Here is a 72089-nt window from a genome sequence, read left to right as displayed (position 1 = left end):
TCCATGAACATAAAACACTTAACAAAAACAATCAATAAATAACACACCTTACTAGGATGATAACATGATTTCACTGGAACTATGGAATAGGTAATGTACATGTGATAGTTAGGAATTACATATTGACCTCGTTAAGAGTGTTGGAGGTATTGAGCGTATAGCTTCTTTCAGAAAAGCAATCATGGTCAACACTAGATCCAACCGAGGTGGTCGTAGAGGAAGACGCCCTTGATTTGTCCCAGAAGTTGAGCTACCGGACAGAGCCGAAGCTCAAAATTTTAAAGTGACGGTTACTTCATCGAGGGTACCAATGGCTGCCCAAGCTATTGCCGCTACACCTCAGCCAGGTATAGCAGGTGGAGAAGTGAACACCTTCATGACCACCATAATGCGGACCATGCAGCAAACATAGGAGCTATTGGGCCAAATGTCTACACAATTTGCGGCCATGATGCTAGAGCGAGCAGTATTACCACCACCACCCAACCGGCCAATACTTTTTCCACCACCCGTGCCTCAATACTTAGTGGAAAACTCTATAACTAAGGTGATGGAGAGATTCAAGAAACTCCAGCCGCCCACGTTTTCCAAGATAAATTCTGAGGCAATGCAGCCGGAACAGTGGATTAGTGCCTTGGAAAAGGCATTTGACGTACTTGAGTGTACAGATGCGTAAAAGTTGATATGCGCTGGATATCAGCTACAGAACAAGGCAAAAGCATGGTGGAAGGTAACCAAGCCTAACCTTGAAGCAGCCCATCCAAATCCTACTTGGGAGCAATTTAAATAAGTCTTCTTCAAGAACTACTTCCCTGAGAGCTTTAGGGACAAAAAGGAAGCTGAGTTCTCTGCACTCGTGCAAGAAACCAAGTCTGTGCTAGACTACCAACAGCAGTTTGAAGATTTGTTCCATTTTGCTCCGGAACACCTGAAAGGTGAAGTTAGTAAGACGAAGAAATTTGAGAAGGGACTCAAACCAGAGATCGGGTCCATCTTGTCAATTATGGATATTCGGGATTACGCACAAATGGTTGACAAGGCGAAGACCATGGAAGACAGATTGAAAGAGAAAGCTACAATGTCGCCCAACTTGGGTAAGAGGCCAAGCAACTATCAGAATTTTGGTTGGCCGAACAAGGTTTTTTGAGGAACTAGTTTGAGACCCAATCCGACCCCGTATTGTAGGCCAGATGTGGGCCAGACCTCTTTCTGCCCCACTTATAATTGGCCTGCCCAACCAACTGCAAGTCAAGCAACAACAGTAGCTTCGCCAGCCCGACCTGCAATGATCCAAGTGAGTCAAGCCAACATCGGCCATGTTGCCCAATAGATGCTATGTGTGCCATAAAGCAGGACATATGGCCAGGTAATGCATGCACCGCAGATACAACACTTACGCGCCAAACCAGTCCTATGCTAGACCTTTCCAGCCACGGGACAATTGGACTCAAGGAAAAATGTTCACGCTGACTAATGAAGAAGCAGAGGCGAATCCTGAAGTAATGACAGGTAAGTCCACTGAACACTACTAAATTATAGGGAATAACCTGTGGATGCAAGAAACCTAAAACCCTAGGTACCCTGATTGTCTCAACCATTCCTGCACGAGTACTATTCGACTCGGGCGCATCCCACTCTTTTGTTTCCACCACCTTTGCAAGTAGGATGACTGTTCAACCAAGGGACATCGGGCACTATTTAGTAGTCAGTACACCAACTGGTAGTGTCGTGATCCTGACGGAAGTCTACGACCCCTGTCTGGTAGAAATTTGTGGGAAGAACTTGACTGCATGTCTGAGTAAGTTCGATATGAAGGACTTTGACGTAATACTAGGCATGGATTGGCTATCCGCCTATGGACCAAACGTCATGTGTGCGGAGAAGAAGATTATATTCAAGTTAGATGATGGATCGATTTTCACCTACAAAAGTGAACCGATGAGGAAGCCCAAAAAAATAACCTTATCCGCCCTCTAGGCACGGATGTTGCTAGATGATGGATGTCAGGGCTATTTGGCCATAGTAATGGATACCGAGGCAAAGATAAAGCCCTTGGAGGAGCTTGACGTCATTGGAGAATTTCCTGGCATTTTTTCAGAAGACTTGACCTAGCTACCACCTGATTGAGAGATAGAGTTCGCAATCGATCTGACTCCTGGTGCGGCACCGGTATCCAAGGCACCATACCAAATGGTACCTATTGAGTTGAAAGAGCTATAGGTCCAACTACAAAACTTGCTGAAGAAGGGTTTCATACGACCTAGCATGTCTCCCTGGGGAGCAACCGTATTATTCGTGAAGAAGAAGGATGGAGTATGCGTCTGTGCATTGATTATCGAGAACTAAATAAACTAACAATCAATAATCGATACCCGTTGCCATGCATCGATGACTTATTTGATCAACTGCAGAGAGCAAGAGTTTTCTCCAAGATTGATCTTAGGTCCGGATACCACCAACTGAAGATCAAGAGTGGTGATATTCATAAGACGGTGTTTAGAACTCGATATGGACATGATGAATTCTTAGTACTGTCGTTCGAGTTAACCAACGCCCCAACAGCATTCATGGACATGATGAATATAGTGTTCCACGATGTGTTGGACAAGTTCATCATCATATTCATCGACGACATTCTGGTGTACTCTAAGAATGAAGAGGAGCATGCTCAACACCTTACTTTCGTGTTACAGCGATTACGGGAGCACCAGCTGTTCGCAAAGTTCAGCAAGTGCTAATTTTGGCTCCACCAAATTAGATTTTGGGGGCACATCGTCACCAAGGATGGCATCAAAGTAGACCCAGACAAGGTGAAGGCAGTTCTCAAGTGGGAGACTCCAAAGAATGACACTGAGATTCGAACCTTCTTGGGTTTAGCTGGGTTTAGCTAGGTACTACCGCCGGTTTATTGAGAATTTCTGGCGCATCTCGGCGTCCATGACAAAGCTGACAAAGAAAGGTACAAAGTTTGAGTGGAACGATGCTTGTGAGAAAAGCTTCCAAGAGTTAACAAATCGATTGGTGATGGTGCCAGTCTTGACTATTCCAGATGGCACCGGAGGAATGGTGGTATACACCGACGCATCCTGAACAGGATTGGGCGGCGTGTTAATGCAAAGAGGTAAAGTCATTGCCTATGCCTCAAGACAGCAGAAGGATCACAAAAAGAACTACCCCACTCATGACCTAGAGTTGGCCGCGGTAGTCTTCGTGTTGAAGATATGGTGACATTATCTCTATGGTGAAAAGAGTGAGATCTTCAGTGATCATAAAAGTCTGAAGTATTTCTTCACCCAGAAGGAACTGAATATGAGACAGAGATGGTGGTTAGAATTGGTGAAGGACTACGACTGTGAGATCCAGTACCACCCTGGCAAGGCCAACGTCGTAGCGGATGCGTTAAGCAGAAAATCTCAAACCGCATCTCTCGCTTCCTTGGTTGTAAGCGAACAACTGATAGAAGAAGCCCGTAAATTTGATCTGGAGCTTATGATTGAAGGAACAGCTATGCAGCTAGCAGCTATGGATATACAACCATCAATTTGGGAAGAGATAATTGAAAAGCAGCCCTATGACCCCGATCTAGCCAAGATAATCTAGAAAGTGCAGCATGGAGTCCACAAGGACCCAGACTTCTCACTGGCCCATGACGGGGCATTAAAGTTCAGAGACAGATTGTGCATGCCTAACGACTATGAGGTGCAGGACCGAATTCTTAAGGAGGCACATATTTCACCCTATTCAATCCACCCCGGAAGAACAAAGATGTACAAGGACCTGAAGAAGTACTATTGGTGGATTGGAATGAAGCAAACCATAGCTATATACGAGTTTGAATGCCTCACCTACCAGCAAATGAAGTCAGAGAAACACCAACCGTATGGATTGTTGCAGCCACCTCCTATTCCCGAGTGGAAATGGGAAAGAATTACCATGGATTTTGTAACCAATCTACCCAACACCAGGAAAGGGACGAATGCAATCTGGCTGATTGTGGACGGACTAACAAAAGTGGCTCACTTCATTCCCATCAGGATAAATTATTCAATGGAAAAGCTCGCCCAACTATACATCGAGAATATAGTCCGCTTACAAGGCAAAATTGTCAGCATTGTATCTGATAGGGATCCCCGATTTACCTCAAGATTTTGGAAAATTCTGCAGAAGGCACTAGGATCTCAACTAAATCTTAGCACGGCTTTCCATCCTCAGACAGATGGACAGTCCGAAAGAACAATCCAAACTCTAGAGGATATGCTCAGAGCCTGTACCCTTGGTGGGATTTGTATACAATAATAGCTACCACTCCACCATTGGCATGGCACCATATGAAGCTCTTTATGGTCGGCAATCCCGGACCCCATTGTATTGGGACGAAGTCGGAGAACGGAAGTATTTTGGGCCCGAAATGATACAAGCAACCTATAAGAAGGTGAATATCATCAGAGAAAAGATTAAAGTGGCCCAATCAGGACAGAAGAGTTATGCCGATAGTCGAAGCAAGAACATAGATTTTGGGGTCAGAGAGAAAGTATTCCTCTGAGTATCTCCAACAAAGGGATTGCTATGCTTCAACAAGAAGGGCAAGCTGAGCCCAAGATTTATTGGTCCTTACGAAGTCCTCAACAGAGTGGGACCTGTAGCATATCGACTGGCATTACCGCCATCCTTGCAAGGCGTCCATGATTTTTTCCATGTGTCAATGCTAAGGAAGTACATCAACAACCCGACACATGTACTCTCAGCTGAACCTGAACAATTGGATGCAGATATGACCTATGAAGAGTAGCCAACGGAGATATTAGATAGAAAGGAACATAACCTCCGTAACCGCACGATCGCATTCGTCAAGGTTCGGTGGGGAAATTGTTCCAAAGAAGAAGCATCGTGGGAACGTGAAGAGGAAATGCTGGAAAAGTATCCCCAACTTTTTGAGCTATAAGGAAAGCCAATTTCGAGGATGAAATTTTTGTAGGGTGGGGAGAAATGTCAAGCCTGCCCCTAACTGGCTGGAAATTTTGAATGAAGGACAGGGACCTCTGACCAGTCACCCAAACACACTGTGGAGCATCACTCCAGTTGTTGAACCTCCGAGGATGTCTTCCTACATACCTGGCAGAAGATGGATTGCAGCCCCATGCAGTTGCAGTGCCCACAGCATAATGTATTGTATAAACCCCACGTATTCTCTCTTCTACCAATGAATGTGGGACCCACACCTGTAAAGATGTGTATTAAACCTTGGGTGAGGTGTTGGTGCAAAGACCAAGCCCTGGGCCAAGCACCTGTGCAAGTACAGAGCTTATGCAACTTTGTTGTATTCTTTGGGTGATGCACTGGGCGATTGGCCCAACACCCAGTGAATCGCCCTCAGTGGCTGAATGGTGTATTTTCAACTCCAGACATGTGGGGACCACCCACACAGACCATGGACACCCTCTAGGGGTATATGGGAATTTTAGGAACCATTACCTACCCTTGGACCCATGTGGACCCCACCTGAGTTGCCAGCATGGCTCAGAATCAGGTTAAAAATGCATTCTAGAAGTGGGGGGCTGGCAGCCAAATAGGCCTTAGTTATGGCTGGCCTATAAATAGGCAGGCCCCAGCCCAAAATAGAACTTCTTACACTGTTCAAATCATGGAGGGAGAGAATGGAGAGAAAGAGAGAAAGAAGAAGAGAAAGGAAGAGAGAAGCATGAGAAGAAGAGGAATGGAAGGAGGGGATCACTGCATCGTTGCATCCAGCCCCCATCCTTGCAGCAAATCCATCTCAGGTAATGAGTTTTACCTCCTTATGCTGCTGTTCTCTGTATTCTCTTATGGATCCTAGCTATGAGAAGGTGAATCTGGCTAAGGAAAGCCCAGGACACCTTGGAACTGCCTTGGGATGCCTCAGATCTAACATGCAAACCTGTTGCATGTAAGATCTGAGCATGATAAGCATAATTCATTATTGTTTTATTACTTGAGACTGAAACCATTCTCTGTGCCAGACTGCACTGCCCAGTTGCACCCAAAACAGGCAGTCTGGGCATGGATCCTTGCATGCAAGTTGATCCTTGCTTGGATCTATGTTGGAACAGATCCCTACCATGGATTTATACATAAATCTTCCCTTGCATGCAGCCCAAATCATGGCTTTGAGCTGGAACACAGCCTGGGCTGCTGTTCTCTAAGCTGTCTGGACAGCTCCTGGCTTCCAAATGGAGGAACCAAGCCAAGAACCATGAGAACCATTGGATTCCACTCCACATGAGGTCCATAACCATCCTACATGCATTCCAGATCAACCTCATGGCTGCCCATGCAGCAAAATCCAAGAAACCAGGCCTGTTCATGCCTTAAACAGGCTCTGGGCGATGCACTGGGCGATTGCCCAATCACCCAGTGAATCGCCCAGAGAATTATTCTGAGCTGTAATGTTGTCCTGTCTCTGTGGGCCTTCACCAATGGGCTGTACACAGTGTTTGGAGGTGGTAAATGACCAAAATACCCCCCCTTCACACTTGTTCAATGTTATCCATACCTTGGGTACCCAAGTGGGCCCCACAGGGCCTGGTAACCATGCCAAGGTTGATCCAGCTGAACTGCTGACCTGGGAACTGTTTTGTATGACTATCAGAACCATGTACAACTAATTATACTGCCACTACCAAATCTGATCCTATTTCACATCTCTGGATGATGCACCGGGCTTTGGTGCAAGACCTGGAGAATTCTAAGTGACACCAAACTGAACACCGAGTCAGACCACTGAGTCTAGACCAACACTAGGTTATCCAAAACAGCTTTGAATATTAATTAACACATTTTTTATTTAATAAATTAAGATTTGATCCCGTGCTCGAGGTGCACAGCCAGACACCGGCCGGAACTGAACCAACAGTTGAACTAGTAGGATCAGACCAAGGTGAGTGAAATGTCATCGTGCATGTAAATGTAACATAACTAATATGCTGAAATGAATTATAACATAATGATATTGTGTTGTACACTTAATTCATAAATCTTGAAATCTAAAACTAACAATGTATTGACTGCTGGAATCTATGGATGAACAATGTATGCTGTATGTGATTTGTTAGACTAGATGCCGTAGTCGGCTTGGAAATGGGGCCTGTGGTAGCCTGTAGAATGGGATATGGTTGACACCGCCCGACTCATACGATGCCATATAGACATATTGGGCTAGAGTTTCATCACCCGTGCTACGCACGCGTGCCAACAGGGGTTAAGGTGTTGGATGCTTGTGGGAGTGACCATATGAATGAGAAAAGAAAAGAAAAGAAAAGAAAAGAAAAGGAAAGAAAGAAATGTTATTGCACCGAAAAAGTGATTATGGGCTATAAGCCAGAGAAAAGAAAAGTGATAAAAAGGATGGATGTCTCACAGGTTACTCCCAGAGGGCTGGTCAGGCTGACCTTGGTGACAACTGCGGGAGCTGACTGGTCCTCTCCGACAACTCAATAGGTGTATCGCGGGAAGGGGTTAAAAGCCTGCACTAGGGATACATGTATTGGGGATTGTAGTTGCACTAACCTGCCTTAGTTGTGATGTTAGGTGGCTAATTAAATAAACTAAACTACACCTCATGTAGGACTCATATGGTTGTGATTGCATGTGCATGCATGGTGATGTATTTCATTCACAGGCTCGGTGGAGCTCACACTCTACTATATATGTTTTTCTGTTAGATGATCCTATAGGTGTATGTCATTGTGGTGGGGAGACTTATTACCCAGAGGAGAGCCATGGTGGTTATGACTATATTGGTGTGGACCCGGACGGAGGTCATACCGTTGGTGCGTGTGTTCTCGGTGATAGCTGAGGATGACCCCATGAAGGGTGTTGCTGCTGACTTTTTTTATCTTAGGGACTCCTTTTTGTTTTTGACGGAGTTTTTCCCAGTTTTTACTTTTTAGCTTTCTTCTTTTTAGGGCTCGGGTTACCTTGCCCTATATATATTTTCTTTTGTTTAAAAGTTGTATACGGTAGAGATAGGTACTACTGTTTTCTTTATGGGTGTGAGAGAGGGAATGAACAAACATAGTATTGTATATATTTTCATTTCCTGTACTGCTACTCTTTTTAAATGTCTTAATGTAATTATAGCTTTCCGCAACACTCTGAGTTTTACATGATGTATTATGGTGGATGGGTGTCTATGAATGGATTAACTACTTCTAGATCCGTGGGATTTGGTGGATTGTTGACATACAATTCGGGTCACCTACCTAATCCTCCCAGGGGGTGGTTTGGGGTGTGACAATTTACCACCCCAACACATAGTTTATAGCCCAGTGGTGAAAACCCAAAAAGACTGGACACAGTTTCAGACCAAAATACATCTCTGGATGTTTCACTGGGTGATTGGGCCAATCACCCACTGCATCACCCAGAGCCTGTTTGAGACGAGTTCTGGGCTGATTTCTTGGATTCTATAGCATGGGCTGCCATGGCATCGATCATGGATGCATGTGGGATGGTTATGGACCATATTTGGAGTATAATCCAATGGTTGCAATGGTTGTGGGTTCAGTTTACCCATTTGGAAACCAGGAGCTATTCTGACAGCATAGGGAATAGCTGTCTAGGCTGTGCTCAAGCTTAGGGCTTCGATTTGGGCTGCATGTACGGCTTATTCCATGTATACTTTCATGGTAGCATGTTGTCTCTACACTAAACTAAGCAAGGATCAGCTTACATGCACAGATCCATGCCCAGATTGCCCATTATGGGTGCAACTGGGCTGTGCAGTCTAGCACAGAGACTGGTTTCAGTCTCAGCTGTAAAATAGCAGCAAGATCATGTATAAAATGCTCAGATCTTACATGCAACAACTTTGGATGTTAGATCAGATGCATCCCAAGGTAACTCCAAGGTGTTCTGGGCTTTACTAGCCAGATTCACCACCAATAGAGCAGGGATCAATATGTAAATACTGAGGACAGTAGCATATGGTGGTAAGATTGATTACCTGTAATGGTATGCTGCAGAGACAGGGTGCAGGATGCAGCTCAGGTAGCCTTCTTCTCCTTCTCCCTTCCTTTCCTTCTCTTCCTCTTCCTCTTCCTTCTCTTTCTCTCTTTCTCTCTTTCAGCTGGGGTAGTAAAACGAAATGAATACTGCCCCCTATTTATAGAGTTGGCCCCACTGGGGTCTGTTTGGCTTTGGGCCCCGTTCTTCCAGAATACATTTTTAACTGAATTCTAGGCCATTCTAGCTGCACAGGTGGGGTCCACAAGGTTCCAGGGATGGGTAATGGTTCCTAAAATTCCCATCTACCCCTAGAGGGTGTTCATGGTCTGTATGGGTGGTCCCCACATGTCTGGAGTCCAAAATACTGATTTCAGCCACTCTGGGCGATTCTCTGGGCCTTTGGGCCAATCACCCAGTGCATCGCCCAGAGAATACAACATTGCCGTATAGGCCCTATGCTTGGGCCAAGGCTTGGGCTTTGTACCAACACCTCATCCAGGGTCTGATATACATCTGAACAAGTGTGGACCCCACATTTATGGATAGGAGAGAGTGTACTTGGGGTTGATGCAGTACATCATATTGTGGGTAGTACAATTGCATGGGTCTGCAATCCATCTTTTGACAGGTATATAGGAGGACATCCTCGGGGGTTCCCCATTAAATTCAACCATGGGAGTGATGCTCCATAGTGTGTTTGGGTGACTAGCCAGTGGTCCCTGCCCTTCATCCAAAATTCCAGTCAGTTAGGGGCAGGCTTGACAATAATCTTATGGGTTACCCTTTAGGATCACACCACTTGGTTAGATCTGGACCGTAGGCTTCCCACCTCCTCAATTAGGTCTCTATATATATACAGAGACCTAAGGCCAAGGATGATTGATAATGATAGAGAAAAAATCATTAGAACAATTTGCACAAAATTTTGAGAGAGCTTAGAGAGAGAAAAAGAGAGTCTTCTTCTTCCTCAAACACTATTGGCCATTGGAGGTGAAGCAAGCTTAGGAGATCTTCTTCAAGTGTTGCATTCCTTTGGAGGAACACACCATTTGAGTGTTCTAGGCGACCTTGCTCTCCCCTTGAGGTTAGTACATTAATGTGTTTATTGAGATCCTTGCATGCTCATAAAATTTTGTGATTACATGAGAATCCCATCGCTTCCACCACCACTAAGACCATGGTTCAATTTGTAATTAAATAGAATCCTATTTTAATTTGGACTTTCCTAATCAAGTTATGATTCCTATTTAAAATCAATTTCCATTCATGAGAGAAAATAGTTAGAGTTTGATTCCAAATAGGAAATCAGAATCCCACTCCTTTTAAATTCTCATTATATTGTGAGCAACTTAATTAAATTTAGATTCCTATCCAAAATAGAAAATTAATTCAAATACAAGTTTTCTAATCTAATTAGGCAATCTTGCTCACAAATCCAACTTTTCTAATCTAATTAGAAAACTTTGCTAAAAGTCCTATTATGGTCAAAACACAATTAGAGCATCTTTAAGCAATCTCCATTAAAATAGCTTCAACTAGAACTCCATTAATGGAGCTTACAAGATGGAATTTGACATGAAAAAGATGAACTTTTTAAATCTACATCACATGCACACAAAAAAATTTTCAAAAATCATCGTCTTCCCCAAACCCCATGGACCCCTTTTTTTTTTTTTTTTTTTTTTGAGATGCAAGGGCCCCTGCCCACGCGGCAGCAGGCCACTGCCTGCACGCAAGCTGGACATGACCTGCAACCGCACGGCATGCAGGGCTGCATCTGTGCATGACCGCCCACCCCACACCTGCTGACAAGCTGGCCAGCAGGCGCGGTTGGCAGGCTATGCCTACTTGCCACGACTGTTAATGGCAGTAGAAGCGATGAGATTCTCATGTAATCACAAAATTTTATGAGCATGCAAGGATCTCAATAAACACATTAATGTACTAACCTCAAGGGGAGAGCAAGATCACCTAGAACACTCAAATGGTGTGTTCCTCCAAAGGAATGCAACACTCGAATAAGATCTCCCAAGCTTACTTCACCTCCAATGGCCAATAGTGCTTGAGGAAGAAGAAGACTCTTTTTCTCTCTCTAAGCACTCTCACAATTTTGTGCAAATTGTTCTAATGATTTTTTCTCTATCATCATCAATCATCTTTGGCCTTAGGTCTCTTTATATATAGAGAGACCTAATTGAGGAGGTGGCAAACCTACGGTCCAGATCTAACCAAGTGGTGTGATCCTAAAGGGTAACCTATAAGATTATCTTAAATTACACATAAGGACAATACTTATCCAAAATCATAGTAAAGGACGATCCTACCAGGGCATAACCTAAAAAACCCCTTGCAGTAGGTAATTTTATTACATTTTCTCCCCACACTACTAATACCTATAATGGGCCATTGCAACCATGGAATAAGTGTCACCGCCATAATTCCGGTCCATTATAATTTATCACGAGAGTATGGAGGACTTTGATTGGCCATAAAACTCTTTGAAAACTCTTTTCCAAAATATAGTTAATTTAATATTAATAAAATAAAATACTCTTTGTAAACACTTTACAAAATACCAAGGCCTTGGATTTGACACAATCAAATCCGTTCACTCTCTTTTTGGTGTTCTCCCTTTACGAGCAGTGGAAACTTTACATCCATAATTATTTACATTGTGCACACCGAGCGGCTGAATATAGTCAGTCCTTTCGGTATACATCAATCATTGACACACCACAAATGTACAGAACATAAATAAAATGACAAGTGTCTCTCAAGTACAGAGAAAATAACTACCGGAGATTCCCGTTGCAACTACAACTTGATGGTGAATAATTCGAGAATCCCCATGGATCATGTTCAACACGAAATGTGCCTATATTTATATTTTGGTCCAATCACCATTGTACGAATGTAAAATATAGCAACCATAGAACAGATTACCCAAATCTATCCGTAGTTGTGAACAAAACGGTTTGAATTGGGCAAATGCAATATACAATTGTGACAAACACATAATTAAATAAAACTAAATTAATTAATTTAATCAAATTAAATTGGGTTTGATGGACACATAAATGTTACATCCAACACTAACTGCAAGTAATTTTTGTAGAAGTCACTTTTGATTATGATAAAACACGTCGAATTTTAATGTCACTGCCTATTGGTTCCTCCATCTTCACTCCATTTAGAAATTTCTTGCACCATTTTGTAGATTATTTTGGTACTCTCTCCAATGTATTGTAGTTCACATAATGAATCCCAAATCGTAAAGAATATCCATTTGACCATTCAAAATTGTCGAGTAGAGACCATATGAAGTACCCCTTCACATTAGCTCCATTGCTGCAAATATGATCAGCAAGAGTTGGCGAGGATTAATAAGGGGAAAAACATCCATGCAATAAACAATAAATATGGGGAAGCGGCTCTTGGCATGGTGGTGGCTGCCAGTGCAATAGGACACATCTTTATTCCACCTCCCATCCCCCATTGGCCGCCCTCTCCTCTCGGAGTTGGGATGCCACCATAGTTTCCCTCTTGGGCTGTCACCTCTAGTGGCTTCTGAGCCTTCAGCACGATCTGACCAAAAAAATAAAAATAAATGATAAATATAAAATAAAATAAAAAGGTGGCATTTAGTTGGATTCAAGTTGTGTAGGAAAACATTGCTATTGGTGCTTATTAATCTTAGTCCCTAAATGATTGTACACATAATTGCCATCTCCTAAAGAATTAAAAGATATGTTCTTGTTAAATACTGATAACGTACCTCATTCCTTAGTTAGCAAAGTTAAATAGCTACTTAAAAAGTCTTCTCTCTTTGTATCGTTGAGAAAGTCCTCGACAGAAGAATCGGGAGAGCTTGCATTAGCATACCCTACAAACAAGGTATTGTATTATTATTATTAAGTTACAAGTGTATGTATGTGCACAAATGCATACCATTTGAATTATGACTTTGTGCATAAAAATGAAAGATATCCAAGGGTTTTTACTCTATTTATATCGACTAGAAACCCTTATTTGGTCTAATTCCTATTTGTGACATGTGAAAGGGTCATGAGGAATATATATGGAGCATTGGATATGCAAATCACATGTCAAATTTTAAATTTAAATTCAATAATATAACAACCCATGTATGTCAATGAACCCTTGTACTTTTCAGTTGTTTATATTTTGACATGCAACATAGTCTTGGATTTTTAGAGTATTGATATTTCTCTTCATAGAGGAAAGTAGAAAAAGGTGTCAATTCAGGGTGTCAAATTTTAATTAAATCGGTCAAACCTATCCAAGCTGATCGATTTAGCCTGGACCAACCGAGTCCTTATTGGTTTGGTTTTGAGTTGATTTTATGAAACCAATAGAAACCGAAATAAAAAAGAGGACTGAACCTGATAAGAAATTGAAACCATACCGTTATTAATCCGATAAGAAATTGAAAACACAAAAAAAAAAAAAAATTCCCCATTGATTTCCTTATGTATACTTGTAAAATCGAAATTAGGTCTTACCGAATCCATTACTAGCCCGATTACAAATCGATAACCAAAAATATCAATAAGAAGCCAGACTAAAATCGATCAAAGTCAAAATTTATTTAACGGTTTAATCTTTGGTTGACCTAGTAACAGACCCAAACTGATTTAACACAACAGAAATCGGACCAAATTGTAGGATTGACACCCTTATTAGCAATCCCCCACCCAATATATAGGGTTTTTCGCATATATAAATGATGAAATACAATTTTAGAAACTGAAACATGAAAGAAAAGGGGCAAAAAAACAATAAGCAATATAAGTAAAGCATAAGTTTTATTCAATTGTGATGATTAGATCTTACAGTTGCAGTTTAATGAAGAGCCAAGGTTCTAAGATGCTCATTTCATAGCTCCTTTAGTTTGCTTATAGAGGTGGAATGCTAATGCAATGGTCCAATTAAACAAATCATTTATAAAGATGATCTATATGAAAAAGATAAACATAGGCTAACTATTTTAGCATATCATACCATTTTCAGTAATCATCATTGGAGTGTTGTTATATCTTTCTTTGAAGTACATGACCACCTTCTCCATGCTAGAAGGAACCATATAAAAGTCTGGCATCCCTGTCTAAAAAGGGGAAAACACATCATTAAAGATACATAATAAATTTATCAAAATGATAAATAAAGAATTATAATCAATTTTTTACGGCATTGACAATGGTAGAAAAGGTGCTTCATTTTGCTTTTTCTTTTTCTTTTTCTTCAAGGGATACACTATGATTAGTCAAATAATGAACCTAATAATGAAAAGATTCATCTCCAAAACCTAGAATGTTGGAACCCACCCCCACCCCCCAAAAAAAAGCGGCAAGTTATACCCATTCAATTGAAGTAGCGGTCGATAAAGTCAAGAACGAACCAACTCATTTGGGACACAATAGGTTTTGAAATCAAAAGTATCCTTGATCCTAAAATCCCTAGTGTCCCAGATTCTACCAGGAACTTTCATTTAGTTACATGTTAGGGAATCTCGGTTTCCTTCTTGTAATTCCCATCTAATATTTTTGTTGTGGTGGCCTCTCTTCTTTGGGGCCAGGCTGGACTCCCCCTCGCCCTCTCCCTCTTTTTCTCCTTCATTCTCTTCCTCTTGGGTGTTCTAATTTTTGGACTTCGTTAAATAATTTTTTTTATATAAAAAAGTCTAAGTGGTTGAGCCTTGTAGGTTAACTATTGAATTTTCTTCTTCTTTTTTCAAAATAAGCTTACCCATTTTACAACTTAATTTGTTTAAAATAAATATATTCACAACTTAACTTTTTTTTTCACTTACAGGCTCTCCAATAGGACGACCATTTCTTTCTGCTGTGGGGTTCACAAATGCATCAATTTGTGAAGCCACAAAGTTGCATCGAGAGAACAGGTAATCTTGTGCATAGAAGGTTATATAATGATTCAAGCCAATGAAGTCTAATTTATTTTTCAAATTTTCGTTTTCTTCAAGTGAGAATATTGGTAGTAGTGGACCCAATATTTCACGCATTTTAGAATGATAATCACCATACATTATGGGGTCCACTATCCTGCAAACATAAAATATATAAATATTTCAAAAGAAAATAATTGAAGAAAACATAAATAACTTTAAGAAGATGTTTACTAATTTTTATTTTTTATTTCTTTCTTTATTTTGGTGTGGTCATAGTTGTGTTTTGATTCTCCATTGTTTGGCTAACTTGGCTTTCTGCCTAGTGGAATCAAATTCTTAGTCTAATTGTTTTTGTGAATTCACCTAGAGGGGGGGGGTGAATAGGTGTCGGTTCAAAAATTAAAATAACTATGCGGAAATAAAAACAAACAATAAAGATAGAGAAGAGTAAAGACAAGCAATGTAAAAAGACACAAACAATTTATAGTGGTTCGACCAAAATGTGCCTACGTCCACTCCTCTCACCTTAGAGAGAGTTCACTATAACGAATCTTGAGTGAGCAAAAGAACTCGTACAACTACTCTTGAGAAATGAGCAAGATGACTCATTCTCTTGATTTGGAGCAAGAGGACTTAACAACAATTTTAAGTAAAGTACTAAGCAGTTTAGGATTACCTTAAAACTTAGTAGAAGGAGTGCTACCTCTTAGTCAATGTAGCTTGGATGCAAGTATGCCATGAGGGAGCAAGAATGAGATTGAATTTTCTTCGATCTTCTTCGAATAATCTCACAAGGGAGTGCTTGATTGCTTAGAGCTCTTGATTGATGATTGTTGTAGTGTTTAGAACACTAATCAAGAGGGTATTTATAGGCTAGAGACTTAGAACCAATTAGGAATCCAATTAAGAAGAGAATCCCACATACTATAAGTGATCTGGTATGCTGGATGGGAATCCGGTATGCCGGATTACCTACTTTTCTTAAGAGATAGGAGAATAACGGTCATAATTAATTAGTCAAGCACTGATCCGGCATGCTGGATTGGGATCCGGTATGCCGAATTAGGGAAAAATACACCCAAGAGAGGATCCGGTATGTTGGATCCTTATCCAGCATGGGTAAAGGGGTTACTGGAGGTGTTTCTCTGAGACACCCATTAATCCGGTATGCCGGATTGGGATCCGATATGCCGGATTGGGCAATTGCTGTATAATTTAGTCTAATTTCCTCAGGAGTTGTTTTGGGTATTTCAAACCCAATTGGTCACATGATCAGGAGTTCGAATATTCTCCTAAGGTCATTCTAGATGGATGCATGCGTGTGTGTGTGCATTACATCGAATGTGACTCAAGAAACAATAGGAGTTATATATTTGTAAATAGACAAAGTCTTCAATCAAAAGTCTTCAATGTTTTAAGCTTCTAAACATATGTCTTTAACTTCCAAGCTTTAATCTTCTTTGAAAGTGGTCTTTGAACACTTGTATATGCTCCCCCTCACTTGATGCTATGCTTTGACTCTAAAACACTTAGAACACAAGCATTAGTCCAAGTCTTATTTGTTATCATCAAAACATCATTATAGGGATGACTTGGAAGAAGTAGAGTGTAGGACCATTTTCCTAACAATCTCCCCCTTTTTGATGATGACAAATAATCCACAAAAGATATAAATAATGGAGAGCAATAATATATGCAAGGAATAAGAGACAAGAATAATAATAATTCTTTAAACCAAGCAAATTTTTTTATAAGACCATAGTCATTATCCATTATAGCTTTCAAACACAATATACTTCTCCCCCTTTGGCAGTATCAAAAAGAAAGTCAAAACATATCAAACAGGAGGATCAAAGGGTGAAAGAGGTGAAATAGAACTGGATGCACCGGCAAACGGCGGTGGAACTCCGTGTGGAGTGGCTCCTGGTGTATCAAGAGAAAGATGTCCAAGATTGAGAGCAAGAGTTTGAATAGAGTTAAGAATCTTGTCTTGGGGCAGATACATGTTGTTAAAGCCAGTCTTCACATCATCGCGGAGAGATGCAACATCATCTTGAATCCGTTGTTGTCCAAGTTTAAGTTCCATGATACAAGTGTTGGCTTCATCCATGTATTCATCAATGCTTGACACCCAATTGTGTAGAGATGCCGGTATCCCTTCTCGAGCAAAAGAAGGAGGAGGCACTTGGTCTCCCAATTCTTCTTCGACGAACACATCGGAAGGAGGAGGAATAGCTATTGTATGAAAACTATTCCGAGTGATGTATTGGGAAACAAGGGCCACTTCCTCACGATCAAGATCTAAGTTATACTCCCAAAAAACACAAGTGAGGAGCCTACCATAGGGAAGGTTAGTGCTCCTATGAGGATGAGTACAAGATTCCATGTATCGCATGATGAAGTAAGGAAGATTGGTAGGGTTATTGGTGTAGATGCAATAAGTGATATAAGCTTGTGGCGTAAGACACTTGTTTCTATCACCACCCCTAGGAATAATGTTGTGTTGGACTATGTAAGAGATGACATGAGGTATAAGACGAAGGCGATCAACAACAACAGTTCTGGCATTTGGATCAAACTATTTTAGGATGGATGAGTATATCTCTTCATGGTTGATCAAATCACCAAAATTGGTATTCTTTGGAGTCTAGAAGATGCAGGGGCCATCATTTGGAATGTGAAGAATGCTAGCAAGATCATCAAGAGAAAGGTCTATGTGAGTTCCCTTCACATAAGAATGAAGTTTCAAGTCTTGTTCCACTCCACTGAAGTAGAGGTTGGTGTAGAAATACTTGACAAGGTTTGGATAGCAAGGGTCATCCATATTGAGAATGGGTTCCCAATCGATGTCCTTAACGCGGTCTTCGAGACGAATGCTATTGAAAGAAAACACATCCACTTCACGTCCTTCTTCAATCTTTCTTGCTTGGTAGAGATGCCAATTTGCTCGGCATTCCCTAGCCCGAAATAAACGATCTTCTCCTTCAGCATATGCTTGTCTTGCTCTGATACCAATTGTGAATTCACCTAGAGCGAGGGTGAATAGGTGTAGGTTTGAAAATTAAAATAACTATGCGAAAATAAAAACAAACAATAAAGATAGAGAAGAGTAAAGAAAAGCAATGTAAAAAGACACAAATAATTTATAGTGGTTTGGCCAAAATGTGCCTACGTCCACTCCTCTCACCTTAGAGAGAATTCACTATAACGAATCTTGAGTGAGCAAGAGAACTCGTACAACTACTCTTGAAAATCTGAGCAAGAGGACTCAAATGACTATTCTTGAGAAATGAGCAAGAGGACTTCTTCTCTTGATTTGGAGCAAGAGGGCTCAACAATAATTTTAAGTAAAGTACTAAGTAGTTTAGGATTACCTTAAAACTTAGTAGAATGAGTGCTACCTCTTAGTCAATGTAGCTTGGATGCAAGTATGCCATGAGGGAGCAAGAATGAGATTGAATTTTCTTCGATCTTTGATCTTGAAAGAATAATCTCACAAGGGAGTGGTTGATTGCTTAGAGCTCTTGATTGATGATTGTTGTAGTGTTTAGAACACTAATCAAGAGGGTATTTATAGGCTAGAGGCTTAGAACCAATTAGAAATCCAATTAAGAAGAGAATCCCACATACTATAAGTGATCCAGTATGCTGGATGGGAATCCGGTATGTCGGATTACCTACTTTCCTTAAGAGATAGGAGAATAACGGTCATAATTAATTAGTCAAGCACTGATCCGGTATGCTGGATTGGGATCCGATATGCCGGATCAGGGCAAAATACACCCAAGAGAGGATCCAAAGAGAGGATCCAGTATGCTGGATCCTTATCCAGCATGGGTAAAGGGGTTACTGGAGGTGTTTCTCTGAGACACCCATTAATCCGGTACGCCGGATTAGGATCCAATATGCCAGATTGGGCAATTACAGTATAATTTAGTCTAATTTCCTCAGGGGTTGTCTTGGGTATTTCAAACCCAATTGGTCACATGATCAGGAGTTTGAATATTCTCCTAAGGTCATTCTAGATGGATACATGCGTGTGTGTGTGCATTACATCGAATGTGACTCAAGAAGCAATAGGAATTACATATTTGTAAATAGACAAAGTCTTCAATCAAAAGTCTTCAATTCTTCAATGCTTTAAGCTTCTAAACATATGTCTTTGACTTTCAAGCTTTAATCTTCTTTGAAAGTGGTCTTTGAACACTTGTATATGCTCCCCATCACTTGATGCTATGCTTTGACTCTAAAACACTTAGAACACAAGCATTAGTCCAAGTCTTATTTGTTATCATCAAAACATCATCATAGGGATGACTTGGAAGAAGTAGAGTGGAGGACCATTTTCCTAATAGTTTTTCCCTTGTTGAAAGACTTATTCAACAACAAAAAAAAAACCTGGGCTCAGAGTTAGCTATATATTCTCAATGTAATTACATCTAAGGCGTGATGATTATGTTGGTTATTAAGGTGTTAAATTAAAAATTTTAATCCATATGAGTCATACCTTATGCAACATTAGGGGATTCTAACTAGAACAAGAGGGACCTACATTACCTAACAGTCCACCATCATAAACTCTCCAAAGAAATATATTACTAGTGAATATATTTTTTGTTGATACGGAACAACAGTTGCACGAGATATGGAACAAAAAACATCTTACGGAATCCCTCGAACAACAATTGCACAAGATACAGAACAAAAAACTCCTTACACTCACAAGGGGTCAAAACCCTAACTCACAAATAGAGGGAGGAGAGGGAGAGCAAGTTTGTTTCTTGTGCATCAGAGGTATCTCTCTCCCCTCCCTACTACTTTAATTAGAGATTTTGAGATGCTAAAATCCTATACCACACAACTTGCCAAGTGGTGAGATCTTATTTAATGATCCTACTCATCTATCCCTATCTTTATTTCTTAAATAAAGATAATTATGCATTAGGATGGTATTAAGTAGAAATAGTAATGAAGTTCCCAAAGAAATATTTTCATTATGGTTTAGTCCCTCCATTTAAGAATATCGCATAATAGCAAACCTACGAGCAAGAAAATAATTACTACCACCATTCTAGTCCATCAAAATATCTTATATAGAGAATCTCGATTATAGATTAAACACAAAATTATTTTGAAAAATCTTCAAGATATAATAATTAATAAATAATAATATTTACTCATAAGTGTTCTTGTTCAATATACACAATTATGAACACTCACATTTGTGTTTAGAATCACAATTCCCATCAATGTGACAACCACATGAAAAAAATACCGAGTTTTCTCCCTAGTTGGGAACAATTTATGGCATAAGCATAGGACAATCAAACGGCCAAATTTATTAAGAAGAATTTTATATACTATTAAATTTTTTAAATTGGGTTTGATGGGTACATAAATCCAACAAAGTAGAATACAAATTCTAACTCACTAAACAATCTATTATAACAAAGAGAAAGTGTTATAATTAACAAGATACACAAGAAGAGTGATTTTGGAGAGATCAAAAACAACAAGCCATTATTAGTAGTAATAGCACTTATTTAAAATCACCATCTTATTACAACCACACATAGGTGAGGAATGTAGAATAATGGATTTTGATTACCATGCATGGAAGAAATCAACAGCCCGTCCAGCTGCTACGTGATCTGTTGGGGTATCTCTAAGTGGTTCATACCACATTGCATGTATAACGATCCCAATCATACCTCCTTGCTTAACCTTTGTTTAAGGCAAAAAAAAAAAAAAATTAAAAATACAAAAAATAAAAATCCTTGCATGAGGTTCCAATTGTAAACCATATACATGCAGAGAACACATAGAAGAAGAGTTTATATATTACCTGATATTTTCTCCTGTTGTGCGAAGAAATCTGCTAGAGAGATATTCTCCAAGAACACAACTGTCCAATTAATTCAGAGCTTAGAAGAAATTGGGAAAAACACAGTTGGCACTGCGAAGTAACTGAATATCTTTATTGAGTATTGAACTCTCCTTATTTATAATGGTTAGGGAGGATCTGAGGCAATCCTTCCTTTTTTGTCTTTCCTTTTTTGGGAGCATGGATTTAGGAAAATCCTACTCTAACTGCCATCCTCCTCAGTTCTCGGGATCTGGTGAATCTTGGGATACTTGGAAGTGCACGTGGGACCTCTACTTGGTTATACGACTACCTTAGTGGGCCTGCCCCCATAACCATCGTGAGCGTGATTCTTCTTTGGCATACTTCTGATTCGATCTTACTTGCGGTTCAAGATTGGCCACGTGTAGGGTTAAGATTAGGGCACAGAATGTGGTGTATCATTTTCCCCCTACTCCCTTTATCCTTGGTAAGATACAGGGAGTATATATTTATCCTCGGTATCCCGTGCAGGATTGTGTGTTAAACCCGTGCCCAAAAATGCGGGCTAATTTGAAATTTTGTTGAAAGTCCGGAACCCGAGGTCAAAGCTACCAGTACACTGTGGTTCATTGAACCCGTGGTTGAACATAATGAGGTAGCCCCGTTGGTGAGGATCTACATACCATTAAGAAGGCAAGCACCAACTCCTTGTGACTGTACAGCTCACTACCAAATGTACAGCCTAAGGAAGGTACCATCCCTTGATTCTAGGGCCCTTGGACTTAATCCTAGTTCTAGGATAAACTAATGATGACCCCCATCACCTTAAATATTCTAATAAAGCATTTTTAGACCCAAACATCAATTTGCATGATTGATTTGATGATGAGAACCCAATTCCATACATACATCTTAAATCCCATCATAAATGAAATTCTACCAATTTACAGATTGACCTTCTCTTAGTTAAAATGATATAACTCCACCCCCCAAACTCCATTTGTGTTGGTTTTAATTTTTTTGAAAACTAGACTCATAGGGATGAATTTTGTTAGAAGACACCATTGCCTAGTTATGTCTCTAAGTTAGCTAAAACTTCATTTCAAGTTGCTGTCAAAATCAGATCCTGGTGTCTTGACAGATTGACCTTTGTATAATAAAAATAATATAACTTCATAATCCAGTCTTCATTTCCTTTGATTCCCATTTTTCTAGAAACTAGATTCATAGAGCTTCATTTTCTTAGAAGGAACCATGATCCAATTATGTCTCTAAATGAACTGAAATTTCATTTCAATCCAAACAAATTCTGCAAATGAATTCTCTGGGCGATAGCACTGGGCGATGCACACATCACCCAGAGACATCGCCCAGAGTGGAAAAATGCAGTATTTTAATCTGCAGATGTGTGGGGACCACCCATATTGGCCATGAACACCCTCTATAGGCTGAAGGGAGTCTTGGGAGCCACCACATACCCCTGGACCCCTGTGGACCCCACCAGAGTGCCCAGAATGATCGAAAATCAGTCTAAAAATACATTCTTGAAATGGGTCTAAGCAGCCAAACAGGCCTTAGTAGAGGGATGGCCTATAAATAGAGGACCCTAGCTCTGTTTTAGAACCTATTTCACTGCTGAAATCGTAGGAGAGAAGAGAAGAGAGAAAAGAGAGGAAAGAGAGAGAAGAAGGAGAAGAAGAAGGAAAGAGAAGGAGAAGAAGGTGAGGAGCTCACCCTTGCATCTAATCTGTCCCAGAAGCCATCTTACATCATTTCAGGTATCAAACTATACCTCCATGTGCTGCTATGCTGTTCTCTGTTCATCTGCTTAGATCTCTGCTGTTTGGATGAGTTTCTGGCCATTGGCAGCCCAGAACAGCTGGGGGCTGCCATGAGCTGCCTCAGATCCAACATGCAAACATGTTGCATGGAAGATTTGAGGTATATTCATGTGTTTTTAGTGTTGTTGTTCACTTGAGAGTGAGATCAGTCTCTGTGCCTGGCTGCACTGCCTTATTGCACCCATATCTGGCTGTTTGGGCTTGGATCTGTGCATACAGGCTAGCCCTTGCCTGGATCTTGGTAGGGACAGAATACTACAAAGATTATACATGTGAATTTGCCCTTGCATGCAGCCTAATCCATGCCCATATGCTAAAACACAGCTGGGTTACTATTCACTAGACTGTTTGGGCAGCTCCTGGCAGCCAGGTGGTGGGTCTAGGTCAAGATCCGAGTGGGCCAGTGCAAACCACTCCCCATGAGGTCCACAATGACCTAACATGCATGTAGGGTCGATCAAGGCACTGCCTATGGTGCAAAACCCAAGAAAATGAGCCTGTTCACATTCTAAGCATTCTCTGGGTGATAGCACTGGGCGATGCACACATCACCCAGAGAATTAAAATGGACTGTTTTGCAGATCAGACCAAGGGGCTTCCACATATGGACTATAAACAGTGTAAGGGGGTGGAAAATGACCAAAATACCCCTCCTCACATCTGTCCACAATTATGTATACCTTGGGTAACCAAGTGGGCCCCGCAGGGCTTGGAAACCCTGTCTATGTTGGTCCTGCAGCACTATTGACCTTGGGACTGTATTATAAGACTGTTGGGACCTTGAACCATGTACTACAGTGGTAAAACACCCTACTGACCCTTAGCCACATTCTCCGGATGATGCACCGGGACATAGGCCTAAAGCCCAGTGCAAGGCCCAGAGAATTCCAATTGATCTCGGACTGAGCACCGAGTCAGACCAGTGAGTCTAGATCAACACTAGGACATCCAAGAGAAATTTTAAATGTTAATAACACATGTCTGATCTAAAACTTTAGGATTTGATTCTGTACTCGAGGTGCACAGCTAGATACCAGCCAAAACTGAACAAACAACTGAACCAGTAGGATCAAACCAAGGTGAGTGGAATTACACCATAAGTGTAGGTGTAACATGACTGATGGGTCATGACAACAACAATAACAATATTTACTATCTTTAATTACTTTAAATTGTTTTATATTCTTATTTAAGTTCTGAATCTTATCTGATGAACATTGGAAATGGATGATAATGCTTATATGTGGAATTGTTAGATTAGATGCCGTAGCCGGCTTGGAAATGAGGCTTGTGGTAGCCTGTAGAATGGGATGCGGTTGACACCACCCGACTCATACGATGCCATATAGACATGGGGCTAGAGTTTCATCACCCATGCTATGCACCCTTGCCAACAGGGGTTAAGGTGTTGGATGCCTGTGGGGGCGACCGTACAATCCTTGAGCTATATGCCGGGTTTTAAGCCACAATTCAATTATGAGCTATATGCCGGGTTTAAAACCGTAATAAGGAAAAGAAATGTGATTATGAGCTATATGCTGGGCTTTAAGCCACAATTCAATTATGAGCTATATGCTGGGCTTTAAGCCACAATTCAATTATGAGCTATATGCTGGGCTTTAAGCCATAATTCAATTATGAGTTATATGACGGGCTTTATGCCACAGTATAATTAAAAAAAAAGGGAAAAGAATTGAGCTAAATGCTGACGGTTACCTTATAGGTTAATCATAGAGGGCTGGTCGGGTTGACCTAGGAATGAATGCAGGAGCCGACTAGTCTTCTTCGACAACTCAACGGGTGTATCGCGGGAAGGGGCTAGAGGCCTGCACTAGGGATACATGTATTCGGGATTGTAGTAGCACTAACCCGCCTTAGTTGTGATGTTAGGTGGCTAATAAATAAAATGAATTGCACCTCATGTAGGACTCATTTGGTTGTGCTTGCATGCGCATGCATGGTTTATATTTCATTCACGGGCTCGGTGGAGCTCACACTCTTGTATATTCTCTTTTAGTTGATTTTGCAGGTACTGGTTTGCCAATGGGCGAGGAAGCTGTCGATGGAATTGTAAATCTTCCTCATCTCGTTGCTTAGCGACGATTTTGTTATGATTTAAGTTTCTTTCTTTTAAGAAGTGTAATTACCAAGATGATGTACTTATTGAACATAAATGGATATGTATATGGTATAACATAGGTATTTGGGATTTTATTTTAAGTGATATAGATCATCTATGGGTAGTTCGATCTTCCATTGCACTCTGATATCTTTTTATTATCTTCTCCCTCATTGTGTGGTTTGTGACATATAAGTACTGCTTCTTGATCCTTAGGGTTTGGCGGATGGCGTAGGATGTCTGGGTCACTTGCCTAAATCCTCCCAGGGGGTGGTTTGGGGTGTGACAGAGTGGTATCAAAGCAAGAAGCTCTATTTACGTTCACAAACAATAAAAGTAGGATGGTAGGTGGTCTAGAGATAAAGAAATAAAAGTTTTAAGAAAACACCAAAATAAAGAAGTAGAAGAACACTATAGGAGACTAGCTAGGTACAAAAACTGATAACTTTATAATTGAAGAGGTATAAACTTTTACATCCGGAAAGGAAACTAGAAGTACTGTTTCCAATCTTATTATAAATGAAAGTGCAACCAATAAAGTAGAAACAAACACCAACACAATTTGGAAGACTCTAAATTCTAGCAATTCTAAAACTAGATCTACTCTTGAGCTGAACTTTAAGCTCGAGATGATAACCAACAAATCATAGATACCTATAGACCCAGTTGTATTATAGTTGAACCTTGATAGCCAGGGACTTCTGTGTAATTAAGAGGGGAAACAAAATAGATTTAGACTCATACCACCTGTATCAAAATCTTACCCCATCGATGGTCAGGCCGAAGCTAGTGCCTGATTCGGGGTATGTTGGTGCATATCTTACTTAACACTGCCTTAGGATCATCGCACCATGTATTTCAAATTTCTTTCTCCAAATCGTTCTATTCAAATATTTCAAGTACATAAATGTCACCTCAATATATGAAATATATTGAATTTTCCTGTTGCATCCAAGTAATCATAAATCCTAAATTCCTTTCAGAGAGCAAGCATGGTGCAAACTCGATCCAATAGAAATATTCCTTATGAAGCATGTCCTCCTGTTAACCTTCCAGTCAATCCTCCCAATGAACTTGTTGCTCAGAACATAGAAGTTCCACTTGCATCTATATCTGAGGCCCCTCCAGCTCATGCACCTGCACCTTCCCCTAGTATGACTGCTAATGAGGTGGCTACCATCATGACCAATATGATGCAGGTCATGCAACAATTGCAACAAATCTTATTGCAAAACCGGCAACAACAGCAGGAGTTGCTAGCCCATATGACCACTCAAATTTTGTCTGCAATGCAACAGCAGCAGGAAAAGTTCATGACTTGTATGAACGCACACTTTCAAGCTGCAAAGCAGGCACATGCCGCACTAGGGACTTTTCCTGTATCTGACTCACCACCTGTACCTGATAAGTCTATGGAAGACGGACAAGCAGTTGAGGGCATAAAACAACATGGGTCCGGGAAGAGACCTATGAACTCACAAGAGCCTGGAGAACCAAATAAGGCTCCTAGAGGACCCTATCCTGATTCGACTCCAGCATGCTCTGACGGGGGGGATGCAAATCGACCTAACCAATCGGCATAATTCACCGCTGTGGCCCGGCCATCTAAGTCAAACAACCGACGCTATGTCTGCAATCGATCGGGGCATAGGTCCAGGGATTGTAGGTATTGGGGAGCCAAATTCGTGCCGTATTTGAATGTCATCTACCCGGAGCAGCCATAACAGGACAGTAGGCCAGAAATGGAGCAAAAATTTCAACCTCCTCGGCCGACTCAAGTGAGTCAGGCCTCTCACCAAACCACTATGCAACAAATTCGGACACATAACGAGAGAGTGTGCCAGCCGGGGATACAATCCATATCCACCATTCCAATTTGCTGCTCGGCCTTCCAGCTCCACAAAGACAGAGTTCGAGGGCAAGTAAATGCCTTGACCATAGGGGAAGTTGAGGCAAATTCGGAATAATAATAGGTACTCTATCCGTATCGTCCTCACTTGTTGAGTATTATTTAATTGCAGCACATCACACTCTTTCGTTCTACTGAGGTTGCTATTGCAAGGAAGGTGCCCTCGAAGAACTTATAACACAAATGGGTGGTTAGCATTGTTATTTGAAACGTTGGAAAATTAAATGAAGATTATAGACCCTGTCCATTTGGAAATTCTATATTCATATGTAGATTATGGTAGGACGATAAAAGACTGTAGGTGTGTAGTTAGGTCTTGGTAAAGCGTTATACCATAAACCAAACGAATAGAACATTCTAGGAAGGATTCAGGAAAGTGTGAAGTATACTAGGTGGTTGGAAGTGAATAACAGAGGTGAAGAATTTAAATTGGTGACAAGGACGGAAATGGGTATTAGTATAACCAAGAACAGGAAGAAACTGGAACTAAAGGATCCGACAAAACCTTGCTTAACAATAGGTATGAAGGAGGTAATGGGGTTCTCGAATGTCCCCTCCGTTATTGGGAGCGAATAATAGGGATTTCATCAATATCCCGATTCATCCTAAAGTTGAGATTAGATATTGGGAAACCAGAAGTTAAAGTATTCATAGGAAGAGCCGTGTAGGAAAGACGGTGTAGACTTATGCCACGCAACCCAAAGCCATAGAAGTATAGATTATTAGGCAAAATACATGGAGGTAGTTGAAGAAGTACCTCCCGGACTCGACTCATGTCTTGACTTAGGAACCACTTAGGCTCACTACTGCCATAACCCGTTAAGAGAAACCCGAAGAGAATGTGGGATGGGAGAAGCACAATCTCCACAACTGGAGTATCTTGTTGTAAAGGTACTGTGGGATGGTCGGCTCAATCAAGGAGTGTCCAATTGACGAGAAAATGAAAGGCGGTCAGAGTATCCTCATCTACTTGAACCCCCAGACACGTCCAATTTTGAGGACGGAGTTTTTATAAGGTTGGGGGAATGTTAAACCCGTGCCCAAAAATGCGGGCTAATTTGAAATTTTGTTGGAAGTTCCGAACCCGAGGTTAAAGCTACCAGTACACTATGGTGCATTGAACCCTGGTTGAACATAATGAGGTAGCCTCATTGGTGAGGATCTACATACCATTAAGAAGGCAAGCACCAACTCCTTGTGATTGTACAACTCACTACCAAATGTACAACCTAAGGAAGGTACCATCCCTTGATTCTAGGGCCCTTGGACTTAATCCTAGTTCTAGTGTCAAACCCTGCTCCTGATTGGCTGGAATTTTGATTGAAGGACAGGAACCCCTAACCAGGCAACCAAGAACACTATGGAGTATCACTCCAGTGATTTGGATTGATAAAGAAACCCTGTGTGGATCATCCTACATGCCTGTCAGTAGATGGATAGCTGATCCCTACTGCTATACAGCTCACAGCATTATGTATGGCCTGGACTCCAGGTAATCTCTCTCCTCCCCATAACTATGGGACCCACCTCTGGAAAAGTATGTAAAATCCTCTAAATGTTATGTGGGGACAATGCCCTGACCAAGGGTCAAACCCCTACGCGGGCCCCATTGAGATTCAGCCTTGCTGGAATCTTTGGGCGATAGCATTGGGCGATGCAGACAAGGCCCAGAGACATCGTCCAGTGTGCAAAACAGCTGAATAAATTAATTTTAAATTATGGGGACCACCCATAATGGACATGGGCACCCTCCATAGATAGAGGGGAGTCTGAGGGACCACCTTATACCCTTAGTTCACTGTGGACCCCACCAGAGAGCCCAGAGTGGCTGTAAATGCAGTTAAAAATGCATTTTGAGAAGAGGCCTTAGCAGCCAAATAGACCCTAATGGGGGTTGGGCCTATAAATAGATGAACCTTAGGCTCATTTTGAGCTTGCGGCACTGCTCATTTCGTGGGAGAGAAAAGAAGAGAAAGAAGAGAGAAAGAAGAGAGAAAGAAGAGAGGAAGAAGAAGGAAGGGGGAGAGCTACTCTCACACCTGGGCCCTGATTTTCATGGCACCCAAGCTCTGCTCAGGTATACATCTCCATGCCTATACCTGCTGCCTCCTTTTATTCCTGCATTTTGTATGGATTTCTGATCTTTGGTAGGCTAGAATAGATGAGAAATGCTATGGATGGATCGAGATCTACCATGCAAGCATAGAGCATGGGAGATCTGAGATTTTTAGTTAATTTTATAAGTCTGATATGTTGTTCTTGAAGCCGAAATCTGGTTGTGCACAGCTGCACTGCCAGATGCTCAGTTGCTTGGCTGTCTGGAACCCTGGATGCAAGCCCTGGCTATATGGGACCAAGCCCTAGGTGGAAGCAGCCCTAGAACACCATTTTACATCTGTTTACAGCCTTGCATGTGACCAAAATCCAGATCTGCAACTGGAGAAAACCCTGTGATACTATTCATTGGGCTGTCTGGGCAGCCTCTGGCAGCCAAGTGGTGGACCCAGTGGAAAATCCAAATGGACCATAATGAAGATTGCCCCAGGGGCCACCTTATTCCCTAACATGCATTGGGTGATGATTTGATCACTGGCCATGAGCCGCAACCTTGGGATCTCAGTCCATTGTCGATTTGAAGACTCTGAGCGATGCACTGGGCGATGCACCCAATGCCCAGAGACATCGCCCAGTGAATGGAAGTTGGCAGAATTGTTGATCTGGCTTAGGGAACCTCATCCATTGGCCATGGTGCTGTGTGGGAAGGTGGGAAATTACCTAAATGTCCCTCCCCACATCAGTCCTTATGAAGGTATAGCTTGGGAACCCAAGTGGGCCCTGCAGTTGATGGAAACCCTGCCTATGCTTGGTCCTGCAGCACTGTCAAGCTGAGGGCAGCATAGTAAGCCTATTATATCCTAGGGTCAGGTACAATTACTAAGAATGACCATTTTACCCCTAGGCCACCATCTCTGGATGATGCACCAGGACATAGGCCTAAGGCCCAGTGTAAGGCACTGAGAGTTCTAAGTGAAGACCAACTGAACACCGAGTCAACCCAGTGAGCTTAGGTTAACCCTAGGACTACCAGAGACAGATTGGAAACTTAATATGACAATTTCTGATTTACATCCAGGATTTGATCCCGCGTTCGAGGTCTACAATCAAACTGTTGTTGGAACTGAATTTGCAACCGAGTTCCTAGAACCAGACCCAGGTGAGTGAAGTATTATCATATATGCAGGTGTAACTGTATACCAGCAAATAATTGTTAAATCCTAAATGTTGTGTTATTTAATTATGTTCAATTACTCAAATTACTGAACAAGGATTGTCTGTTGATCAACACTGTGAATATTATCTGATGATTGTGAATGTTAGACTAGATGCCGTAGTCTGCTTGGAAATGAGGCTTGTGGTAGCCCGTAGAATGGGATGCGGTTGACACCACCCGACTCATACGATGCCATATAGACATGGGGTTAGAGTTTCATCACCCGTGCTACGCACCCTTGCCAACAGGGGTTAAGGTGTTGGATGCCTGTGAGGGTGACCATATGTGTATATGAGAAAAGAAAAGAAATGAAAAGAAAGAAATGTGTTTGCACCGGAATGGTGATTATGGGCTATATGCCAGAAATGAAAAGGAAAGAGAAAAGGAATGGATTGCCCTACAGATTAATCATAGAGGGCTGGTCGGGCTGACCTTGGTAAACGAATGCTAGAGTTGACTGGTCCTCTCCGACAACTCAATGGGTGTATCACGGGAAGGGGTAACAAAGTCCGCACCAGGGATACATGTATTGGGGATTGTAGTAGCACTGACTTAACTTAGTTGTATTGCTAGGTGGCTAATAATAATCTGGACTTGCATATCATGTAGGATCATGTGGAATGTGGTTGCATGTGCATGCATGATGATATGTTTTTCTCACGAGCTCAGTGGGGCTCACCATCTGCTATGCATTATTTTCTTTAGATGATTTTGCAGATCGATGCCGCTGTGGCATGGAAGCTCATTACAAGGAGGAGAGCCCTGGTTGTTATGATGATATTGGTGTGGACCCCGACGGAGGTCATGCCGATGATGCGTGCATTCTCGGTGGTCATTGATGAAGACCATTGAAGAGTGCACCTGATGCATTTTGTCTTAGGGACTCCTTTTTGCTTTTGTTAGGAGTTTATACCTGTTTTGTTTGTGGTTCTGCTGTAGTCTACTTACTTTGTTTTTGGGGGATGAGTTATCTCACCCTGTACATATAGGTATGTATATCTTTCTTTCTTTTAGCTTTTGTCAGCTTAGTTTCTCGTTGTGGGTTGTATCTGGGTGGGAATGCTTCAGAACACTTTATATATGTATATAACACTATCATTCCTGTATTGCTACACTTTCTTTTTTATTACAATTATTGTTTATCTGCAGCACTCTGATCTTACCTGAAGTAATGTGATGAATGTGGAACCGTGAATGTAATAACTGCTTCTAGATCCGTGGGATTTGGTGGATTGCCATTATATAATTCGGGTCACCTACCTAATCCTCCCAGGGGGTGGTTTGGGGTGTGACAGAGCTTGGTATCAAAGCGTGAGGCTCTTCTTACATTCATAGGGTGCAAATTAAGGTTAATAAGCTACCAACACAAAAATAAGTAATAACTAAAAGCTACAAGGGAGGTAGATGCAATTAAATAAAAAGATGCATAAATTACCATTAAATTTAAAGATAACTGTGGCTGAGCCACTACATAAGTTTGATTGGAAGTATTACTTCAATAGTTACATAAGCTGACAAAAAAAAAAACTAACTAAAATTGGATACATCTCGAACAAAGAAAAATACATAAGCTAAAAAAAAAAAAGATAAGTCAGAACCACGTAGCATAGACACCAGAGCTGGTCAGAAGAACTACTCCGATGGAGGTAAGTCGCTCGAAGGAGGCTGTAAATGGTGCAAGTCAACACGGTAGAATTTATCCCAAAAGTCCAAGCGCTGCTCAACAGACCCTACCCTGCTCTCCAATAAAGTGAAGCCGCGATCCATCCTAGTCGCCATGTCAGAAAGCTGGGTACTGAGGCCCTGGAAATGTAACATCATCTGCGCCCACTCGGAAGGCCCTGGAACCTGAGAACTAGTAGCACCCGTCGCTTCATAGGCAGGTAAGTCTGTGAACTGTGTGCCAACACCCTCAAAGTTGCCCTAACCCACATCCTGCTCATCAACACCCTGCCTCTCTCCAAGCTCGCCTTAGATGTCTCCCTCAATATCTCTCAGCTCCTCATCATGGTCATCGCCACCCTACACCTCTAGCTCCTCATCCTTCTGCTGCATCTCTATCTGCTCCTCATCCTCTGGTGGATCCTCCCCTAGCACTTTCATCTTCAGTATCAAGGTCTTATCAATAGGCCTGGATCTGTCCCTCTCCACATACTTGCCCTTCAAAGGAACCTCAAAGTCCCGGAAGACTGAAGTAAGGAACTTCCCATATGGAAGGTTCCCATCAGATGGGTTCTGTGCATGATATAACATAACCTGGAGTAATAGGTACGGGAGGTTTATGATCGGACCCCCTCTGCCAGCTCCCAGTAGATAGTATGTAATATATGCCCTCATCATAGAGATGCTACCCCTATTGCCGCCCTTGGGGTAGATGTTGTAGGTTACACACCTACTAATCACTCGAGCACTAGGCTTATAGGAAGCCTCAGACTTGGGTGTGCTCTCAGACCCTGTCAGTGCTTTGAAGACCATCCTCCTAGTCTCCAAAGAAAACATCTCAGAAATATCAACTCGAGGCTTGTAGTAACACCTCTCTCCAGTATCAGGCAGCCCCAATATCCTTGCTAGTGAGGTAGTGGTCAACCTAATATCCACTCCGTTCACTCTACTCAATAGTCCAAACTCTTATGCCCCAGATGGCACCAAGTTGCAGTAAAAGTACCGAACCAAGTTAGGATAACAAGGCTCGGTAGGTGTCAACATAGAGGCCCAACCTAGGGCATTGAACCTAGCAAAAAGACTATATTGGTGAAAGTCATCTACCCGAACAACCCAGCCATTTACAATTTTTAGGGATTTAAAGTTGTCCCACTCCTTAAAATGCTCATACCTAGAGAAGAGGAACCGGTCAAACTCGGGCTCCTCCGACGATGAATTGTCCCTAGGTGAAGATGGTGGTACTGTGGATGATGATGATGAAGAATGATCACTCTCCACTCGTAGCCTCTTCTGTGCCACGGACTTCCTAGCCGTGCGGTGACTTGTAGACATTTTGCTACAAGAGAGAAGGAAAAAAAATTAGTTAGGGTAAGGAAATCTAACAAAAAACCCTAGCTAAAACAAGATGGAATAAAAGAAAGAGCAAAATAGTGAAAGCAATCAAGAATCCTTACCTAGGCACGCGTGGATTCGCAAAGAACTCGAAGAAATGTGAGGAATTGGTGTGGGAATAGTCACACTACCCTCCAAGGACTCTCTCTAAGTGTTTAGAGGAGTTTAGAAGAAGTTAGGACTGATATGGGCCCCTCTCAGACTCATATACCTGCACCCCAATTCTCTGGGCGATGGCACTAGGCGATGCATCCAACGCCCAGAGACATCGCCCAGTGAATGCATTTTTGCTGATTTTGATCTTTTGACACATGGGAACTTGGACTTCACCTATAATAGCTTTGTTGAAGATAAAAATAAAGATTTTTACTAATGCTTTATAAAAAAAAATATATAAATAAATAATTAACTAAACAAACACAATTTTCATGAAATCAAGGGAATACAACTTCTACTTGGGGATTTTAGTAAAACACGTAGGGAATTGAAAATCCTTGTTTATATGTTTAATATAAGTACCTAAAATATATAAACATATATGCATACTTATGAGAATTGGTGTGTGTAATATTTAATTATTATGTGCTTGATATTGTGATGTATGAACTGAGTGGAGTGTTGCTATGCAAAACCGGCCATAGATATGTAGGTTTGTTGTAATACGTATTTAAGATGTGTAGGGAGCGTAGATATTACCCCATCCAAAGTCTAAGTCAGCCAAGAATAGGATCTAATAGGTTGTCTAGCCAATCAAAACACTTTAGACGCTAAGGTACCTCGAGCCAACCCAAGTATATTTTTACTGATTCTTAGTCATTTAAATTCTAGTAGACATGTACTTAATTCTTCTAATTAAGTATAACCTGATGCTTAGAACCATTTTCTATGACAGGACATATTACCTCAGCCAGGGCTGGAGACCCCAGCATCATGATCTATATTAGACAGCTACGAGAAAGACTGAGATGGATACGACTAGTGCTACCTCGAGCCGAGAACCGGTTGGACTTTTATTTAGCCCTTGCTGCCATTAGTGGACCGGGAGAGCGAGACTATTTTATGTCCTTAGCTGAAGAAGTAAGAGCCAACATAGAGTACCTACTTGCGATGGAGTTTGTAACCGGGAAGAAGCTGGAATTGCTTGCCTGTTAGACCAGGTAAATAATTAAAAGCCTTCTATCTAAAAATTTGAAATCTCTCATATAGTGTCATGCATAGCCTACCATTACATAAAATATTTAAGAAGAGAAACAAAATACAAAATGAAAGAAAATACCTCATAATGAATAAAGATAACATATTTAACAATCCACCTTACTGGTGCGGGTCATGAAGTTCACTAGAACTATGGACTAGGTTTGTACTTGTAATACCTAGGAAATAATTGTTGACCTCGATGAGCGATATTGGAATATTGAACCTGCTCCCCTTTTAAGAGAAGCCACAATGGTCAACACTAGAAGTTCTCGTGGTGGTTGCAAAGGGAAACAACCTCGTGTTATACCGGAGGTTGAGCTACCTAATGGGACTGAGGCTCAAAATTCTGAGGCATCGGCTGCTTCATCAGAGGCACCAGCTGCTGCACAAGCCACTACTGTAGCACCTCAGCCAAATGTGGCAGCCGACGATGTGACTGCATTCATGACCATTATGATGCGGACCATGCAACAACAATAAGAATTGCTTGGTCAGATGTCTACACAATTTGCAACTATGATGCATGAATGCGCAGCACCACCACCACCACCCAACCGGCCTGTACTATTTCCACCACCTGTGCCTCAACACCTAGCGGAGAACTCTACCACCAAGGTTATGGAGAGATTCAAGAAACTCCAACCACCTGTATTTTCCAAAATAACTTCTGAGACAATGCAGCCGGAACGGTGGATCAGTGCCCTAGAGAAGGCATTTGAAGTACTTGAGTGCACGGACGCACAGAAGCTGATATGTGCGGGTTATCAGTTGCAGAATGAAGCCGAAGTTTGGTGGAAAGCTACTAAACCTAACTTGGAAGCTACTCACCCGAACCCCACGTGGGAGCAATTTAAAGAAGTTTTCTTCAAGAACTACTTCCCAGAGAGTTTCAGGGACAGAAAAGAAGCTGAATTCATCGCACTGGTGCAAGGAACCATGTCGCTATTGGATTACCAACAATGATTTGAAGACTTGTTTCATTTTGCCCGAGAGCATCTGAAAGGGGAAGTTAGTAAGGCAAAGAAATTTGAGAAAGGACTCAAGACTGAGATCGGATCAGTATTGTCAATCATGGACATCTGGGATTATGCTCAGATGGTTGACAAAGCGAAGAAAATGGAAGATAGATTTAAAGAAAAGGAGAAAGAAAGAAGGCTGTGACGTCGCCTGGGGTGAACAAAAGGCCAAATAATTTTTAAATTTTTGGGTGGCCAAATAAAACTTATTGAGGAACAAGTTCAAGCCCTAGTCCGACTCCGTATTGTAGGCCGAACGTGGGTCAGAATCCTTTCCGCCCCACATGCAATCGACCTAGTCAATCGACTATGAGTCAAGCGACAACAGCAGCTTCGCCGGCCCGACCAGAAACAAGTCAAGTGAGCTAAGCCTCAACACCTGCTATTCCACCCTATAAGTGTTATGTGTGTAATAAGGAAGGGCACATGGCTAGAGATTGCAGATCGCGTGGGTATGGCAACAACTCGCCGAATCAGCCCTATGCTAGACCTTTTCAGCCACAGGACAATCGAACGCGAGGAAAGGTGTTTGCAATGACGAATGAAGAAGCAGAGGCGAACCCCGATGTATTGACCGGTAAGTTTGCTGAACACTACTAAATTATAGGGAATAACTGGCTTACTTCATCTAAACTAAATTACCTACAAACCCTAGGTACCCTGAATGTCTCGACCATACCTGCACGAGTATTATTCGACTCGGGTGCAACCCACTCTTTAGTTTCTACCACTTTTATGAGTGGATGAAAGATCAACCGAGAGACATCGGGCACGAGTTAGTAGTTATCACACCGACGGGTAGTGTCGTGAGTTTGAAGGAGGTTTACGACCCTGGTCAGGTTGAGATTGTGGGAGGAATCTAATCGCATGGTTGATAAAGATGGATATAAAGGATTTTGACGTGATACTAGGCATGGATTGGTTGTCCACCTATGGTGCAAACGTCATGTGTGCAGAGAAGAAAATAGTGTTCAAAATGGTTGATGGATCAATCCTCACCTATCAAAGTGAACCAAGAAGGAAACCCAGGAGGATAACCCTATCAGTTCTCCAGGCACGAAAGTTGCTGGATGATGGATGCCAAGGCTTTTTGGCCACTATGATAGACACGGAGGCAAAGATAAAACCCTTGGAAGAACTTGAACTCGTCAGAGAATTTCCTGATGTTTTTCCAGAAGATCTGATGTAGCTATCGCCTGACAGCGACATAGAGTTCACGATTGATCTAATTCCTGGTGCAGCACCGGTATCCAAGGCACCATATCGAATGGCGCCAATCGAATTGAAGGAGTTGCCAGTTCAACTTCAAGACCTGCTGAAGAAGGGATTCATATGACCCAACATATCATCCTGGGGAGCACCTGTGCTGTTTGTTAAGAAGAAGGATGGTAGTATGCGGCTGTGCATCAACTACCGCGTGTTGAATAAGCTAACTATCAAGAATCGATATCTGTTGCCGCTCATCGATGACCTATTTGATCAGTTACAAGGAGCAAGAGTTTTCTCCAAAATTGATCTTAGGTCGGGATACCATCAATTAAAGATCAAGAGCGGTGATGTTCACAAAACGACGTTTTGAACCCGATACGAACATTACGAGTTCCTGGTTTTGTCATTCGGACTAACCAACGCCCTGACAGCATTCATGGACATGATGAACAGAGTATTCCATGATGTGTTGGATAAGTTCGTCATTGTATTTATTGACGACATCCTGGTGTACTCCAAGAATGAGGAAGAACACGTTCGATACCTTACTTTCATGTTGCAGCAGTTGTGAGAACACCGACTTTATGCCAAGTTCAGTAAATATGAATTCTGGCTTCACCAGATTGGATTCTTGGGACACATCGTTATTGAAAATGGCATCAAAGTGGATCTAGGAAAGGTAAAAGCGGTTCTCGAGTGGGAGACTCCGAAGAGTGCCACTGAGATTTGAAGTTTCTTAGGTTTGGCCGATTATTACCGATGGTTCATTGAAAATTTCTCATGGATTTCGGCACCCATGACAAAACTTACAAAGAAGGGAGCCAAATTTAAATGGAATGAAGCATGCGAGAAAAGTTTTCAGGAATTGAGAAACCGATTGGTGATAGCTCCAGTCCTGACCATTCCGGACTGTACCGGAGGAATGGTGGTATACACTGACGCATCTAGGATAGGACTAGGTGGTGTCCTGATGCAGAAAGGTAAAGTAGTCGCCTACGCCTCCAGACAATTAAAGGAACACGAGAAGAACTACCCCACTCATAACTTAGAGTTGGCAGCGGTAGTCTTCGCGTTAAAGATATGGCGGCATTACCTATATGGTGAAAAGAGTGAAATTTTCAGCGATCATAAAAGTTTGAAGTATTTCTTCACCCAGAAGGAGCTGAACATGAGACAGAGGCGGTGGTTAGAATTGGTGAAAGATTATAACTGTGAAATCCAAGTACCACCCTGATAAGGCCAACGTTGTAGCTGATGCATTAAGCAAAAAATCTCAGATGCATCTCTCGCTTCCTTAGTTGTGGGGGGGGGGGGGGGGGGGGTGGGGGGGGGGGGGGGGGGGGGGGGGGGGGGGGGGGGGGGGGGGGGGGGGGGGGGGGGGGGGGGGGGGGGGGGGGGGGGGGGGGGGGGGGGGGGGGGGGGGGGGGGGGGGGGGGGGGGTTGTTGGCGAGTGGTTGATAGAAGAAGCTCGAAAGTTTGATTTGGAACTCGTGATCGAAGGAACGGCTATGCAATTAGCAACCATGGTCCTACAGCCATCGATACGAAAAGAGGTAATTGTGAAGCAACCATTGGACCCTGAGCTGGCCAAGATCATTTGGGAAGTACAACAAGGTGTCCATAAGGACCCAGACTTTTCTTTGGCTCATGATGGCGCACTGAAGTTTTGAGATAGATTGTGCGTGCCTGATGATTTTGATGTCAAAGAACGAATTCTTAAAGAGGCGCACAACTCACCCTATACAATCCACCCCAGAAGTACGAAGATGTACAAGGATTTGAAGAAGAATTACTGGTGGATGGGAATGAAGGAGACCATAGCAATATACGTGTCCAAGTGCCTCACCTGTCAATAGATAAAAGCAGAGAGACACCGACCGTATGGTTTATTGCAGCCACTTCCTTTACCTGAATGGAAGTGGGAAAGGATCACTATAGATTTCGTGACAAATCTGCCCAACACCAGGAAGGGCATGAACGCGATTTGGGTGATCATAGAAGTACTGACAAAGGTAGCTTACTTCATACCAATCAAGATAAGTTACTCTATGGAGAAGCTTGCCTAATTATATATAGAAAATATAGTCCGCTTACATGGCGTGCCTATCAGTATTGTATCTGACAGAGATCCTCATTTTACCTCAAGGTTTTGGAGGAGTTTAGAAAAGGCATTGGGATCTCAACTGAATCTTAGTACGCTTTCCATCCGCAGACGGACGGATAGTTCAGAGAGAACTATTCAGACTCTGGAAGATATGCTCTGAGCCTATGTTTTGGAAATGAATAATAGTTGGGATGCTCACATACCTCTATTGGAATTTGCCTACAATAACAGCTATCACTCCACCATTGGCATGACACCATTTGAAGCTCTTTATGGACGAAAATGTCGAACTCTGCTATATTGGGATGAAGTTGGTGAACGAAAATATCTTGGACCTGAGATGATACAAGCGACCTGCGACAAGGTGGATGTTATAAGAGAAAAGATCAAGGCAGCCCAGTCAAGATAGAAAAGTTATGCGGATAATCGAAAGAAGGACATTGAATTTGAAGTCGGAGAAAAGATATTTCTTCGAGTGTCTCCAACTAAAGGATTGCTAGATTTCAACAAGAAGGGCAAGTTGAGCCCAAGATTCATCGGTCCTTATGAAATACTCAATAAAGTGGGACCTATAGCATACAGACTAGCACTACCACCATCTTTGCCAGGCATCCATGATGTTTTCTGTGTGTCAATGCTGAGAAAGTACATTAACAACCCGACATATGTACTATCAACTGAACCTGAACAGTTGGATGTGGATATGACCTACGAAGAGCAACCTACGGAGATATTGGACAGAAAGGAGCATAACCATGGAAACCGGACTGTCGCTTTTGTAAAGGTTCATTGGGGAAACAACCCAGTGGAAGAAGCTTCATAGGAATGTGAGGAAGAAATGAAAGAGAAGTATCCTTAACTCTTCGAATTGCAAGGCAAGAAAATTTTGAGGACGAAATTTTTGTAAGGTGGGGAGAAATGTCAAACCCTGCTCCTGACTGGCTGGAATTTTGATTGAAGGACAAGAACCCCTGACCAGGCAACCAAGAACACTGTGGAGTATCACTTCAGTGATTTGGATTGATAAAGAAACCCTGTGTGGATCATCCTACCTGACTGTCAGTAGATGGATAGCTGATCCCTGCTGTTGTACATCTCACAGCATTATGTATGGCCTGAACTCCAGGTAATCTCTCTCCTCCCCATAACTGTGGGACCCACCTCTGGAAAAGTATATAAAACCTCTAAATGGCATGTGGGGACAATGCCCTGACCAAGGGTCAAACCCCTGTGCGGGCCCTACTGAGATTCAGCCTTACTGGAATCTCTGGGCGATGGCACTGGGCGATGTAGACAAGGCCCAGAGACATCGTCCAGTGTGCAAAATAGCTGAATAAATTAATTTTAAATTATGGGGACCACCCATAATGGACATGGGCACCCTCCATAGATAGAGGGGAGTCTGAGGGACCACCTCATACCCTTAGTTCACTATGGACCCCACCAGAGAGCCCAGAGTGACTGTAAATGCAATTAAAAATGCATTTTGAGAAGGGGCCTTAGCAGCCAAACAGACCCTAATGGAGTTGGGCCTATAAATAGATGAACCTTAGGCTCATTTTGAGCTTTAGGCACTGCTCATTTCGTGGGAGAGAAAAGAAGAGAAAGAAGAGAGAAAGAAGAGAGGAAGAAGAAGGAAGGGGGGGAGCTGCTCTCACACCTGGGCCCTGATTTTTATGGCACCCAAGCTCTGCTCAAGTATACATCTCCATGCCTATACCTGCTGCCTCCTTTTATTCCTATATTTTGTATGGATTCCTACTCTTTAGTAGCCCAGAATAGCTGGGAAATGCTATGGATGGCTCCAGATCTGCCATGCAAGCATAGAGCATGAAAGATCTAAGATTTTTAGTTAATTTTATAAGTCTGATATGTTGTTCTTGAAGCTGAAATCTGGCTGTGCACAGCTGCACTACTAGTTGCTCAGTTGCTTAGCTGTCTGGAACCCTGGATGCAAGCCCTGGCTACATAGGACCAAGCCCTAGGTGGAAGCAGCCCTAGAACACCATTTTACATCTATTTATATCCTTTCATGTGACCAAAATCCAGATCTGCAACTGGAGAAAACCCTATGATACTATTCACTGGGCTGTCTGGGCAGCCTCTGGCAGCCAAGTAGTGGACCCAGTGGAAAATCCAATTGGACCATGATGAAGATCACCCCAGGGGCCACCTTATGCCCTAACATGCATGTGGTGATGATTTGATCATGGCCCATGAGCCGCAACCTTGGGATCTTAGCCCATTGTCGATTTGAAGACTCTGGGCGATGCACCCAATGCCCAGAGACATCGCTTAGTGAATGGAAGTTAGCAGAACTACTGATCTGGCTTAGGGAACCTCATCCATTGGCCATGGTGCTGTGTGGGAAGGTGGGAAATGACCTAAATGCCCCTCCCCACATCTGTCCTTATGAAGGTATGGCTTGGGAACCCAAGTGGGCCCCGTAGTTGATGGAAACCCTACCTGTGCTTGGTCCTGTAGTACTGTCAAGCTGAGGGCAGCACAGTAAGCCTATTATATCCTAGGGTCAGGTACAATTACTAAGAATGACCATTTTACCCCTAGGCCACCATCTCTGGATGATGCACCGGGACATAGGCCCAAGGCCCAGTGCAAGGCCCAAAGAGTTCCAAGCGAAGACCAACTAAACACCGGGTCAACCCAGTGAGCTTAGGTTAACCCTAGGACTACCAGAGACAAATTGGAAACTTAATATGACAATTTTTTATTTACATCTAGGATTTGATCCCGTGCTCGAGGTCTATAATTAGACTGCTGTTGGAACTGAATTTGCAACCGAGTTCCTAGAACCAGACCTAGGTGAGTGAAGTATTATCATATATCCATGTGTAACTGTATGCCGACAAATATTGTTAAATCCTAAATGCTGTGTTATTTAATTCTATTCAATTACTCAAATTACTGAACAATGATTGTCTGTTGATCAACACTATGAATATTATCTGATGATTGTGAATGTTAGACTAGATGTCGTAGTCAGCTTGGAAATGAGGCCTATGGTAGCCCATAGAATGGGATGCGGTTGACACCACCTGACTCATTTGATGCCATATAGACATGGGGTTAGAGTTTCATCACCCGTGCTGCATATAGACATGGGGTTAGAGTTTCATCATCCACGGCTGGAAGCAGAGATTTTTCTGGGCAGCCCGTGAAGGGCCCAAGTGCCCCTCTGTATGGGGCTACCCTAATACCACAAATGGGAATAGAATCCTGCGCTTGGACTGTGAAGATCAGTTAACCTTGGAGGTGTTAATGGCTAACAAGAGTCGGGTCAAAGCTGGGGCCATCGATGTCCTGAATATGAACAAACTGGAGATGGGTAAGCACCTCGGGAATTTCTCCTTTCACCTTCCCCATGATGTTCCGTATAAGTCTAACTTCTTCTCATTCTATTTACTTTTTGGCTGTAGTGGAATTTCCTTTAGATTCTCTTGCCGCATTTATGGAGAGTGAAAACCTCCAAGTAGCTGGAGATGTGGTTCTCTCTTCCTTAGACAAAAATAGGCAGAGAAAGGCACTCCCAACTGAGCAGGATAAGGGCCAGTCAAAGAAGGGGTCCACCAAGGTTCCTCCCTCACCTTCCCGAAGTGTCAAAATCGTAGATTCTTCAGACAAGGGGAAGAGTTCCTCCTCGGGTTTGATCACTCTGCAGGAGGAAGAGTCTTCTTTAGTCTTTAAGGATCCACCGCCCCCTAAGAAGAACAAGGGGAAAGACAAAGTAAGCACAGATTTATTCGTTTCCCGGTGGTCGATTAGTAATGACCAGAGGGTGATTGGTAGTGTTGCTGCTGCCGAGAATTTGGCCTTGAACTGCGTTCCTCCAGTTGACTTTGATTGGTTATCCGAGATGGATGATGATACGCTGGAGAAGTCAACCCTTGCAGGGGCTTATAAGGTGATGCTCTGTTCCCATCTTGTGTTTTAGTTATTTTCCATTTTCTATCTACTGATTTTCCTTTCTACACCAGGCACTTGCCTTTGTCTCCGAGCTCGTGGAGCGTAAGAGAAAAATTACCGCGATGTACATGAAATCAGAGAAGGAAATACGGGATCTAAAGAAAGCTGCCCCGGATAATGATGAACAGATTTTCTTATTGAAGGCTGACATGGCAAACCACAAGGCAGGAAAAGAGGCTGCTGAGAAAGCATTAGCGGAGGTTGAAGAGAAGCAAAAGCAAGCAGAGAAGGATGCTGAATCTTCTTCAGCTTCTTATGCTAAGGTCAAAGAAATACTAGCCAAGAAAAAGCAGCTGATCGAGAATCATAAGGCTGAGATTGCTACCCTGAAGGCCCAAATCGAGGAAGAGGGGGCCAAGGCTGTCGACAAATATCTCAAATCCGAGGCCTGCAAGATCAGTCATATGTCCATTGCATCCTTGGCCTTTTTGAAAATAGCCTACTCCATTTGGCAGCGAATAAAAGAGAGGCACCCAGATTTTAATTTTGAGGGCATATCTGAGATACAAAACATGCTCGCACGGTTAAAGTCTGGTGCCTATAAGCCTGCATCTTTGGTTGGGCATTTGGACATTCCTCATCCATCTTCTTCTTCAGTGACTCCCTCAGCTGTTGGGACCACGGTGGGTGGTCAAGGCTCTTCAGTTGGCACAGGGGAGACTGATGTTGCTGTGCCTGAGCAAGCAGGGGTTGATGTTCCAACCGAGATGATCCCGGAGCACGCTACTGACCAGAGCGTTGAGCAGAGGACTGAGGATCCCTTGCCAGCTCCTGTCGATGATTCGACCGCCGCCCAAGCTGTTCCAAATGCTGAGAACGCTCCTGTAGTTTGACTTTCCTAACTTGTGTTGCTTATCATTGTTTCAGTCTATCCCTTTGCCTTTTTTTTTTTTTTTTTTTTGAAAGTGTAGGCTTGTGCCACTGTAGTACGAGAATTTTTAATAAAGAGTGACCATAATTTACTTATTTTTTGAATTCTCATGCCTCCGAGCATAATGTTTTCCCTTTTTATTAGGATAATCTTCTTTTGTGCGGTACTGCGTCAGTTGATGCTTCAAAGCGAGAGAGGGAACTTCAGTCTAGGATAACAACATATGCCAAAGCCAATGACGTGTTGAGGAAACACTATCATCATTTGAAGAATGAGCTTGATTACCTCAAATCTCTCGAGCATTAAGAGGAAGATCTACTGACCAGGCTTGAGTTCGCCCAAGATATCATCGACAACATCACTGATTATCTTTGGGCTGAGAAGTATGTCGTAGCTAATCTTACAATCGAGCATGTGATTCAATCACCAGTCTTCAAATGTTTTTATGAAGATAAAGCCTTAGAGGGTGCTCAACGTTTATACAATAGGATAAATGAAGTTGCTCCCCACTTCAAATGGGGGAAGATTAGGCTAGGTTTTGACCCTCGTATTCCTGTGAGAGAGGTTGTATTAAACCCAACTTCACTTTCAATTCCTTTCTTCCCTCCTCCTCGGGAGGCTCCTAGGCCTTTGCCCCCTAATCCTCCCCGTCCTGAGCTCATAGAGTTATGAACGCTTATATTGTATCTCGGGTGGCGATTGCTGTTCCCTTGCTTTGAAATAAATTATAATTTTCTTTGGTGATATGTCAACGTTGATTCCAGTTGATTTTTTTTGCCGCTCCACTTGGTTCTATAGCTTAGCGACATTCATGACGTATATATATCCATTATGACGTAAATCTTTTCCCCAAGGATTTCTTGTGGATTCCCCATGCAAACATTTATTGTTCCCATCTTGACTGACGCTCTGGTTAATTCGCCATTAATGGAACTGGTACAGAAGCCGGATCGTCGCCTCCATAATTGCACCCTTCTCCTTTTGAGGTAGCGCCAGTCCAATGGACATTGGACACGTGGCCCTGGACATTACTTCCCTTTAATTTGGGTAGTTGGGCCTTTGTATTCTCTTTTGAATACGAATCGTCGCTGAGCCCTTTAAATGGCGTTTATACCCTTTATTCCCCCTAGATCCATGGGTTTCCTTTGCTTATTCCTCTTCTACTTTCTTATGGTGATTCTAAACTTTCTCTGGTTTTTTGGGTGCCGGTGCCTTCACAGATACAGAGGTTTCAAGTTTCTGACGGTGTACCTGCCTCAAGATGCTTCTTTCGGCTTCAATCTTCAATTGACATTGGCCCTCATAGCTTCGATCTTCAATCGACACGCAATGTCCTTTGGGTTTCCTGGCTTTGGGGCATTCTTTACATGTGATGTGCCCTTGCCAATGCTTGGAGGGGAAACGTTACCTCAGAGAAATTGAAAGTCTTTAGGGGGCCATTTCCTGCCGACCCTAACTTCTTAAGGATTCGAGGAGTGAAGATTTGGCGGCGGTAGTGCGCTGGAGGACTTATACCGGTACTACGCTCGTGCTCTTTAAGCTCCTTGTCTTCTGTGAAGGTAGAGGAGTAGAAATAGGCCTATTTTGGTGCTTTGAAGGAGCTTCCAAATGCCCTGATGGTGAATCCCATTTGGCAAAATGGTTCTCTCCTGACATCTCAGGGTCGCTTTGGAATAGGTGGAACTGCCTCATGAATGTCTGGGTTGATCTCCATCTATCTGATGTTGTTGTTATGGCTACACCTATTTCATACCCCTCGGCCTCTGGTTCTTGCATCACTCATCGTCCTGCTCAGGAGGATCAAGACAAGGCAAATCGGGCTTGTGGTTTAGGCGTACCTGTAGTTTGCCTCGTTTTCTTCTTCCTGAAGGTGAATCTGGACCTAAGCATATTCGATCATAAAGGGAACCTGGACCCGAGCATATTTGATCATAAATTGGCTCTTGTAACTCTGTCAACCTTGGATGTTGTAACTATCTCATGTGCTTGTATTAAAATTTTGGGCATATTAATAAAAGATCTTCATTATTTGAGCATCCTTTATTTGTATTTCCTCTGATGGCCTTTTACTCCTTATGCTTTTTCTCATTTGCCCAGATGTTCCTTGTACTGATTGAAGAAAAGCCCCTATGGTGCACTTCACCCTTATGGTCGAATGACCATCAGCTTGATCGGAGAAACGCCCCTATGGTGCAACTCACCATTATGGTCAGATGATCATCAACTTGATTGGGGAAACGCCCCTATGGTGCAACTCACCATTATGGTCGGATGACTATCCGCTTGATTGGGGAAATGCCCCTATGGTGCAACTCACCATTATGGTCGGATGACCATCAGCTTGATTGGGGAAACGCCCCTATGGTGCAACTCACCATTATGGTCGGATGACCATCAGCTTGATTGGGGAAACGCCCCTATGGTGCGACTCACCATTATGGTGGGATGACCATCAGCTTGATTGGGGAAATGCCCCTATGGTGCAACTCACCATTATGGTCAGATGACCATCGGCTTGATTGGGGAAACGCCCCTATGGTGCAACTCGCCATTATGGTCGGATGACCATCGGCTTGATTGGGGAAATGCCCTTATGGTGCAATTCACCATTATGCTGATTGCTGGCATATTATTAGTAACAGAGATGAACATTTAGGAAAAGAGATAATTGCAAAAATAGATCATTGCCATTAATTGCTTGATCAACTAAGGATACCTTTATTGGCCGTAGCCTAATATTTGCAATGAGAAAAACTTTGCTTTAATCAAATGAAAATTGAAATTGAACAACCTGACCTTATTGGTAGAATTTTCGTAAATTTTCTACATTCCATGACCGTGGTATGGGTACCCCCTCTAGAGTCTCCAAATGAAAGGCCCTCGGTGCCACTTGTTTGGAGATTCTATATGGTCCTTCCCAGTTGGATGCTAATTTTCCCATGGACCTCGGGCCTGAAGCTTCTACCTTGCGTAAGACCAATTCTCCTTGGTGAAATCTTCTAACTTTCAGTTTAGAATTATAGTGGCGGGCTGTTTGCTATTGATGAGCCGTGTTTTTAACCCGAGCAATTTCTCTAATTTCTTTTAGTAGATCCAAGTTTATCCTTAGTTCTTCATCATTAACTTTTGGATTATAGAATTGCACCCTCATGGATGTTTCTGCTACCTCCACAGGAATTACTGCCTCTATTCCATATGCCAACATAAAGGACGTTTCACTAGTTGTCAGCCTCATTGTCGTTCTGTATGCCCACAAAATGTTAGGCAACTCTTCCACCCACAATCCCTTGGTGGTTTCCAACTTCTTCTTGATTCCATCTAGTAGAATTTTATTCATTGTCTCTACTAGTCCATTAGATTGGGGGTGGGCAACTAAGATCTTCCTTAGTTGGATTTCGTACTGATCACTGAACTCCTTGAATTTTTGTTCAAACTATTTTCCATTGTCAACGATGAAGGTTCTCGATATTCCGTACCTGTAAATTACCGAGTAAAGGAAAAATTTCCATACCTTTACCGCAGAGATCACTGCCAAAGCTTTTCTGCCTCTATCCACTTGGTAAAATAGTCGACCGCCACAACTGCAAATTGTTTACCTCCAGATGCTTTGGGAAAAGGTCCCAATATATCTGTGCCCCATTATACAAAAGGTAATGGACTTGAAATTGAGGTGAGTTCTGTTGTAGGTTGGTGTGTGATAGGCACAAACTTTTGGCACTTCAGGCATTTACGAACAAAACTCATTGCTTCTTTGCAGAGGTAAGGCCAAAAATATCCTTGTCTGATGACTTTGTGAGCGAGTGCCATACCCCCCCAAGTGTTGTCCACAAATGCCCTCATGTATTTCTCTCAAAACATATTCCACCTCAGTTGGTCGGAGACACTTCAGGTAAGGCATAGCAAAGGCCTTCTTATAAAGGATTCCTCCTATTATTGTGTACCGAGCTGTCCTTATTCTTATTTTCCTTGCTTCCTCCCTGTCATATGGTAATGTGCGCTTTTGGAGATAATTTACTATAGGATCCATCCAACAGGGTTCCATCTCGATTAGTAATATCTCTTCTGACTTTTTTATGCTTAGAGTGGTAAGGACATCTATGTAGATAGTTCTACCCAGGTCTTGAAAATCTGAGGTGGCCAGTCTTGAAAGGGCATCTGCTGATGCATTCTATGCTTGGGGCACCAGGAGTATCTCGAAGTGGCTGAATGTGGTAATCAAGTCCTGCACTTTGCCCAGGTACTGTGCCATGCGCGGTTCCTTTGCCTCATATTCCCCTTTGACCTGATTGGCTATCAGCTGCGAGTTACTGTATACGGTAATATTTCTCACCATCACACTTTGTGCTAATTTCAGTCCAGCAATTAGGGCCTCATACTCCGCTCCATTATTGGTTGTCTTGAACTCAAACCTTAGCGCATACTGCACTAAGAATCCGCCAGGGCTTGTTAGTATCAGTCCCACGCCACAACCAAGTGCACTGGATGAACCATCCACAAACAGCGTCCACTGCTCTGTCCCTTCTTTGGGCTCCTCACTTGGTGGATCTTCTTCTTCGGGTAGTGTGCACTCCACCACGAAATCCGCTAGGACTTGAGCTTTAATGGCAGTTCAGGGCTTGTACTGGATGTCAAATTCACCCAGTTCTACCGACCATGCTACTAACCTCCCAGAATGATCAAGTTTGGCTGGTATCTTCTTCAGTGGTTGGTTGGTGACTACTTCAATAGTGTAGGCTTGGAAGTATGGCCTTAACTTTCGGGCAGCCATCACTAACGCATAAGCATATTTCTCCATAGTGTTATACCTAGTCTCTGCATCTAGGAGCACTTTGCTGACATAGTAGATCGGTTTCTGGACTTATCCATCTCCCCTCACCAACACTGCTCTTACTGCTACCGTGGTAATGGCCATATACAGCTACAACGTGTCTCCCGATTCAGATTTTGTCAGGAGGGGTGGTCAGTCCAAGTACCTTTTCAATTCTGTGAATGCAACCTGACACTCCTCCATCCACTCGAAGGTGAGCTTGGTTCCTTTAGCTTCTCTCTCTCGTGCTCGGTTCTTCAAAGTTTTGAAGAAAGGTAAACAATGATCTCCCGAGGTCGAGATAAATCTTCCCAATGCAGCTATCCTTCTGGTGAGTTCTTGTAGCTCCTTAACTCTCCCAGGCGGGCGCATCTCTAGAATGGCTTTTATTTTTGCAGGATTTGCCTCTATTCCTCTTATTGAGACCATAAAGCCAAGGAATATTCCTGAGGTGACGCCGAAGGCGCACTTGGCTGGATTCAACTTCATCTTACTTTTTCTCAAGACTTGGAATGCCTCATCCAGATCTCTAATATGATCATCTGCCTTTAGACTTTTTACCAGCATATCATCCATATATACCTCCATGTTTTGACCTATCTGGTGCTTGAAAATGTGATTCACCAATCACTGGTAAGAAGCTCCAGCATTCTTCAACCCAAAGGGCATACGGGTATAATAGTATGTATCCCTCCCTGCGATGAAGGAAGTCTTCAAGATATCAGGTTCATACATCCTGATCTGATTATAACCTGAGTAGGCGTCCATGAAACTCAACATCTTATGTCCTACCATAGTGTCTATTAGTAAATCAATGCGAGGCAAATGGTAATAGTCCTTAGGGTAAGCTTTATTCAAATTAGTAAAATCAATACACATTCTCCACTTCCCATTAGGTTTGGGGACCATTACAACATTAGACAACCATTCTGGGTAGATGGCCTCCTCGATAAAATCAGCTTCCAACAGCTTCGTCACTTCCCTGATCACCTTTTCTTACCGATCAGGGGTGAATGTTCTCTTCTTCAGGAATACCAGCTTGGCAGTGGGATACACGCTGAGCTTATGCTCAGCCAGCTCGCGGTCTACCCCGGGCATGTCTGTTGCGGACCACACAAATACATCTGCATTTGCCCTCAAAAAATTTATGAGGGCAAATCGTTTCTCTCCACTCAACCCTACGCCTATCTGTACTGTACATTTCGCATCTCCTTCGATGATTTCTACGGGAGCCAGATCTTCTGCAGGTTCATTCCTTTCTTGCTCGATGACATCTCGGTTGTCGTCTAGATTGATCAATAATGTTTGCGGCTCCTTTCCTCTAGCACACAAGTATCCTTCATAGAATCTACGGGCGGCTATCTGACTCCCCCTACACTCTCCTATCCCATGGTCAGTTAGGAACTTCATCATTAGGTGTGGGGTAGAAACCACCGCCTATAGTACGTTGAGTCCTGGCCGGCCCAATATTTCATTATGCTTGGAATTCACTTTCACCACCAAAAAGTTCATCTTCACTGTGGCAAGCTTGGGCTCTGTTCCCACCGTTATGAGCAGCTCAATAGATCCTTCAACCTGTACTGGGGCCCCATTGAATCCATATAAAGGGGATTCCACTCTCTTCAGCATCTCAGGTTTCAGGAGCATTTTCTCGAAGGCATCGTAATACAAGATGTCAGCAAAGCTCGAGGGAGCAATTGGGGATGATCATCTTGATCACTAGTGCATCGTCATGTGGAAATTGGATGTCCGCTAAATCTTCATCAGAAAAGGTTATGGGCTGGTCCATCCTCCTTCTTTTATCAGATACCTCGGTTTGAAGCACATTTCAAGCATGATGTTTTTGAGAGTTAGAAGTTTTTCCCCCCATGCCCGGTCCTCCATATATGGTGGTTATCTCTCTTAAAGGTGCATTCTCAGTATGTGGCTTACCTCAAGGTGGTTCTTCCTTATCGGCCTTGGAAGGCGATCTCTGTCTTCCCTCAGGCTCCCAAGCTCAATGATCTGGTCTTCTATCGCTTCCCTTCTTCTTGACGAACCTTCCCAGGCGTTCCCTCTGAATAAAGGCCTCAATCTCATCCATCAGTTGTCGACATTCTTTGGTGTCATGGCCATGGTACTGGTGAAATTAGCAGTATTTATTCTTATTACTTCATGTGCTGGTTTCACCATCTTGGCGGGCCAACGCAGGGTCACCTGGTCTTTTATCTCATTCAAGATATGAGATCGGGTATGAGTAAGGGCTGTGTAGTCTGGTTCTGACTCTAGATCTATGGTTCTGGGAACCCAGGCCTTTCTTTCATCCTTCTTTCTTCTACTATCTTTGTCATCTCGGCTGCACTTCAAACCAGCCTCACGGACGGACTCGTCCTTCTTTTCTTGGGCCTTCTTCTCGGGTTTATCTTCCTTCTCTATCACAAGAACTTCGGCCAAATTGATATATTTCTCACAGTATGAGAATAGCTCATACATATCCCCTGGCTCATCCATGATCAAGGACTTTTTTAACTCAATGTCATGAATGCCGCTACGCAATGCCTGGAATTTCACTATCTGGTCCAGGTTACGTACTTCCAAGGCTTCTTTATTGAATCTTGTCAGAAAGCCTCTAATCGACTCATCGAGGCTCTGCTTTATGGATAGCAGATTGGCGACTGTCTTCTTGTGAACTCTACTACTCACAAAGTGGGCCAAGAAGGCCCTCCCCAGATCGATAAAATTGGAAAGAGAGCGCGGGGGAAGTCGTGAGAACCACTGTTGTGCCGCTCCTTTTAGAGTGGAAGGAAAAGCCCTACAAATGATTACGTCAGAGGCGCCCTGAAAGAACAGTAAGGACTTGAAGGTCTCCAAGTGGTCCTCCGGATCTGTGGTGCCTGCATATTGTGATATGGTCGGCATCTTGAACCCCTTTGGAAGAGGTTCAAACCATACCTCATCGGTGAACGCCAGATCCGTAGTAAAGTGAAAGTTATGATTAGGGGTTTAGTTCTTTCCCTGTATGACTTCTTGGATCTGATCTTGGAGTTCCAAGACTTTTTCGTTCAAGGCTTGTTCAACTTTGGTCATCTGAGAATCTTGATTCTTGGCGTTCCGCTGCGCCTCCTTGTTTATCCGTCGAGTGTTGTTAGCATTACTGTGGTTTTCACTGTGGCCCAGAGATGGAGATCTTTTGCTATCCTGCAAAGGAGGTGGGGGTATGGGGATCCCCTGCAAAAGGTCATGTTGCATCTCCATCATCTGCTCCATCTTATCTTCCCAGCGGGTCTGAATTGCGTCGAATTGTTCCACTATCATGTACCACGATCGATCTGTCGATAATCTGGAATGAGACCCCTCCTAGCATGGTAGTCCAGTATTTTTCTGAATAGGATCCTCGACCCCCTGACGTGAGACAATGGGAGGAGGCAATATTTCCCCTTGAATAGCAGGAGGGTGCGTCGGAGGAGCAATAGCCTCTGCTGTCGCAGCGGCGGTGGCGGCTCTAGTAGCCCTAGATTGATTTCTGGTGTTGGTCATGGTGGGATCTCCGCAGGTCTTTTGCTTCACTTCCCACAGACGGCGCCAAACTATTGTGCGAAGAAATCTGCTGGAGCGATGTTCTCCAAGAACACAACTGTCCAATTAATTCAGAGCTTAGAAGAAATTGGGAAAAATAGAGTTGGCACTGCGAAGTAACTGAATATCTTTATTGATTATTGAACTCTCCTTTTACATGAGCGTCGGGGCTCCTTATTTATAATGGTTAGGGAGGATCTGAGGCAATCCTTCCTTTTTTGTCTTTCCTTTTTTGGGAGTATGGATTTAGGAAACTCCTACTCTAACTACCATCCTCCTCAGTTCTAGGGATCTGGTGATTCTTGGGATACGTGGAAGTGCACGTGGGACCTCTACTTGGTTATATGACTACCTTAGTGGGCCTACCCCCATAACTGTCGTGAGCGTGATTCTTCTTTGGCATGCTTCTGATTCGATCTTGTTTGGGGTTCAAGATTGGCCACGTGTAAGGTTAAGATTAGGGCACAAAATGTGGTGTATCATCTCCTATAAATGTCTACAGCAATGGCATGTGATAATATCATGTTGTGTGTAGCGACATATGGTTCATTTACTGGGTTCCCATAGCGACAACCATTTGAGGGTTTGCTACAATGGTTGGGCAGGATATCCCCTATGATATAACCAAGTTTTGCGACAAGGTTTGGCTCATTCATTGTTGACCAATATTTCACTCTAACTCCAAAAGCTTTGAAGCATACATCCGCAAAATATCCAAAATCTTTCCTGCATGTGTAAGTAGTGCAATTTTGAAGAAAATATAACAACATAAATTAATAAAATGATAAGAATACAATTAAAACATTGATAAACAACATAGTGAAAATAAAATAGACTTACTGTATTTCTGGGCTCAACCATGAGTCATATCGATCTTTACGTTCTTGAAGAAGATCAACATGGTGCAATGTAACAAATGGTTGTATCCCTGTTCGAATCCGTAACAATTAAGATAAGAAAAAAAAAAATTTCTCTAGTTGCAGGTAATTAAAGGAAAATGCAATGAAATTAATTAGAAAAACATTATACTTGTGATTATGTGATAAACTTAAAATATTACTAAACATAGTACTTAAAAATTTCAAATGTCCGGATTCCCCCTTTTTTTTTTTTTTTTTTTTTTTTGTCATTTCTTGACTCAGCTCATCTGAGTTGCACCCTTAACTCAAATCCAAGAAATCTGGTTGAGAATCAACTAGAATACAATTATGCATTTTTTTAAAATTGAGATTAATATTGTTTTCCATTGGTGGTAATGATTAAAAAGGTTTCAATTTAGTTCTTAATTCAATTTCATTCTCCTTAATTTACTTAAAAACAAAGATAGCCTAAAAAAATAAATTAAAATTAAATAAATAAGGAAATTTTATCTTTTTATAAGAGAATTAATTAGCTTGTTGTAGAATTCAAATCCTGTAGGGTTAACTTTCCCAAATCTACCTTCTACATTTAGGACAGAATTTAAGCATAAATATATCAAGTAATTAATTGATCAGTTTCAATTAATATTAATAGGATTGATCATAGTAAAACTTACTTGGTAAGATTCTGGACCATGAAATGGAAAATCTATAAGAATTCACTCCAAGGGAATGCATTAACTCCACATCTTTCTGTTTGACAATAAACTTTGAGATTATAGACCCAAGTTCGAGATCTTTACCCAAGTAATATGATGCAATAAACTTGGTCTTGATACAACAAAAGAACTTAAAAAGGAATAATAAGCTTTAAAAGATCAAAATCTGGCTAAAGTGAAGATTTGACCCTTCCATATAATGCACTCATAATAATTTTAGGAACCAGCTGAGTGTGGACCAGCCTTCAGTCCTTAAATAGGTCCAAAATATGGCCTCTCAAATTGGTATCCTTTTGTCCAAAGCTTTTATTCTAGGTAGCTAGGTTGGATGATTCAAGATTTTCTTTTGGGGTCAGATTTGTGCTACATTGTACTCGATCGTGATTATTGATATGAAAGTGGCTTATGTTATTTTCAACAGTTATCATATTCCATGTGAAATGAAATGATTTAACATTATGGAATAAAGAAGTGTTATAATAAAATGGTAATAAATTAAGGTTATTGTAATCAACTTTGGTGACAAGGTTTTCCCAAAAAAGTATTTGCTTCAAAAGAGCTATACTAGTCTCCCAAAAAACTTTGTTATTATGAAGAACTTAATAAGAAGTGAAAGGTATGTGAACATGTACCATGTAGAGGTGGTAGTGATTAGTAGAAACATCTGCATTGCTTCCATCCTTGATACCTCCTATAAGATGATCCAAAGAAAATTATTTTAGACACTAGAGTAATTGTTAAATCAATAAGTTATCATCAATGTCATCTCCATTGTCTTCTCTTTCTACTGATTATCCAAGATCCCGAATTAATAAATTCAGGTTTCGAAGTCATTGTTAAGAGGGGTTATAGAAATTGTTGTTTTACCCTAAGGGTGTGTAGCTAAAGTTGGCAATGACCAACACCTCAATTAAGAGGCCAGAAATTCAACACTCCATCATGAGCACCTATCAGGAAAAAGAAGAGTTATGAATCCAATTAAAATTCGTTTATTTTGGAATTTATCCATTTTAAATTGTTGTCTTTGTTGGAACTTCCTTGAGAATATCGACCATCTATCTTTTTCCTATCTAGTCTCCAAGTCGGTTTGGGGTAGCATTCTCAGAATATGTTGGTTTGTTTTTAGTGTTGTCCTTTCTTCTAACAAAGAATAAAGGTGAATTTTGTAATCTTTCAACGGCAAAACCGCTTGTGATACTCTTGGTAAGCTGTTTTTTAGTGCATTGAATCATCATATATGGTGGGAACGAAATAAAAGGACTTTTTTCTCGTGTTCTATTGAACAAATCTGAGACTTCATTACTTTTGAGATAAGAAATAAAATTATTCACAGATGTGCTATCTACCGAGATATTACTAGAAATAGACATCTTACCTTGGCTTGGAATCTTCCTCTTGTTTCTCCCCCTAGTTTTGATGTATCCTCAATTTTCTTTGTTTCTCCCCTCCCCCCCCCCCCATCTTCCCACCTTGTTTTATTGTTCCCCCATTTGTTTGGTTGTTTTTGTCCCCTGGATTTTGTTATATCAATTTTGATGATTGTTTTGAGTATTCTTTTGTTGAGGTCTTTCCCCTTGCTAGCCTTTGGTTTTTTGGATTTTGTCTCTCTTTTCTTTAATAAATTATCCTTTCATCAAAAAAAGATGTTGATACCAGACATATGTTAATTAGGGTCCCACAATATGCTACAAGTAGAGCTAGACTTTATACATTCTCTAATCTTTACATTTAGGAATATTATCGTTAATGCAAAGTGTAATGCCCTAAATTTAATTTATTTGTTCCCACCTCATGAAATGATTCCAAAGTAGTAGTGGATTTTAGTAATTTCAAAAAGGAACTCCAAAAGTAGTGGATTATAGACTGCATCTCAAAAACTAAGGTCAAAAGTGGAAAGTTACCTGGCAAATGAGTAAATACATCCCAATTGTTGAGACTTTTGTTACCTTCTAAGTAGGCACCTTCAACCTGGAAATGCATGTATTAAAGAATAAATCAAGACGGTTATGAAGATGGTCAGAGCTTTTGGAAAATGTGCAAGAGATATAGTAGCTTGATAACACCAAAATGGGAGAAAGAACGCCAACTGGTCAACTAGTGTACGCGGCCCCTACAACCCGACACAGGGACACGAGTAATGACCGTTGCAACTCTCTTGAAAAAATGGAAATGACCAGGGGTGTGGTGATCATTTTGCGTGCCCTTGTGTCTGGGTGTAGGGGCGATGTGGTCTGCACGATCGGGTGGCGTTCTCTTTCCCTACCAAAATTTTATTTCATACAGTTTAGATAACATATATCCATGAAATTTAATGTGCGACAACAAATTGAGAGTACATTAAATAAAAGTTTGTAAAAGTTCTTGTGTCCATTCATGAAACCCTCTATCGATTATGGGGTAGACCACCAAATGCGAAAGTCGGTTTGTTTTTTATTATTCAGTTCTGTTTTGGCTTGGTTCAAGATATAGAATTTAGAAATCAAAACTGAACCCAATTGAGAATAAGAACACATTTTTAAAACCAAAACCGAACCGACTTGATTTGATTTGGGTTTTTATTCAATTTCATTTTTTATTCCTTATTCGGTTTATGTCCTATTACTTAGACATCTCACCAATAAATAATATAGAATTGAACCTCTAACTACTAACACAAGTTGACTTTGAATGCAGTACACAATCCACAAAAAAAATAGAAAGTTCAAGTATCTTATTTCGGGAAGAATCACAAAAATTATAGTTCAAAACTAACAATGTATATTTGTTAAGCATATAGAAGATTTGCATAAAATGATAAGATGAATGGAAAATTGTGTATCTATCCATTGATATGAGGGTGAAATTTATACAAGATTATTACATGATACAAGGGATCAATCATCCCATATTAGTGCCTAATCACATCCTAAGATATTGCTTTATGTAATGGAAAGAATAAATTAGAATCAATTAGCTTAGTCAGCATATATACAAGATTATGAAAACTTATATGGTAAGACTCCCCCTCAAGTTGGAGCGTGCAGGTCACAAATGCCCAACTTGGAACTGAGATGCTGAAATGGTTCACGACTGAGGGACTTGGTGAAGAGGTCAACTAATTGGTCGGAGCTAGCAATCTTTGTTGGCCGTAGGAACCCCTGTTGAAGTTTTTCACGAACAACATGGCAGTCGATCTCGATGTGCTTGGTTCGTTCGTAAAAAATAGGGTTGGATGCAATGTGAAGAGCTGCCTGATTGTCATAAAATAATGGCTTTGGCAAAGGGGTAACAATTCCTAAGTCTTTCAGCAGATAGGAGATCCAGACCAGCTCGCACGTGGTGACGGCCATGGCCCTGTATTCGGCCTCGGCAGAGGAGCGGGATACGGTGGTCTGCTTCTTGGTCTTCTAGGATATGGGACTCGAACCAAGAAGAATACAATAACCGATCATGGAGCACCTCGTAAGTGAACAAGTGGCCCAGTCAGAGTCACAATAGCCATGTAGCTGTAATGAGGATGTAGCAGAATACAAAATACCTTGCCCTGGGGTTGCCTTCAAGTACCTTAATAATCTATGAGCCACATCTAGATGAGGCTGACGAGGTTGGTGCATGAACTGATTTAGAACGTTCACTGTGTGAGTGATGTCAGGGCGGGTAGCCGTAAGGTATATCAAGCGCCCAACAAGCCATCGATAAAGCAACGGATCAGACAATAAATCACCCGATGTGTCAGTGAGGCGTAAATTTTGCTCCATAGGAGTCTCGGCAGGGCGTGCTCCAGTAAGCCTTGCATCGGCTAAAATGTCCAAGACATATTTACGCTAAGAGATGCAAATGCCCTTGGCGGAGCGGGCTAATTCAATCCCCAAAAGATATTTCAAGGGCCCAAGGTCCTTGATATGAAAATTGTGAAACATGAATTTCTTGACCTCAGTAATCATGGTTGAATCTGACCCAGTGAGAATAATGTCGTCCACATAGAGCACCACAAATATAGAACCATGGGGTCGATGAAGAACAAATAAGGAATGGTCCGTCTGTGATTGTTGGAATCCATATTCAATAAGCTTACTTGAAAATTTGGAAAACTACTGGCGAGAAGCCTGCTTTAATCCATATAAGGATTTCTGAAGCTTACACACAATATTCTCCCCCTTGCGGTGATAACCCGGAGGGGGTGTCATGTAAACGTCCTCAGCTAAATCCCCATGGAGGAACGCATTGTGAACATCCATTTGATGGAGGAACCAACCTTTGATAGAAGCCAGGGCAATTAGAGTGCAACCCGTAACAAGCTTTGCCATCAGGGCAAAAGTGTCATGATAATCAATGCCCTCCACCTGGTTGTAACCTTTGGCAACAAGACGGGCTTTATACGGTTCGATTGTACCATCAGAATGCCTCTTGATTTTAAACATCCATTTCAAACCAATGGGTTTCTTGTGAGGTGGTAAGGGAACAAGTGACCAAGTTTCATTCTCTGTCAAGGCCTTAATCTCAGCCTGCATTGCATCACGCCATTCCGGAAACTTCATTGCCTCAGCAAAGGTTGTGGGTTCAGTAGTGCTAGCAAAAGAGGTTAGAAAAGCAACATGATTGGAAGAAAAACGAGAGTATTGTAAATAATTGTGAAGAGGGTGGAGTGTACCTTGGACCAATGCTGAAGAAGGCAATTGGGAAGGGGTTAACACACAATGGTAATCCTTCAAACGAGGGGGAGGCATCCTAGTACGCTGTGGGCGAGAGGAGGTGACAGGTGGGGCTGGGTTTGGCCCAATTGTGGCAAGGGAAGGATCGGCAGCAGGGGGTGGGTTCATCAAGAACCGGTTCTATGGTGGGTGTATTAATGGGAACCGAAAACATGTCATCATCATGATTGGAAATGGGAATGGGTTGCACAGGGGCGGGAGAGGCGTCGGGTATAGATTGAAATGGGAAAATTGTCTCATGAAATGTGACATCATGAGACACAAGGAATTTTCTAGTGGTTAAATCATAAACCCGATACCCTTTCTGTGCATAGTAGGGGTAGCCAAGGAAAACGCAAGGGGACGCCCGTTTATCAAACTTGTGGTGAACGGTGGTGTTACGAGCAAAGCAAAGGCACCCGAAAACACGAAGATGTGTAAAGGAGGGTTTTTTTCCAAATAATAACTCATATGGGGTTTTACCATTAAGAAATTTAGTGGGTAGGCGGTTGATTAGGTGAGTGGTAGTGAGAACACAATCCCCCCAAAATTGTAAGGGTAACTTGGCCTTGAAAGCGTAACAGTCAGGAGATGTTGGTGCTTACGTTCCACCACACCATTTTGTTGGGGGGTGGAAACACAACTAGACTGATGAATCACCCCCAACTGTTGCAAAAAACGAAGGGTAGGATGGTTAAAAAATTCGGTTCCTTGGTCAGACCGAATAATCTTAATGTGTACCCCAAATTGAGTCTTTATCATGGAAAAAAAATTCTGAATTAAATTAGGAACTTCATCCTTGGTTTGCATGAGAAATAACCATGTGCTTCAAGAAAAGTCATCTACAATGGTTAAAAAATAACGGGCACCCGACAAGGTGTGTAGTATGGTCCCCAAACATCGAGATGAATCATATCAAAACAAGCAATAGTAGATATAGAACTAGTAGAAAATGGTAAACGGGTCTATTTTGCCAATGGACAAACAGTACATAAATCATCTTTATGAAAAGAAATAGTAGAGTCCAAATGTTTTAAAGAAGAAATAACCGAAGAACCCGGGTGACCAAGGCGGCAATGCCATAGATCAAAAAGCGAACGAGCAGCAACGACAATGGATGGATGAAAAAGATCTAGGAAATAAAGATCACCACGACATTTACCCATCGCAATAGTCCTCTTTGAGCATAGGTCCTGAAAAAGACAAGAAGAATCAGAAAAGATAATGGCACATGAAATATGAGAAGTGAGCTTAGGAATGGATAACAAATTAAATGTAGGAACATAAAGCACATGTTTAAGAGTCAAAGAAGGACTTAAAACAATGTCGCCTATGTGGGTAACAGGGGATTGGGTGCCATTAGGTAAAGTTATAGGTAATGCATGGGATGGGGTAGAAATATTGGAGAATAGAGATAAGTCGCAAGAAATATGATCGGTTGCCCCGGAATTAAGGATCCAAGGGGGGAACCGAAAGAAGAGGCCAAGCAAAACTTACCCGCAAGAGAGGCAAGAGGATGAGGGTTACCAACATTAATCAAGGCCAATAACTGAGTGACCTGATCAGCAGACAAGGATGGCGCGGTTGGTGTAGATGCAGATGAAACCGTGGCAATGAGAGGGGCAGTAGGACATGGATTGCTACCACGAGTAGAGCACGGATTTTGGCCCTCCAGATACCCGTGCTTCTTGAAGTAGTGGCTGTCAGAGTGCCCATCTTTGCCACAAAAGGTGCAGTGATAAAATGGCTTCGATTGCTGAGTGGTCCATTTGGAAGAGCCGGCGGCAAGGGTGACAGAATCGGTTTACGGGGCAGGAGTAGAGTGAAGAGAGTGTTGGCACTCCTCCTGCAACAGTAAGGAATAAGCCTTTGCAACCTATGGAAGAGGATCCATCAAAAGAATCTGGCTTCGAACAGCCGAGTAAGAATCATTGAGGCCTTGTAAGAAATACATAAGAGAGTCGGATTCAAACAAGCCATGAAGGGTGGTAGTGGTGCCGCAAGTACATGATGGGAGGGTGCGATAGGAAGAAAGCTCATCGCAGAGACCCTTGAGTTTGGTGTAGTAGGCCGAGATGGAATCATGATCTTGGCGCAAAGTGGACATCGAGTGTTGGATCTCAAAAATCCGAGGTGCATTCTTTTGAGAGAAGCGGGCCTGCAGGTCGAGCCATGCATCACGGGCAGTGTCGAACCAAAGGATACTGTGTGCAATAGTTGGAATCGTAGAGTGAACGATCCAAGAACAAAGCATACTATTGCGGCGAATCCAAGAAGAGAGATCGACTGAAGTTGGTTCCAGTTTGGGCAAGGAGCCATCAAGAAATTGGAGTTTGTTCTTAGCTTCAAGAGCCATGATCATGGAGCGATTCCAAGTGGGAAAGTTATCGCCATCAAGTAGCAGGGTGACGAGTGGTGTGCCCGGCTGATCGGAACTGTTGAAGAAATAAGGAGAGGTGGGTGAAATGGTGGAGGCAGCGGTGGCGATAGGGAGGGGAGTGGTGGTGCCGTCCATTGGAGAAGAGAAGCAAGGGTCCTAGAATCTTGCTAGGCTGATACCATGTTAAAGCATATAGAAGATTGGCATAAAATGATAAGATGAATGGAAAGTTGTGTATCTATCCATTGATATGAGGGTTGAATTTATACAAGATTATTACATGATACAAGGGATCAATCATCCCATATTAGTGCCTAATCACATCCTAAGATATTGCTTTGTGTAATGGAAAGAATAAATTAGAATCAATTAGCTTAGTCAGCATATATACAAGATTATGAAAACTCATATGGTAAGAATATTTAATCACTTGGATTCATAAGGATGAATATTAAACAAATGTCCCGATTTGCTTGTGATTTAATGATGTTTTATGTTTTTATCTTAGAAAATCTAAATGGTTCTTCCCTTTACCATATCTGAACAAGCTGTAAATAAGATTGTTCCACATAGAACTTTCCTTTGTGTACTAGGGGCTTTTGGAGTATTTTTATGGTAGCCCACAAACCTTAACTCTAAACTACTAATACAATTTACAGTAAATTTGGTTCAATTCTAATCAAACGATTTTACCCTTGAAATTAAAATCAAACTGAAATCGAGAAACAAATTCCTTATTTAAAACCCAAAACTGAATCGATTCTTCTTCAATTCAGTTTAACCCGTATGCCATGTAGAAAATAAAAACTTTTAAAAAATATTTAAAAATAAATAGAAGCATGAAAACTTGAGAAAAATTCCCAATATATGGAGGTATATATATGGTTGCATTTGACTCTAAAATTGGATATGCGGTGAACCAAGACCTTGCCTTTCTATTACTTCCACGTGGGTGATGTGTGTTTTATGGGAAGCCTTCCCTATATGTGGCCAAGTTACATTAATTTATATTGTTACTAATCCATGGTAATACAGTGTCTAGTTAGCTTCAATTATTCTTTCTACACATGTAATCTCATTGCAAAGCATTAATAGAAGGGTTATTAACATGCATTAAGGTTAGGAACTACATAAAATTCACCATGTTGTTGCAAGTTATACAAAAGTAATATATATATATATATATATATATACTAGTAAAGGTGCACGTGTGACCATACATGGAATCTAAGTAGATATATTAGTGAGCCTAACTTACAGAATCATGATATACTTTTCTTTACACTATCGTTGATTTTTAAATGAAAATATAGTTGTGTTGTTGATGTAGTGGTTGTTGTATCCTGTTTTGTTTTTTAGTAATTTGTATAATGCCACATTTTATTATAGTTTAGTTAATTAAGATCCATATTTAAATTTTAAATATTGTTTTCAAAGAAAGATGCTTAAAATGAAATAAAAAAATAATAAAACTCTTGATCTTTTGTTATTGTGATTCTATTGTTAGCTTCATTTTTAAGTTAAAATCATTCCCTAAAAAAAGAAATTGAAGTAAAATTTAAGATTAATAATCTTAAAACGCTACTATCGTTAATATTTACATTGTTCATTATCATTAATCCTTAAATAACTTCTAAATACACTCCTTGTAGCTATGCCTTTTAGCTTTCCAAATATATTCCTTTTCAGTTTTTATCTTCTTCTTCTTTTGATCTTTATTGTCTTCTAATTCAATGACTTCCTTTTTTTCGCATTTTTTTTCTTGAGTGTATCTGCAACAATTTTTTTGGATGTTCTACTTGAATTGTTCCTGTCATCAATTTTGAAATAGAAACAGTATATTTAGGATACGGAAGATTTTAAAGACTCTTTGTGCTACAAAATAGAAAATAAACATTAGATATATATTTAAGTGTAGTAATTTATTTATTTACTTTAATAAATTTATTTTAAAAAGTTAATACAATTTGTTTACCTTTTCTGTTGATTTTGCATATTCAACTACTGATAATCCGATAATTGTTTCAATATCATTAAATATTATCACAATTATTGTTTCTGTGTCATCTGAGACCCTGAATTTTACCAAGTATCTATGAATGTGAAATAATTGTTAATTTAAAATACTATTAAAATAAATATTTGTTGTATTGATTTATTGGTAAATTGGAATCTTACTTTTGTGTATACTCTGTATCATCTTTTGCACATTTTTCGCATGTTGCTTTTGCTCCTTTAATTTGTATCTTTTTGCTACAATTGTGCACGCGTTGTACCATAGTTTTTCAGTTTCAACTTTTGAGATTATTCCTCTAATATAATAAAATTTATTCTGCAAATTAGTATATGTTAGAATCCTTAAAGCAAAATTGAAAACAGTTGTTATATTTTATATTTTACTAACTTAAGTTACAATATATTAATTTACTGAAACAAATCGTTTCAGACCGGTATCGATGGAGATGGAGATCGGTATTGATTCCTGGCCGATCCTGTATCGGTGGATCGATACAGACAAGGGTAAAAATATAATTTTAAAAAAAAAAGAAAACAGTGATAAACCTAACCGATCCCATGGAGATGGAGATCGGTATCAATTCCTGGCCGATCCTGTATCGGTGGATCGATACAGACAAGGGTAAAAATATAATTTAAAAAAAAAAGAAAACAGTGATAAACCTAACTGATCCCATATCGATGGATTAGTACAGACAAGGGTATAATTATTTAAAAATAATAATTTTTTAGAAGAAAATAGGGTAATCTAACCAATGCAGACCGATCCGTGTTGGTCGGGATCAGTTAGGTTTACCCCTGTTTTCTTTAAAAAATAAAAAAAAAATTTTACATTTTTTTCATTGTCCGTATCGATCCACCGATATGGGATCGGCCAGGAATCAGTATTGATCTCCATCTCCACCAATACCGATCGGGGACCGTATTTATTGGACTACATCGGTTTAGGTTACCTTATTTTCTTCCAAAAAATTAATTTTTTTTTTAAATATATTTTTATCTTTGTCTATACTGACCCACCGATACAAGATCGACCAGGAATCAGTATTGGTCTCAGTCGATACCGATCTAAATCGATCTAGTAAAAATGTACAAAAAAATTTTAATTTATGAACAAAAAAATGTAAACCTAACCGACAGATCAATTTGGATCGGTATTGACTGAGACCAATACCAACTCCTGACCGATCCCGCATCGGTGGGTTAGTACAAACAAGGGTATAAATATATTAAAAAAAAGTTTTTTTTTGGAAGAAAATTGGGTAACCTAACTGATGCAATCCGATACATATCGTTCCGGACTGGTATCGGTGGAGATGGAGATCGGTATCGATTCCTAGCTGATCTTGTATCGGTGGATCGGTATGAACAAGGGTAAGAAAATAATTTTTTTTTAAAAAGATAACTGGGGTAAACCTAACGGATCCCGACCGGCACGGATCGGTATCTACTAAGATCGATACCGATTCCTGGCCAATCCCATATCGATAGATTAGTACGGACAAGGGTAAAAATATTTAAAAAATAATAATTTTTTGGAAAGAAAATAGGGTAATCTCATCGATCCGTGTTGGTTGGGATCGGTTAGGTTTACCCCTGTTTTCTTTAAAAAAAATTAGATGTTTTTTTTTACATTTTTTTCATTGTCTATATCGATCCACCAATACGGAATCGCCCAAGAATCGATATTGTTTGCAAGAAATAATTAACCACAAGCGTACGGATCAATCATAGCTACAGGTCGAACTCAAGGAGATGTACGCCACTCTATTTTACTTACTTTAAAGCAATGCAAAGTGAACCAAATTAAAGTGTTGAACTAAACTAATGATAATTACATTAACGCATCCTAACTCACAAGCATCTAGCGAAATTACGTATCGAACGAATTGAATTGGCACCCTAACACATAAGCATCTAACCTATCAATACTAATGCCGATTGGAAGGAATATATCGCAGCCACACATCACAATCACATAAAAAAAAGAAAAAAAAGAATTATAAGGCTAAGAGATGAGAGAGGGAGAATGGAACTAAGAGATTAGAGAGGTAAAACCCGAAGGTGCTTGAATCGGACTGAAATTGCTTGCTTCTACCACACTTGAAATGGCGCTACCAAATCTAAAATAAAAATAAAAATAATTAAATTAAAATCCTAACATAATGTATAATGATAATAGTAATAAAAAATAAAATCCTAAAAGCATGATTGAATTAGAGAGATAAAAAATGAAAATAAAAATAAAAATAATGGAGAATGAAAATTCCTAATAGAGTGGAGGGATTAATGGAGATGAGAATACTAATAAAATAAAATTAATAGAAGAAGAAAGAGGTAGAGAATAAGAAGAAGAAATTAGAAACTAGAAGAATTAAGGGGCTAAGAAGAAGAAGAACATAAAAATAAAAATAAGAACTTGATACTCCTTTCTACCAAAGTTGAAAGTGTATGAATTAATTAAGCTTTGCATGAATGTAATTGATGAAGCTTGAATACTAGAATAATCCTACCATGGCTTCCTCTTCCAAATCTCCAAGTCTTGTCATCAACTTAGGAACTTAGACTAGAAAACTTTAAAATTTAACTAGAATTAAAGGATTACAATCATATTGAAGACATAAATAAATTAAAGCATGAATTAAACCGATTACAATCATTAAACTAAGCTCATAAATCAAACTAGAAACTTAGAAACCCAAAAATTAAAAGGAGAAGAAGAGAAAATTTCACTAATAATTGAACTAAAATTGACTAAAAATTGAACTGAAATTGAACTAGAACTAACTAAAATTTAATTAGTTATAACCCAAAGGGCAAGGGGTATTTATAGGGGGAAGGAGAGAAGGGAGAAGAGTGAAGAGGTAAGAGAAATATTCCCTAAGAGAAGAGAATATTCTCTTCTTTTTCCTCCTTTACATTACTTGAATCCCAAGAAAAAAAGAGAAAAAATAGAAAGAAGAAGAGATAAAAATCTTAGCTACAAAAACCTTCTATTTTCCAAAAAATGACTTTCTAATTCTATTCTTGTTCTTCATTTTCTTTGCAGGAGTCTTCTCCAAGTCATGTGATCAAGGCATCGTTCACTTTTCAACCTTCCATGGATGAGAGAATATTTTTCAAAAGAAATCTATCCAAAGTAAAATTCCTGTAATGCCCCTTGAAAAGTTGGAGGAGAGAGAGAGTGATGACTAGGATTCTACTCACAATAAATAAAATACCTATTCTGTCCTCCAAAAAACTTGGAGCATGGGGTGCTTATATAGGCCTCACTATTACATTCCTTGCAAAAAATCACACAAAATAGATCAAAATTTTGTCCAATTTGGAATTTGGGAGCCCAAGATATCTCAAGTTGAAGTTGGACTGCTCCAAAGCCTTCCAAATGGAATCTTTCGGCTAACAAAAAAGATAAATTCTAATAATTGCAATATGGCCCCTCAAATCCAAACTTTCGCTTTACTTTGTCCACAGCTGATTTTCGATAATTATGAACAAACCCCTATCATAAAAATTGAAAATAGTTGCATGCCATTTTCGCGCGTCGTTACGGAAACGGCCGTAACTTCTTCGTTTCAACTCGGAATCAAATTCTGTTTGAACCGTTACGAAGCTGACTCGACGGGCTACACATCCATATTATTAACACCTCAAAATTATGCTAAGGGGCCCACTGTACTCACATTCAAATTTGACTAATTGGCGTGATTCTTTCAGTGCTCAATCCAAACTTTATTTTCTCAACTCCTGGGCACTTTCGGCTACTGCCAAACACCACTAAACAGATTAAAAATGGCTTCTTAGTATCATTTGCTCCATTTTCACAAGAATGCACCTAAAACCTAAAAACACAAACAAAAACCTCGAGTAGCTCCGTTTCAAGTATAAAAATGCATGCTTTATGGCCCTAAGATTTCGCACATAAATGTGCTCATCAGGTATCGATCTCCATCTCCACTGATACCGATCAGGGACCGTATTTATCGGACTGCATTGGTTAGGTTACCCTATTTTTGTTTTAAGAATTAGTTTTTTTTTTAAAATATATTTTTACTTTTGTCTATACTGACCCACCGATACAAGATCGACCAGGAATCGGTATTGGTCTCAGCCGATACCGATCTAAATCAATCTATAGGTTAGGTTTACCCTTTTTTTTTGTTCAAGAATTAGATTTTTTTTTTACATTTTCACCCTTGTCAGTACCAACCCACTAATACGGGATCAGCTAGGAATCAATATCGGTATTTGCTAAGAAATTGGAGAGAGAGAGAACGAGATCATTGAGAATAAACAAAGATATTTAAAAAAAAAAATAGCAAGAAACGTTTTGAGATTTTGTGGATTCAAATAGAGAGAGAGAGGGGAGATATGGTTGAGAATAAAGAAGTATTTAAAAAAATAAATAAAATAAAAAAATAGCAAGCAAAAGAGATAGAGAGAATGAATATCTACCTTATTTAATTAAGGGTTTTTTTTTTATTGCCTTAATTTTATGAGAAAGAATTGGAGAGATTTTCTCTCCATAATTGTTAACCGATTTACTTTTGATAAATTTAATTTTACGGAGAGAATTGGAGAGATTTGTTTTAAAAAATAATAAATATTATTAATATTAATTAATTTTAATTACAAACAGTCATTAATACTAAGGGTACCTAAGATTAAGAATTTATAAGAAAGAATGACATAAAGATTAATATTTGAAGAATGGAATTTTAGATAAGACTGAAAGGTACAATAGGTAAATGAAAGATTTGCCACTAATTAAAAATAATAATAATTAATTCTAAGGGTACCTAAGATTATGAAATTATAAGAAAGAATGACATAAAGATTAAGAATTGAAGAATGAAATTTTTGATAAAATGAAAGGTAGAATAGTTAACTAAAAGATTTGCCACAACGTGCTTTTATATAATAGTATGATATATACTAGTAAAGTTGCACGTGCAAATGCACGTGTTTGCTTTTTTTCATGTATGAATCCCCGAATTGAACACCCAACATTTTAGATGTTTTACTTAAATAATAAATTTGTTTATATAAACAAATATTAAAATAATCAATTTTTTCTTTTATTTCTTTAAAACTTCTTTTCATTTTATAATATTTACATTTTTAATTGTGTTTTAGTAAAGACATTGAGCAGTATTTAAACTATAATTCTAGCTTAAAATAATAATGGTGGAGTTTATCATGGATAATATTGTAATATATATATATATATATATATATATATTTTTTAAGATAAGATGTTATTAATGGCGGAAGAATTGAATTTAGCTTTAAAATCGTGAGAAAACTAAGTAGTGAAACGAATGGTACCTTAATTTTTATAAAAGAATAATTAATGCAACATTGAGGGGGGGTTTATCATGGATAATATTGTAATATTTTTTTAAGATAAGATGCTATTAATGGAGGAAGAATTGAATTTAGCTGAAAATTATAATAATTAATTGAGGGGGAGTTTATCGATTGTTCAAAGAATAATGGGTAACATTGTAAATTTTTTTTTTGTAAGATAAGATGGGATTATTTTATACATTGGAAAGTGGGGTTTTATAAATTGTTCAACGAGAAAATGGGATTATTTTACTCTCTTTTTCTAATTTCTAATTTCTAATTAATAATTAATAATAATTATCTCTTATTGAATCTATCTGAAAAAACATGAGAAAACTGAGTAGGAAAACGATTGGTCCCTTAATTTTTATAAAAGAATAATTAATGTAACATTGAGGGGGGTTTATTAATGGAGGAAGAAGTTAATTTAGCTAAAAATTATAACAATTAATAATTAATAATTAATGAAGGGTATTTTCAAAATTGGGGTTTATCGATTGTTCAAGGAATAATGGATAATATTATAATTTTTTTTTTTGATAAGATAAGATTGGATTATTTTATACATTGGAAAGTGGGGTTTTATACAATGTTCAACGAAAAATTGGATTATTTTATTCTCTCTTTATAATTTCTAATTTCTAATTAATAATTATCTCTTATTGAATTTATCTGAAAAAACGTGAGAAAACTGAGTACGGAAACGATTGGTCCATTAATTTTTATAAAAGAATAATTAATGTAACATTAAGGGGGGGTTTATTAATGGAGGGAAGAATTTAATTTAGTTGAAAATTATAACAATCAATAATTAATAATTAATGAAGGGTATTTTTTTGGGCTTATTGATATTGTTGAAGGGTATTTTTGGTATGAAAAGATTTGCCATGACTTTTGAGTTTCTACATTTATATATATATATAAGTAATCTCTAATAAGACAATAAAGAGTATTATAGACTCTATATTATAGCGGTAAAAATTTTATGACCTAGATGTATCTACGGTGCAGGAAAACTTTCTCCATTCTCTAATATATAATAATGGATATTACTAGAAATTTTGCAATTTTCCAACTCTCGGTGCATTTTTAACCATTAAAATATGCTCTTTTTTTAATGAAAATTGACCCATTAAATGGTTGTGGTTCTTTATAACATAACATGGATCCATCCAACATATGATAAGAAGTTCAATATTATTAGTGTATCAAGTAAATCATACTCCAAATCCTTTTTAAGTAAATGTACCATTTGTAGCATTGGTACCCATACAAATACTGCTTATCAAATTTTGGGACTATGGTTTTGAGAGTGGGAATATAAAGGTTAAAAAGGGGTGCATCTTGTTGTCACCATGTAGGTGAACTAAGAAGTTGTAACCTTACTTTTTTGCCCTTTGTCTTGTTCCCATAAGTTATTTAATGTAGGTTAATCTCATCATTTCATATGAATAATGACAACTTTTGGAAATGGCATAATGATAAATCATTTTCAACTTATTTTGAAAACTTTTTTTTTTTTTACCTTTGATTAAAGGCCAAATGGTCTCTGTGCCAGGGGTGCAGGCTGCGCCCAGACACATGGGGGTGGGTGAAATGACTACCCTATCCCCTGAATGGCAGACCCATGTGTTTGGGCGCAGGCTGTGCTGCGGCACAGAGAACATCAGTCCTTGATTAAAATAACTTTTAAGAATAAGACAAGAGGCCAAAATGTAAGGTTACAGTCTTGTTGTAACCAACCTTAGTTACAACAAGATTTTCTGGGTAAAAAATAACTTGAACAACTAATGTGAAAGTAAACTTGACTACCACCCAACAAAAGCACATTTTTGTAAGAACTTGTGAACCCTTAATTATGAGGTATTGATCCTTACCAACTGAGCTTCCCGAGGGTTCAATGTTCTCATTATGAGGACGTCTTTATAGCCTTATTTTCATTGAATGACAAAGGAAAACAAACTATGTGGATCAACCAAAGAAGAAATGAATTGATTCAAGAGAAGTCCCCAAAAAACATAAAAGAAAGAAACAAGCTATGAGAAATATCAAAAACCCTTGCAAAACGAAAAAAGAAAATAAAATAAAACAAAGAGAGAGAGAAGAAGAATTTTTAAACCATATGTGGCTGGTTGGAGTGTTTTCTTAATTACCTGATAAGCAGACGTTGGAGTTCCAAAAAGAAACATTAGAGGAAATTGGCTGCGATGCAAGAGGCAACTACTGAAACTGATCAGTTGAGTAAAACAAATGGCTGCAAAGAATAATTTCATCATCTTTGCTAAGTGAAGGTCTTCTGTTATGTTCTGTCTTGGACTATCTATTTTTGGATTCGAAATTTTTTTATATATATAGAAGCTAGCACCCAAGGAGAATTATGGTTCGAACGACACTTCTTTATCTTACATTTTAGGAGATTTCATTTGGTGGCATGAAGAAGCATGCACCATTCAAGTACTTCTTTCTTCATACAAAAATGTCTCATGCTTCATGTTACTTTATTATTCTTTGTGATGCATGCATGCATGTATTGAACTATTGATCTTCATTCCTCTTTTCTTTGTCCTTTTTCTTTTATTAAGCCTCTATTTTTGTTGTCATTATTTGAGCAGTGCCCCCATGCATGCTTACTTGAACAGTACCCCATGCTGATTAATTTGATCCCCCAATAAAATAACGATTGGAGTCTGGATCAGCTCCACATTTGGGGATAAGTTGACATGTGTTCAGATCATCCACCAGGCAACTAACTTTTTTTTGATGAAAGTATAATCACACAAACCACACACTAATCCCAAAAGGTTAACCACCAGGCAACAACCTTGACCCCCTACTTAGCTTTTGTTAAAAAATTTAAAATATTATAAAAGGAAATAGTGGGACCCACTTGCTTTTTCTTCCACACCTCCGATTGTCGACCACAAAGGTATCCTCCATGGATCTCCTCTCTCTAAACAACAATCACCTGTAAGTATCATGTCAAGGTACCTGGCATTTGGTTGGATTCTTGAGATAATCCCTTCCCACCACTTCCCAGTTCCCCGGATGTGATGAATCCCTCCCCAACTAACCCTTTTATTTAAGAATAATTTATTCCCAACCTAATCCAAATCAACAAGTCCCATTTTCTTTTCTCCTCTGTGCTTCTCTATCCCTTCCTCTCTCGCTTGCTCACTGTCTCTGCTTCAACAAGAGGATACCGGTCATCACCCATGAGGATCTTCAGCCTTAGATCCAACACATTGCCAATGGTGATCGTTCCCATCTCTGATCCCAGCATCCATGAATACGGTTTTTATGCTCTGCAATTTAACTCATCAGGCATGGGAAGGAAAAGTATCCTGAGGAATGTTACAATACTTCTGTTTGGGAACAATTTTGGTCATCAATTTGAATTTGTGAGTTACAGAGACAGTGCTCCATGGAGAAGTGTGAAAGGGAGACAAAGCATCAAAATCTTTCTTGGCCTTTTTCTTAAGATCAAGTGTAAAATTGAGCTCATTCCATTCGCATCGACACTACTTATTTGGACTAAATTAGTAAGATTTTTGTTGACTTTAGTAAACATATGCAAGAAAAAAAAAAAGATTACAGAGGTTTGAAATGTTACTTGATTATTGATTATAAAAACTAGTTAAAAGATGCTAATGTGAGATTATTCCCTTAGATTGTGATTCCTCAATAGAGGAATATATATACAGTTTACAAGAGATTGGAATATACAGGGAAACAAATAAATAAAGAATATACAGAATATTGGACTTACATATTGACAGAGATTGACGGTGAGACTTCCATTTTGAGACAAAATCCATATTGCATGTGATAACAGTTGCCAGAATTTGAAGATTGAGTTGTACATGAACCGAAGGAGAGAATCATATCGTCAATACACCCCTTCAAGGTGAAGAATCAGTCAACCGAATCTTCAACTTGTCTCGTAGGAATTCAAAATGAGCAGTAGCAAGGGCTTTGGTAAACATGTCGGCAAACTGATAATGGGTGGAGATAAACTAAACTTGGAGTTGCTTCTGGGCCACATAGTCACGGACAAAATGAAAATCGACCTCTATGTGTTGCGTGCATGAAACACTGGGTTAGCGGAGAGATAAGTTGCACCAATATTATCACATCACAATACAAGAAGACCATGAAGAGGAAAACCCAGTTCCAAAAATAGAGATTCCAACCAAATTAGTTTGGCGGATGCATCAACCAAGGCCTTGTATTCGGCTTCTGTTGAGGAGCGGGCAATTGTGTGTTATTTCTGTGATGTCCAGGTGACCAAGTTTAGCCTAAGAAAAATTGCAAAACCACCCATGGATTTACGATCACTGCCATTCCCAGCCCAGTCCGCATCAGAGAAGGCTTGTAAACAACTAGAAGGTGACCGCTCTAGTAGAAG

At 40.5% G+C, this 72089-nt stretch overlaps 1 pseudogene; it reads right to left on the bottom strand.

Annotated features, from left to right (window-relative positions):
- Positions 1-12110: 12110 nt before the first annotated feature.
- LOC122655129 lies at positions 12111-69960 on the bottom strand (annotated as a pseudogene).
- Positions 69961-72089: the final 2129 nt, after the last annotated feature.

Source organism: Telopea speciosissima, chromosome 3 (genome assembly GCF_018873765.1).
Source record: "Telopea speciosissima isolate NSW1024214 ecotype Mountain lineage chromosome 3, Tspe_v1, whole genome shotgun sequence".
In the NCBI taxonomy this organism is placed as follows: Eukaryota; Viridiplantae; Streptophyta; class Magnoliopsida; order Proteales; family Proteaceae; genus Telopea; species Telopea speciosissima.
The sequence above is the reverse complement of the archived record's forward strand: the minus strand, read 5'-3'. Positions and strand labels throughout refer to the sequence as shown.